This window comes from Sinohyriopsis cumingii, chromosome 13 (genome assembly GCF_028554795.1).
Source record: "Sinohyriopsis cumingii isolate HCF-2022 chromosome 13, ASM2855479v2, whole genome shotgun sequence".
In the NCBI taxonomy this organism is placed as follows: Eukaryota; Metazoa; Mollusca; class Bivalvia; order Unionida; family Unionidae; genus Sinohyriopsis; species Sinohyriopsis cumingii.
Window position 1 is genome coordinate 1,953,967 of NC_142973.1, and position 72,089 is coordinate 2,026,055.

The window sequence follows — 72,089 nt, forward strand, 5'->3', positions numbered from 1 at the left end:
ACCTGGCCGTGTCAAGAGTGCGAAGAATATCACAGCTGGGAAGAATTGTGTTAGATACGTCAACGGCATCGGCCGCCGATAAGTCAGTGTTGATCGACACGATAAGAAAAAAATTAACCAATTGCAAACACAGCGACAAAAAAAATAATCGGGAGTTTGATCCCAAACAAAGTTTGGATGTTGAATTTGTAGTCGAGTTGCGACGACAACAACGTAATCGTTGCGTGAATTGCAATTGTGTAATGTTATGGAGATATCCGAAAAATGACCCAAGACAGTTTACGTTAGACAGAAAAAATAGCAAACTTGGCCACACACGTGAAAATATCATGTTGACCTGTCTTGAGTGTAATAGACGCAGGGGAGCCGCTGCAGTTATTTAAGTGTGGATCACTTCAGTGATTTTGGTGGTAATTGTGTATCATCGGGAATCACCTGAAGTTGCTCACGGGTGAATCCGCGTTGAGGAGCAGTTGAATCTAATCTATAGATTGCTGGTCTGCCAGTGGATCTTGTCACGGTGGATATCTTATGTGTGGTAACACTCCAAATGGGATCAGTCGCTCTTCGTTTACCACCTTCAAGTTCGCCTGGTTCGTATAAATATCTTACAGTAACATTACCCAACACTGGCGCTGGCGCTGCCAATGCTGAAGAATCACGTCGTACAGGTATATTTTTTTTTCGTGATCGCGATGGAAGGTTTCATGTTGGTTGTTCGAGTTATTTCATTATTTAGCGCAGTTATCACACTTGGTAATCTTGCAACCCATTCGCGCGATCTCGTATCTTGAATAAATTCTTTCGCGTACTGATATCCAAATAATCTTTCGGCGAGTGTTCGATTAAATCTCTCAACGATTGCCTGATCACGATGAATTTCAGTGTGTCCTCGTCGTATGGTAACGTTATGTTGCTTCATCAGCGATGATACTGCACCTTGAAATTCTTTGCCAGGATCAACTTGTAGCAGATATGGCCATCGTAGAGGTCCTCGCTGATAAATTCGTTTAAACGCAGAAGCAACTTCAGATGCTGTCTTTGTCGTCAACGGCGTTGCTTCCTTGTATCTGCTTGCAACATCAACTACTGTTAACGCGTATTTGTACGTTTTCCGACGAACAACATCGTGAGGCAGGAATAGTATGTCGGCCTGATGAACTTCGTTGGGCACACTAACATCAAAATGTGCAAAGTTGATTTGGCTAGGCGGTGGTAGATAAATTTGCCATATTGCCTGTTTCGATAGCCAATTTTTTGCAGTAACCGCCGTAAACCCTGCTGCGCTAGCGAGTTTACTGATTGCCGCGTTACCCCTCCAGTATCCGATCGGGGAATAATAAAACGCCTCCATTGGAGATGCTTGCATTGTTATTAATTACTAGCGCCTAATACTAGTTTAGATTTCATTGCGGATCTTATTAACCAGTTAGCGAGTGACTCTCTGAGGGATTTATTTTTTATCGCGTTTAGTGAATGAATTAATTTTACGTCTGCGATATGTCGTTGTTGCAAATCAGGATTTTTATAAGCTACATCATGAACATGACAAGCCGCATCGATAGCGTTTATCGGATACTCGCCAGTTTTTGGTTGATTTTCGCTGTCAAGTCTGATGTCAAGTCTGGTTCCGGGGCCGCAGTAGTTGTATCCGGGAAGATGTTTTTCTCCGGGATATTTTGCCCAGGGAGTTCCAGGGAGTTTTCCAAGTTGGGCTGCGATGTCGCCTCCGCTAAACTTTTTTTTTGAAATCTAAATTTTTTTGTGCCACATCGAGCACATATTCCTGTGAACGCCTGGCGATTGTTTTTTGTCGTAATTGGTATCGGATTGTTTGTTGGGGTTCGTGCCTTGCACTTCACACAATATAAATCCATAATACTATTCATTTGTATACAAATGGAAGTCACTGATTTTTCCGCGACGAAGAAAAAAGAACCAGTAAAACATAATAGTGTGCTACCAAATTCTATCCGCATGATCATCATAGGACCATCTGGGTCGGGTAAAACACAGCTGTTGTTGAATCTGATAATGAAATGGATGAAATGGGATAAATTATATTTAGTAGCACCATCTGTGGACGATCAGCGATGCTATGATGTGATAAAAGATTTCAACGAGAGCGCAAAAGCGGCCATTGGAAGCGATGACGACATAGTTGAGTTTATAACTGACATCAATGACGCGCCTGGCGTAGATAGCATTGATGGATCAATTAACAATCTAGTTGTGTACGACGATGTTATGCTGGATAAGCAAGCAAACCCTGCGAGAATATTTTCTCGTGGTCGTCATAAAAACACTGATGTCATTTATGTGACTCAACGTTATACACAAATTCCAAAAGTGATCAGAGATAATTGTAACCTACTCGCGGTGTTCAACGGAGTCGACATACACACGCTACGAAATATTCACCAAACTTGGTGCAGCGGAGACATGGACATCAATAAATTCAAAAATTTCTTTAGTCGTGCACAGCGAACCCCACACGGGTTTGTGACAATAAATTTACACGATCCCAGAACACGATATCGAGTCGGACTTGATACGTTATTTTGTTAAAAAATATCCCCGAGAGCAGCAAGGAGGGCGCCAACCCAAGTTGGTTTTATTATGTAACCGGTGCAGCAATAACGTTTCCAAGACTAGATTATACGTTTAAACCTGTTATTTTGGTAAATAGACACCTTTATTGTCATTGTTGCCAAAATAAAGGGTTTGTTTTCCAAAATAAGTCTTAGTATTTATAATAATATTGATAGAGATGATTTCAGGCGGAAAAACCTTGTATGATTCGCCCTCCCTGCTGCTGGCTGACATTCTTTCCAGTTTTTGCATGAAACTAATAAAAGCCTACCTCAGGATATGTGTTCAAAATATTTAATTACTCCTAAAGCATGCCAATATCTGGGACAATTGCTAATTTCCTGTACAGAAGATAAATTCAGAAATTTCGTATCCACACGTAAATGTTCAGTTCGATTTTGAACACTGTCGAAAAGTGTATAATTCCCGACCAAACAGAAACGCACAGTGATTTTTGACCAGAGACAACAGATTACACACATATCAACGGACTTCCCATAAACCTTTGCATGCTTGCTTTGACCTTGCTACTATTCTTTGTTTTGAAATGTAAAATAAAAGGTATACCAAATTGTATGCCAATATTTCTGTGTCATGAATATTAATTATTGATACTTCGCGAAAATGTTATATCGCAAATATTCTAGATCAGTTAAGTTGACCCAAAATTTAAAAACTTTGATTTTTTTTAAAAAATGCAACAAGGCGTTTAATATAAGTGTTGCATACATCCATAACAAAGGACGGAATATATTGTAATGTGTCTTTTAATCGTAATACACACTATCGCATTTCGTTCCCATGTATCCGCCCCACGTTTGTCTGTCGTTGGACAAGAATTTCAGTGTTGTGATTCGGTTTTCATTTTGCAAATATTTCATCTTATCATGTATCGTGACGTTTATGGGAGTATATAGTTCATTTTTGATGGCGCTTTCCAGATTAATTTTGAAAATGTCCACATTAAATTTCATTTTAACAAATCTTGCTTTCTCATCTCGCAGAATCCCGTACGAAACAAGATTTACAATGGCATCAGGAACTCCATCTCCATCCACATCCCCAACTGCTCCTAAAATTACAACAAATAAAATGTAATTTAAATCTCTAAAAATCATTCCTATTGAGTTTGTATGGCATATAGTCTAGACTGTGTAATATTACCACTCAAGAATCCAGTTTATATACATACTGTGAATATACCCGAGGGCAATCGCAATAGTTTTTGGCCCGACTGTGTGACTTTGGAACTGGATTAAACGACTTGTAACCGAGGTAGGCAGGCAGACAGGTATACCAAAAGAAACATGGCGACGGACAACAGAGAAAAATATATAAGCAGTGGCCTACCCTGGGAAGCAGCACCAACAGCAGCTGCTGACCGGATACAGCGGCCCTCCCTGAATGTTGCCTTAAGCACCGTTCTGCGCATCTTCGCTAGCCAAGGTTCCGATAAGATAACACTATCTACACTTTAGCGAATCGAACAGACATTGTAGTGCTTTGTGTATATATATATATATATATATATATATATATATATATATATATATATATATATATATATATATATATATATATATAATTTCCCTTAGTATATAATGCCAGCTAACCAAAAGCGTATAACAGCGGTACGTTGTACATCGGCCGATGATGGTGGAGGCAATTGAATTAAAAAGGATACTTTGTAAGTTTAACATCGAAAATATGAGCACGTACCACAAGGAAGCCATTACAGATGTGTTTGAGTCAAATGTATGTATACAAATACGGACCTACACTGGAAAATTGATTATTTATCAGTCCATTCAAGTTGTGCGCTCCCCTTGTCTCGATCATGTAGGAATAGTGTTCAAATTAGAATAACTTAATTTTGATAGGATGCGGTAGCTTGCCGCCGTATCGAATGAAATTCACAGACTTGAAACACAGAAATATCTGCTCAATACGCCAAGGTGTAGATAAGCTTATGATATCGGAACCTTGGCTAGCGAAGATGCGTTCTGCGCGGAAAAGATTAAATAAACAGATGCACTGTGAAGGGCACTAGTAAAAAATTTAGTTTCACAGTAGCGTACTCGATGACAATCACATGCCGCTGGTGCCCATGGGTACCGTCTCTATATGTCTTTTGTATTCAGTCAAATAGCATAAACTGGCGACATTTCTTTTGAAAATACTGTTATTTGGCTAATGTAGAACTGACTGTCAAAATCGGTGTTGATACTGATGGATGATTTGTTGGTATGATCTCACCTGTCCATGAACAGTGTAGACACTTGCCGGCATTTGGTAACAGCAATATCTAGCGCGAAGTTCAAAATGACCACAAAACACAGGGTTGTGCTATTTGACGTGGATTTACAAGTTACTAAACATAGGACTTTAAATATTCTGTACCTATTCGCCAAAAGGATCCTTCAACCGACGATAGCTTAAGAGACACGAGAGATATCAGTAACTGTCTAAAATATACACCAATATATTGTAAACAGTCTTGTCTACAAACAATTTCACCATTTTATGAATAGGTGCTATCAGACCTGCAAAGAGACCATCAGTATCAACACAGGTTTGGGGTCTGATTTGTTTTACTAGGATGCTTGTTTATTAGGCAAAGGCACTAGTTTCTCTTCTAACGGAAACAGTTAATTTGTATTACACTGGCAAAACCTAGTTTTCATTTATTAAATCACGTGATATCAATTCTCTTTGTTCAATGGTTCATATTATAAGAAGTATACTAGGTGTATTTCTTGACCAGTGTTCTTTCTTTGAAGATAATTGTATATAGTTAGGCACCGACCATTCAGTTCTCTAGATGGGACCTGTGACTTTCTTTAGAGCTGAAATGCTATTTCGCTCCCTAAGAAGGACGGATTCTTTGCTTTCCGCAAAAAAAAAAAAAAATATGTAACATATACAGATACTAATAGACCCGATCCAGACAACTAGGCTATTTAGTTTCCTGGCAAATCGTAGAAAACAATTTTACCCAACAAATGAGGAGCCGGAATTATTATTATTATTATTATTATTATTAAATCCCAGCCCATCCACACCCCACCGAATAAATAATGAAATTAACAGTGCCTTACGTACATACTGAGCTAACTGGCTACTGTGATAAATGATGGTCGCGTCAGGGAGGCGTCACTATACATTAATTATATATGGAGTGTTTGAAGGGTCATCAGGTGTTAGTGGCAATGTACTACAGTTGTTCCTACACTTGGTTTTACCGTACATGGTACACAAACTTGTTTCCGCAACTTCACAATTTCGCAGATTCCCGAGATCAAGTTCGCAGCGTCTTAATTTTGGCATATCTGTTACTACTCGGGAAACTAATTAAATACTTACAAATCTAATTTTGCTGATGCGATTCACACACTGCTAAAATAAATAGTTTTACAGTATAAACATCATACAGTCTGGCAAAACGGTTACAATGCCAGTATAACCATCATACAGTCTGGCAAAACGGTTTAAACAATTTCTGACTCTCCCGACAAGCCCTGCATTCAACGTAAACTAGGAACAAAATTCTTACATTTCCTCCGTATTAATTTGAGTCCGATACGACAAGGTGTGGAAACATGATGCTTTGTCGAAAAATTCTAGATATAATCTCTATGTTCAATACCTGTTGTCCGATCATCCGGTTGAACTATAACACATAAAGAATCGTCGTCAACTCTTCGTTTACCACGCCACGGAGTCTCGCTTTGAGTCATCGTATGGTTGGTGCCATATTTTTTGACAACTTCATCCACTAGTTTACGGTCATCAGGTGTTAGTTCTTGAAGAAGAAAATAAAGTAATATTTAAAATAAAATTAACAAAATGCCGCCGTTCTAATAAACCGTGAAATTTGCCTCAGTAGTGATATCTTTTTCTGTTGAGAGTTTTCACTTTCAGAACGAAGCATTTAAAAACCAGTGACTACTACACTTACGGTAAAAGTCTCACAAGTAATACAATATTTTCAAGAATGTTTATTTCTTTTTAACACGTATAACAAAAAATGGCAGCTTTTCAAGCGTTTTATTGGGCGCATCAAAAAACGTCTTTTATTCGAGGAATGACTATTTAGACTTTGTCAGGCATATACGAGCAAAAGTACAGATGAACCGTCTTACAGAACAAGGAGATGGGTGTGAAATGCGTACAGTGAGTTGGAAAAGGAAACGGCTTTGCAAATAAATTCAAAAGATAGAAAATGATATTATATTTGTCATCAGTCTTCAGCAGGACTTTACGTCCGTCAAGAAGGCTGCTTTCATTAATGACTTCAAAACTTTGTTGGGAGGTTATAACAAGATTGACGTATGCATCATCATCGTTAAAATAAATATTTTTAAAAAAAATTGATTGTAGTAGCTTGCAGCTTGCTTCATTCGTGAATCCTATCATAAAAGGGTTTATTGATGATCTGGTATTTGCACTTAGCCACGTCAACACTCATTTGGACAAGATTACATTTGCTCATTAAACGACGATTAGATAATTTTAAATGTTTTCATCAATACAAATTTAATATTCTTAAAAAATTTCCTCACTCTAAGATTTACAACTCATAAAAGCACGTAATTTCTATATACTGTATGCTTCATAACTTGGTATGGTTTGTGTGACCTTGTCAGTTTCGGGTACAACAAGTTGACCTTCTAATGTTACGCTTCTCAATGCGTTACACAAGGTCAAAAGCTGGTGGCCTTGCTTTTGGTCCGAGCTAATGAAATCGGATAAAAAGCGAGCTCTACGTATAATGCCATGTTTTTGGTCCGAGTTAAAGAAATCTGATTAAAAGCTAAATCTACTTATAGTAGGCAGATCTGACCGACATCGATAAAGGCTGACATTCTGGAGACCTTTTAAATTCTTGGTGGACTCATTTTTTAGCAACCGATCAGATAAGCGTTGCATTTCGTGCTAGGAAGAGTTATCGTTACAAATATTATATTTCGAATGATACGTGTCACTTTTGTATATGGGAAAACTGCAGTTTGATTAAAGGATTCAAAGTTAAACAGAACATGACCTCATATTGGTGCCCTTAAAAGTTTACTCGGATTGGAGCCAGCGGCGACGGGAGGGTTTGAGGCACATAGGGCAATGTTCTTTAATCCCCCCATACGATTTTTATGAAGGTGAAAAACCAAGAAAATTTCCGCTGAAGAAAATTAAAAGCTCAACACTGTGTTCTCTCATCCTGGCGCCATAAGGCAATTAACTCCTTCCAAGCCCCTGACGCCACCACTGATTAAAATTAATAGGTCAGTGTGATAAGTAAGGCTGATTGATATTGTGAACTATTAATTGAGTCATTTGTCTCCAAATTCTTTCATAAAATGCAGGATCTTTCTCCCTATATCATTTGGAGTATCATGCATGTCACTTTTTACCAGTAACGAGTATATACCTTCTTGCAGGGCCTAAGAGTGAAACGATTTTTTACTTTTACAAAGATTTAATTCTGTCAAGGCGTACGAGTACATCGATTCATTTTACTTATTGCGAGTATACACCTTCTAGCAAGGTCTAAAAGTTAAACGATTTTTTACTTGTAAGGTGGCTATAGCTTTTAGGCAAATATGTATTGCGTAATCAAAGTATCTCAAGTACCATAAAATAATTGTCTTACTATAATAGTATTTTTCCGCCCCTTGTTCCCAGATTTTAATTGGAGCTTTCATAACTGTGCGATCCAGAGCGAAAAGCTCCGCAAGAAAAACTGTTTGATCCAGTTCGCATTCTATATAACTTTTGTCTACCAGTGGTTCAGTCTTCCTGTTTAACCGGAAATGACTTTCTGGAAGTAGAACACCCTCGTGATCAATGTTGCTCTCGTTAATTAGAATATCTTCTAGATACATCTTTCCATCCTCCGTTGCTCGCTTGTTTATCTGGCAAAGAGAGACACATGCTGAAAAAACGTAAAAAGCATATACATTTCAAATATTAACAAGAATTACAAAACCAAAACTCATTTATACGCATTTTTGAATCCATTTTTCAACAACTGTTTTGCCCGACATGCACACATGATTCGTATAACGTTACAAACTTAAGTTTACATTTACTGCAATACTAGTAAGTGCCTGATTTTACCTGTGCGTATTAAAATTATTTTTGGATTTAGAAGTGCGTAAGTCCTCATTAATCGACACAGGAAAACATCATAGTCTGTTAAAATGCTAAGACTTTAAAACATTCATCGAAAAATGCACGTTTATGGCTATGGAAGGAATTGTAAACTCAACTTTGTCAGGCACGTTTTGGGTATAGCCCGGCAAGTGTAGTATATCTTGAGCAGCTGCCAATATATTGGCAGTACATCTGGTCGTCTTAGACTGGTTACCAGTTTCGGTAAAGTTGCAAACTGTCTTATCCCTATGATATTTCAAACAATATTAATATTTTTGTCAGAGTCAGCGATAATGGAAATGATTTGTTTTTTGTTTTTTTAAATCACAATTTAATTTTAAAATTTAGCGCATGGATACCTTTTCAAGTTTGAAAAAAGAGCTAAGTCCTCAGTTTTCTCAAAGATATGGCACAATAAGGAAAACGTAAGGTTATATGGTTGCATTTTGATCCCCAATGAATGTTAAATGGTCTGATGAAAACGATTGTTGGTGACCAAGCAATAAGTAAGACTTTCTCAAATCTAAAATTCGATTAAGAAATTATGAGATTTTTTTTTAAACTGAGGTGAGTCAATATTCCCCATTTTCACTAAATTCTAAAAGTTTCGTTCTCAAATCAAAACTTTTTAACGTCTTTCTTAAAATATTTAGGTTTTCATAAACTCTTTTTTTATAAGAAGTAAAATATTCCATGTGTGTAATTTTAAATAAAGAATATTTTTTACCTTTACCTAAGACAAAAGCCTAAACATTTTGTATATAGTGTAAGGAAGACAATTTGAAACTGTATTTTAGGGCTACATTTGAGAAATTGATGATGTCCGGGGTTTAGGCCACATATACTAAACGACGATTTGTTAGGATAGCCGTATACGGATGTTTAACTTATTGAACTATCAGCAAAAATAGACATCAACTAATCGCATATTCAGAGGTCACGTTACTTCATATTCAGAGGTTACGTTACTTCACATTCAGAGGTTACGTTACTTCGTATTCAGAGGTTACGTTACTTCGTATTCAGAGGTCACGTTACTTCATATTCAGAGGTTACGTTACTTCATATTCAGTCCAGAATACGATGGGCGCCATTAATCTGAAAGGAAGTTGTTTATACATCGTCCCTAATTTTGATGTGATTAAAACGCCATCCCACAAAGTGTCTACCGTTACGAACACGTATTCATAAATAGGGTCACTGAATGCTTTTCAGTTTTAGTTTCAACTTACTCGTAGTGAAATGTACATATTATTGGAGTATTTCTAGATTTCTGATCAATAACAATTTTCCCGGGGGTGGGGTGTGTGTAATTTGTGGGGGAAAGGCGACAGTCTAAAAGGCGGCCATCTTGAACTACTTCTTGTTTCAGCTTGTTTCAGTCAGCTTTAAGTACTAATGGTGATGGCAAAACCCTAAGATTTACAATTCTCTGTATGCCAGAAGCTCCATGAACGGCCCCAGTGTTTCGAGGATCGTATCCGTTTCTACCCTGGACTCGGAACAAGAAAACATCCCTGTTGCGTGCAGTTGTCCTTGCAACGACGTCAGACGTTACGTCATACATGTTGGTTGTAAGATTCCACAGCACAGATCCGTCCCGGCCATCAATGATTATGGTCTAAAATAAAAATAAGAGTCATTTCGAAAATGAATCATTATATATATATATATATATATATATATATATATATATATATATATATATATATATATATATGCAATAAACGAACAGTGCAAAACTTGCATCTAACAAGCTTGAGCGCTTTCGACTATTAATGAGTCTTTTTCAAAGGCAATTACAATACATAGACAAGACAAACAAATAAAACAGAAAAACGTTGTGTTTGCAAAACTTTACATGACTATTTCTACAGGAATGAAACCTTTGCATTTATTATGTTTCAACTAGCTTATTTTCACTTGTTGCGGATGCTGGAAAATATTTTATATTGACATAAAATGTTGGGCCGTAACGACGTCTGTTATTTTATGTAAATTTATGTAAGCGCAAATTATATCCCGGATATTTCATTGCCATGGTATTAATTATAGGCTATTGGGTGATTAATGTGTGTGTGTGTGTGTGTGTGTGTGTGTGTGTCTGAATTGGATTTTAACGTAGCTTTAGCAATTTTTCAATCATATCGCTACGATATCTGCAGTTTTGCAGTTTATAGTGATGCCGTGCACTGGGGTATCATACATCAGACATGCAACATGATCTCCCACCCAGTCACATTATCCTGACACCAGGACAACCAGTCCTAACACTAACCTCTTAATGCTGAGCACCAAGCGAGGCAGCTGTTAGTACCATATTTGTAAGTTTCTAGTATGACTTTGCCAGGATTCAACTGAAGCATAATCATGTTGTGAAACACTCATTTGATATCTTGGGCCCAACCGGTCATTGCTGGTCACTTGCCATCACTGTGTCTGACGATCCATCAATCTGTCTGTACTCCATCTAATCTGTCTGCTTACATATACTAAATTACATGGTCTCCAATTTTCCTTTAAGCAGCAAGTATTTTGTTACTTGCCCTATTATTAGTATAATGCCTGAAAAATCCTGGAATCAAAACAAATTCCAGAAGTTCTGATAAATGATAATTACCCTGTTGTCAATAAATTTGTGTGTGTGTGCGTGCATGTGTGTGATTTGGATTTTTAAGGTAGCATTTTTTTAAAAATCAGTCATATCACTACGATGTCTGCAGTGGGGTAGTTTATAGCGATGTCTTGCACTGGTTTATCATGCCGCAGACATGTAGCATGATGTCCCACCCAGTCACATTATCCTGATACCAGGCCGACCAGTCCTAACACTAACCTCTTAATGCTGAGCGCCAAGCGAGGCAGGGTGATTAATAAGCAAATTTAGAGAATTATTTAAAAGAAAATGTGTCGGCTGCAAAAAGATAATTTTTTTTGTGCATGGCTGTCGTTTTCTGATCTTCTTGGTTTAAGCCGCTTGATTTCAATGTTCTAAGACAGCGTATCCAGTAAGATTCCTTTTCTTTTCTGCTTTCGGAACTCCAGTTGGGGTTGTGAGCAATTGCAATAAATGTTATATCACTGAAAGTGAGGCCACCGGAAGAGAAGTGTTCAGCCACTGGGCGTCTGTACAGCTTCTTTGTCATTCAATCAGATCTATGAAGGTTGTAGCTTTTCAGTGTCTCCGACATACTGAAGGCTACAGATCTTGCATGTGATGAGATAAATGACATTCTCTGTTTTGCACGCTTTGTTTGGACCATGTATGTTTAGTTTTCCTCTAGTCACTGTACTAGAAAATGTCCTGGTCTCTATCATATGTTGATAGGTTTTGCATCTTTTATCGCCACAGGGACCAAATTTACCTTGGTGGTCTGGGATAGTGTTTGGCGTTAGCTTAGATATATATAAATCGTATTCAAACATCATAATTAATGATCTCCAGTGAGTGATATATGATATGTTCAGCTTGCAACGTCTATTTATGTATGAAAATTATCGCGAAGCCATGTTCACTAAAGGGTTATATATTTCGTTAAAGCGTAGACAATTTTCTAAACGCAGTTATTTGTCAATTATAAATTTAGATTGGTAGATAGACCGTCAGGTAGATCGACAGATCTAACTGAGGTTAAGCGAAATATATATAAATAGATAGATAGATAGACAGACAGATAGATAGATGTGTGTTTATATATATATATATATATATATATATATATATATATATATATATATATATATATATATATATAAATACACACACACACACATTCTAAAAGATATATTTCAATCTGTAATAAGGCTTACACATGATTATTATAGAAACAACAAACGATGACTACAAATCAGGAAACGTAGAGACGTAGATACAATCTTTTTTCCTGGTTCAAAGCAGTTTTTGAAAATTATTAGAAGATAATAAACTGACGAAAAACCTTACTCGTACTACCCTTTCTAGCAACGTTACTAAGAACGTGTAATGACAGAGGAGCAGATAAATGATTGATTCATTTCTTAACGTCATTTTCAACTGGTTATGGGCTAAATCATGCCGCAGAAATGTTAGCTAACAGCATTTCCTTCGGACACTCCAAGGCAGACCTGGACTCAAACCTATGACCCTTGTATTACGAGTACGACTCTCTGGAAGCAGAGATGAATGTCTCGTGCTTCAAATATATATCGAAATGAAAAGCTAAACAAATATTATCAGAGAAAATAAAACTATATACAGAGCCGTGTCCCAAAATGAGCATTGTAACTAATAATTTAGCGATCCGTGCGAGGTTTTTCATTTTATGTTGTTAAGGGGTGGGGTACATGGTCTACTGTAAAATGGGTAAGTCATGCAGTTAGGAAAGAAAACATTTTGAGAAAGAAGGCAAAAACCTATGAATGGTAAGTGTATTTATTTGAAGATAACTTGTGGATTTTTTTTTGTTTGGTTATTTCTTGCTTTGCTTTCTGTACGCGGTCAAGCAGTTTTGATTACTGAGATATCCAATACTTAACTAATGACGAATCGTTAAAATTTTGAATATATTATTATTTATATCATATGTCACTTTTTATTTACATCATTTTTCACTTTTTATTTACAAAAAATTCATTTGTTTTGGCTACAAAACCGTAATTGGTGTTGCTAATCAAAATATTCATCCTAAGAAGTATACATACATTAACCAGTTATACACGGACATAATTAAAACAAAAATGTTTCTCTTTTAGTATGATTTTCTTTCTAAGAATATTGTACACTTACATCAGTGAAGTTGTACATGGGCCACGCCCCCTTGCTCCAGTGTACCATGAAGTCTATTGTGTCATCCTCATTGAAATATCCTGGAGCCGGTGTACTGAATAATAATAATAATAATAATAATAATAACTAATAATAATAATAATAATAATAATAGCTAATAATAATAATAATAATAATAATAATAATAATAATAAAGTTAACACAAACAAACACCAATAAATACATTGAAAAGTTAGTTCATTAAATTAATTCCCGAAATATGAAAACTTTTGTCTCCTTCCTCAAAGGATAAACTTTCTCAAAATGTATTTCCTCCTCTTAGTCTACTTTAAACATGTATTATTGTCACAATGTGAGATAGTGGGATTCTGTACAAGTTGTATCAAAACATATATTATTGTCACAATGTGATACAGTGGGATTCTGTACAAGTTGTATCAAAAACATATTATTGTCACAATCTGATACAGTGGGATTCTGTACAAGTTGTATCAAAAACATATTATTGTCACAATCTGATACAGTGGGATTCTGTACAAGTTGTATCCAAAATATGCAGTGGGATTCTGTACAAGTTTTATCAAAAATATACAGTGGGATTCTGTACAAATTGTATCGAAAACATTATTGCCACAATGTGATATAATGGGATTCTGTACAAGCTGTATCGAAAACATATTATTGTCACAATGTGATATAATGGGATTCTGTACGAGTTGTATCAAAAACATATATTATTGTCACAATGTGATATAATGGGATTCTGTACAAGTTGTATAAAAAACATATATTATTGTTTCAATGTGATATAGTGGGATTTTGTACAAGTTGTATCAACTTGATCAGTCATCATCCGTCTAAGTACAACTATTACAATCTATTTCATCATGTCAACAGTGTGTGTGTGTGTGTGTGTGTGTGTGTGTGTGTGTGTGTGTGTGTGTGTGGTTAGGATTTTTAACGTAGCCTTAACAATTTTTCAGTCACATCGGTACGATGTTTGCAGTGTGGCAGTTTATAGTGATGTCTAGCACTGGGGCATCATGCCGCAGACACGTAGCATGATGTCCCACCCAGTCACATTATCCTGACGCCAGGCCGACCAGTCGTAACACTAACCTCTTAATGCTGAGCGCCAAGCGAGGTAGCTGTTAGTACCATTTTTGTAAGTCTCTGGTATGACTCGGCTTCTGAGTATATTAAAATCTGATCTGTATTATGTCCAACAATGTCCAGTTTTAATATACTCATGTCGACAGAGTACAAAGTGTAACGTTGAACATAATACGAGAAAGGAGAGGGGGCACAACTACATCATTCATGATTTGAATAACTTACTAAAATATTTCGGTATCTTTTATATATTTGCATGCATTTTGTATAATTATGTATTTTTTATTTGCATCGCAATTATCAAAGATTAATAAATCAAAGTGAATGTACATGGCACAAGGAGTAATTTACACCTCAGCTCAAATTGTTGATGACTCTACTTGGGACGGAACATGAAGAAATGTAGGGTGGTACCGAATAAAAATGGTAGTCAACATGTTGGACATAACAAAGATCAGATTTTAATATACTCACATTATGGCGCAATCTAAGAAGACGATTATCTAAGGCTCAAGGACGAAAACTGAATCTTTCACCGGATTTAATATTTTCACATAAACATTTTTTTTTTCAAATCACTGCGTTTCATTTGGTATCCTTTTCAAGAGTGTTCACGAGACCAGTGTTGAGGGTCATTGAGTAGAATTTAGACAGAAACCGAAAGTGACTAAATTATTTGAACGTCAATCAATATAAATTAGTTTCATTGCACATTTGAGAAATCACAATAAGATAGTCTCGAATTTGCCTCGTTTTGATTTTATATTAATTTAACAATTGTTATCTCTTTCGTCTAGATTGCAGATTTTCCCACCCAGTTTCAAAATAAAAAGATTGCCTACTCGTGTATTTTTGAAAGTCAAGTAACTATTCTTGCCGTTTATAGCTTGTTATGATTCTAGGACTTAAACTATGTAACAGAAATAAGAAAGACAAACACGTTTAGTAAAATTAATAAATAATTTATTTTCCTCGAATACAAAATGAAAATTCAAAAGACAATACCGTATTGTCAATTAATTCCTAAATAACTCTAAAGGTTCTATCACAAGTCCAAAAGTAAAGAATGTTCCCAATGAATTCCAATAATCTTGAATGTCCTGATGTACCAAGGGTACTGAATGTCCTAATGTACCACAGTGGCATAATACAGAATGTCTTTGAAGGGGTTCTCAGTAATCATAATGTAGTATTTTAGTCCAAAAAGTCCATAAGAACTTTGCAATTCCAATAAGTAATTTGAATGCATAATTCCTCACAAATTAAATCTTAACACAACTAAAATTCCTGAAGACTGATATGAAACAGAAATGAATAACTGTTTATCAAGTCTTCATTATATACATATTTCACTTGTCATATGTCACTTTAGTGTTCTAAATATTAAAAACATCATCTTAGTTTTATTGCAAATAAGACTGGCCTTAATCTCTTGCCACGTAAACATCTTATTTACTATTTAAAAGTATGACACAAGTCAGGTAGGCATTAACTCCATTCACAACCCTAAATTGTCGCTAATTTTTATACCAACTTTCAAAATATCAGTATGAAAAGTTGTCATACCACTACATATATAGACTGGTTCTTGTCAAGTTTTGGCAGTAGACGTAGTTCATAAAGGGTTCTTTATCACATTTTGTACACTGTATCTTGACATAGCATCAATTACTTTTGCAGGAATAGAAGGTCTAAATAAACCAATGATTTTCTCGTCATAGCAATCCACATAAGTTCAGTGTCATGACAACCAAAGTTCATATCGTTCAGAAGTCTGCTAATTAGTTTTTCAGACAAGTATACCGTAATGTCGTCTCCATGACACTGTCTATATTTTCCAAAATTTTCTTTAAACCATTGTGTTTTATTGACGCTGAAATTTCCGTTGCGTTGCACTAAAGCATACAATTCATAAAACTTTTAAAGTTTGGCCAGGAATATAATAAAGTTTTCTCAGATACGCTTAATATCTCAATGAAGTAAGTCATTGTCTAGGCTAGGTCTGGTGATTGTTTCAACATCGCCACACAAAATCAGTGAGAAGGAAATCAATAAATCCTAATATAAACTAGGAAGGAATTATATGTTATTGCATTTCTATGGGAAAATACGAAGGAGTTTTTATGGATGGATACTGCACGACCTGTGGGATTGAAGTATCCATCCGACAAAATGAGTTCAAAATTTCCCAGTTTAAATACACTACAAGAAACAAAGTAATTGAATTTATGCTGCATTCTAAAATAAACACAGAAGCGCAGATTCATCAATACACAGCATTAAAGCGCACGTAACTCCGCCAAGCGAAATTTAAACTTCGTCGCGCGCTCGACGTCACTATGAAAAAGAATTGTCCTTTTGGTCTACTTAAAATTGAAATTTAGAATCATACTGTGAATGGATGCGCATTGCTACAGCTTTTCCGGTTGGTCCAGAATAAATCGATTTTTGGGGTGGAGGTGGGTGGGAGTTGTCGATTCTACTCCATTGCTCTGATTATGGATCTGGATTTATCAAATGTGTCAATTTCACACAAAATACGTGTGTCTGTGATTTGAGCAGGAAGGGACGAGTCTTGACTCAGCTGCATGTGTGTTTCTGTTCTGTCATTAAATGTTTGAAATCATAATGTGGGAAAAATATGAACTCTTTCCATTGTAATTATAAAACAAGATGCTGTGAAATAGTAAGTTAATTTCATTTTGAACAATTTCGAAATGTGTAATCAAGCTTTAGAATTGTGACATGACTCATGTAATTCGGATCTGCAGAACTAAGAAAGTAGATTTTGAGGAAATTCAAGATGCAAATATGTGAGTATATTCTTTGCAACTCTTAATACCGGCTGAAAAAGACGTTTATGCCTGGTCACTTGCATGCTCCCCTAGCTATGTTATGACCGGGATGGCGTCTATCGCTAGCCTAAATCCGAAACATTATATCAACAAAGCAAACCCGGAAAAGTGCAAAAAGCATCGGGTGTGATTCAATCCATTCAGCGGACGGAAATAAGTATTCTCCGTCGTCTTTGCTTATTGACTCTGATGCCCTTATTTTTCTATGAAAACCTTCAGTTGCATTTTTTCCCACGAATGTAGTACTTTCACTGACTGAGCGTCGCTCCTCCAAAGTGAGTTAATTCCGCAGGCTATTCTTCATGCTTCTCATTCAAGGACTACATCGCACAATACTTGTGTCGTCAAAAGTACTTGAAATGTTGTGTACGTCAAGTAAGAAGGAAGCAAAAAAGAAATAAAGACACAGTATGACTTTACCTGTACGATTCTCTGTCCTTAAATTTCAATGACCACATAGGTTCCAGTGTCTCGCCATTGAGGAGCTCCATCGTTCCCTCAAAGCAGGATATTAGGATGTCACGTACTCCGTCTTTGTTGACGTCAACCAGTACGGGTGGGACCATATTCCCCTTCTCTGCACTCCTTTCGTTTAAAAAATAAAAACTTTATTTTGCTTAATTTCGTTTAAGTTTCTATTATATCTTTTTTCGTTTCCTACTTGTGTGTGTTTTATTTGTGAAAATACATGTCCTACATTGTCCAGTGTATTAGAGTTTAGTTTTTGAATTTTACAAGACTACCCAGATCCCGTTGAAAACACTAAACATAAGTGAAGAAAACCTCAAATGAAAGTACCAAAAAGGAAGCGGATATCGAAAGTAAGAATACCTTAAAGAGAAAAGTTGTCTAATTTATCCGACCAATCCACGTAGAAAATAAGCTGAATAATAAAGGTAATGTATTTTTTGCATGCGTGCAAGCCAGTACATTAAAAGAAATCCTTAAATTCACCTAGAAGAACCCAATACAATTTTAACTATCGTCCTGTCCCTTGTTTTAACTCTACTTCGTTGTGATGCAGTGCCATAGTATTCCCTGTTATCGAGAAAACGCATCTCTCATTGGCGATTTGTTTCCACTGGTTTATATGAAGATGTTTTCGAAAATCCATTCATCATCAGTTGTGAATAATAATATAAAAAAATAGATACAATGAAAAACTTCATTTCACTCAATCTCTTTTATTCATTCCTCATTAAAATCCTTACCAACTACGCTGATTGGGTAAATCAACTTGCCGCCATCATTCAGTGGAGTATTCTGCGAGGATTTAACTGCATTAGTAACAAGGTTTAGATTGGTGGCCAGACTTATAAAGTTTCATGTCTAGCAGTCATCGCTGTATTTAAGTTATATATTATTATATTTTGTGCATATATACAAAAAAACAACATCCTTTTTACCACATATTTTAAAATTAATTCAGCATCTTCTACCTTTGATCTTAATAATAATAATAATAATAATAACGTAGACTTTGTACAGTGCCAAATCTTTAGAAGCTCTTAGCGCTTTACAATATTAGATAACACATAAAAACATATACAACGACCAGTTTACAAAAATAAACATAATGAAATTACAATACAAAACACGCTGATGATAAGTATGGAAGTAAATATTGAGTCTTTATGTCTGTTCTTTTAGTCGAAATAGGAGAGTTTTAAGAGCACTCTTGAATGAAATCAGTGTCCTTATGTCAAAGTTCAATTGGTAAATCGTTCCACGTGGCTGAGCCCTCAAACGCAAAAGAACGTTGTCGTATGATTTCGTTTTGACAGTGGTAACAACGAGAATACGCGTCTCGGAAGAGAAGTGTAGTATTCTAGATGGGGTGTACACATTTGTGAGGTCAGATAGGTATATTATACTGGAGTCAATCAACGAAATATAGCATAGTGAACATTATTTTGTATTTGAGTCTGGATTGAATGGGTTGCCAGTGGAGGTTACAGAGCAGGGGGAGGTGTGTTCGATTCTTCTTACGTTAAGGATAATATGAGCAATTTTGTTTTGAACTTTTTGAAGTTTATGTAGTAGATAGGGAGACGAACGAGATAGAAGAGAATTACAACAGTCCAGTCTTGAAAGTACTAATGAACACGCAAGTGTTTTAATGGCTTCAACCGAAAGAAAATTGCGAATGGAGCTGATGTGTCTCAGCTCGAGATATGCAGCCTTGCATGTGTTCATGACATGTTGGTGTAACGAAAGAGTACTCTCGAGAGTGACACCCAGGTTTCGTACTGTGTGAATTTAATGTTGGTATTACTGATAATTATTGATTGAGGTAAGGGATGTGAATGAAAAAAGTCCTTGAATGGTGACCAGGATGGCCTCAGTTTTATCAGCATTCATCTGTAGCTTGTCATGGTTATTCTAACCTTCAACTTGGAGTTGGGCAGCTAGATTTGTATATTGAGTGTCGTCAGCGTACAATTGGTAAGACACCGGATGTCGATCTATGGCACTTGGGAGCGAATGAGTGTATAAAATGAAGAGAACGGACCGATAACGTTTTCCATTTACGGACACAATCTGTGTCCTGTTGACTAAGTAGGACTTGAACCATAGTAAAACTGTATCTTGAATAACAAATACATGCTGGAGACGGTAAAATAAAACATCATGGTCTATTGTGTCAAATGCCGCAGACAAGTCAAGGAGAGTGAGAACTGTAACCTTTCCATTATCCATGGCAGACAGAAGGTCCTTAACTACCCTCAGAATGGCAGGTTCAGTAATATGGCGAGGGAGATATGTCGACTGTACATTGCTAAAAAGAGTATTTGAATTCACATGAAATAGCCCACAAGTTGCGATAGAACAACTTTTTCTAAGATTTTTTTGCATTAGTGGGAAGATAGAAACAGAGTGATAGTTCTTTCAATCGTTATGTTCTAGTGTCGGTTTCTTCAGCTATAGATGACCTCTTTCAGACATACACGGTCGCGGGTTCAAACCCCGTGCCAATGCCAATGACTTACAAAAATGATAATAGATGATGTCTCGCTTGGCGCTCGGCATTAAAAGGTTAGCATTAGTACTCGTCGGCCTGGTGTCAGGATAATGTGACTGGGTGAGACATGATGCTGCGTGTTTACGGCATGATTTCCCAATGCTAGACATCATCATAAACTGCCACACTGCAGACATCGTAGCAATATGACTGAAAATTGTTAAAGCTACGTTAAAAAATCAAAATCACACACACACACACACTCACACTCACACTCAGACACATACACATCCTATATTTGACCTCTTTCCGACATATTCACATGCTTTAGTGGACCGCCATTCCACTGGAACTGACTTGCACTGAAGACAAGCCGCTCATATCATGAACTGGTATTGCATGAAAGACTTCACACATGATGTTTCACGTGCAAAAAGAGTCTAGGTAAACATGTTCAGTGAGCTCAAATGCCTGATTCTTTTTAATGACCAATTTTTACTGTCTTCTTACACATTGATTTGTACATTATAAGATGGGCAATTTTTACTGTCTTCTTACACATTGATTTGTACATTATAAGATGGGCAATTTTTACTGTCTTCTTACACATTGATTTGTACATTATAAGATGGGCAATTTTTACTGTCTTCTTACACATTGATTTGTACACTATAAGATGGGCAATTTTTACTGTCTTCTTACACATTGATTTGTACATTATAAGATGGGCATTTCAATAAAAGGACTTCTCATTTAAAACATTTTTGTTTGCCTTAAGAAAAATACAGGAATACTTATTCAAAAGACAATGGCCCAAAGTCATAGGACTGTAAGTATTAGCTAATAATTGGTTGTTGTAATAAACATACATTATTTATCTTAGAGAGTATGTACAAACTGCTATGAAAAATATAGATAACAAAGAAAACAACTCTTTAACATCGAAAACATTTTAGCTACCTACCTTTGCTAATAGCACTTATTGCGAAAATTTTGACCGCTCCGGTGGTCTAGTGGTTAGAGCGTTCGCCTCGGATGCGCGAGGTCGTGGGTTCAATCCGCGGCCGAGTCATACCAAAGACATATAAAAATGGTACTAACAGCTGACTCGCTTGGCGTTCAGCATTAAAAGGTTAGTGTTAGGACTGGTCGGCCTGGTGTCAGGATAATGTGATGCCCCAGTGCTAGACATCAATATAAACTGCCACATTGCAGAAATCGTAATGATATTAATTAAAACTTGTTAAAGCTACGTTAAAAATCAAAATCACATCACATCACGAAAACTTGTCAGGCGTACTAAAAGAAATGGATTTTGCTCGAACTTGAAGAAAAAAATACGTATCAATCGGAATCAAATATGCTTAGAAATTTTAAAATATATATATTACTAATTTTATTATCCACTAGAGCATTATTCACAGGTTAGAGCTATCTGTTTTTATTTTTAAATGAAATTTTTTAAAAATATTTACAAAATCTGTCTATACCTAAATATTTCAATCTCTCCGTTCCTGCTAGGCTCTTTAGATCCCCATGGTGTGTAGTGTCCTTTAACGTTTGGAACCGGGTGGTTTTGGTGTCTATCAGTCACGTAACGGTAGAAATCGGGGATGGATATGGCTAGGACTAAACCTGGAAAACGTGAAAAATATCAAGCTATTTAAGTCTTTAATCTTATGATCATTTATACCTTTTTAATCACACAATCAAGCTATTTGCCAATTCTCTATCATTATTATTATTATTATTATTATTATTATTAAAACATACATATGTCTATATGTAGGTACCCTGTAAAAAATTCCAGACCATATTAAAGTAACATTTCCCTAAATATATTTTATAATCCGTGTCTTTATTCAAGACATTTCTTTATTTGGTTTGGTCTCTCATAAGAAAAACAATTTAATGTCAATTATTTGCAACCTATAAATGGAAAGAACAAAAACCCAGGGCATTTAAAGGTTGGAAATGTCAATCTTTTGGCTTGTAAAAAAAAACCCAAATGTTTCACGAGTTTCATAGATTTCATTTGGAGTAACCACAAATGAAGAGTCTAGTTATCAAATAAAGAGTCTAGTTATCAAATGAAGAGTCTAGTTATCAAATGAAGAATCTAGTTATCAAATGAAGAGTCTAGTTATCAAATGAAGAGTCTAGTAACCACAAATGAAGAGTCTAGTTATCAAATGAAGAGTCTATTTATCAAATGAAGAGTCTAGTTATCAAATGAAGAGTATAGTTATCAAATGAAGAGTCGAGTAACCACAAATGAAGAGTCTAGTTATCAAATAAAGAGTCTAGTTATCAAATGAAGAGTCTAGTAACCACAAATGAAGAGTCTAGTAACCACAAATGAAGAGTCTAGTAACCACAAATGAAGAGTATAGTTATCAAATGAAGAGTCGAGTAACCACAAAGAAGAGTCTAGTTATCAAATAAAGAGTCTAATTATCAAATGAAGAGTCTAATTATCAAATGAATAGCATTGTTATCAAATGAAGAGTCGAGTAACCACAAATGAAGAGTCTAGTTGTCAAATGAAGAGTATAGTTTCAAATGAAGAGTATAGTTATCAAATGAAGAGTATAGTTATCAAATGAAGAGTCGAGTAACCACAAATGAAGAGTCTAGTTATCAAATGAAGAGTATAGTTATCAAATGAAGAGTCGAGTAACCACAAATGAAGAGTCTAGTTATCAAATGAAGAGTATAGTTATCAAATGAAGAGTATAGTTATCAAATGAAGAGTCGAGTAACCACAAATGAAGAGTCTAGTTATCAAATGAAGAGTCTAGTTATCAAATGAAGAGTATAGTTATCAAATGAAGAGTCGAGTAACCACAAATGAAGAGTCTACTTATCAAATGAAGCGGAAGAAAACAGAGTTAGACATATCAGTTAGTTTTAGTTTTAAGTATACTTTGGATATTTCATAAAATAGTGCTAATAACCCATGTTGAAAGAAGGCCCCTTTGTCATAAACCTTTAATCTTCATTTCGAGTAACAAATGTTATCCGCGACTGGAAAATCTTACTCGAGATGTAGGAATACAGCCATTAGATCGGTCAGAATGTAACACTGTATTCAGGTAAAGAATTATGAGGAAGGTGTCTGAGCATTGAGTGAGCTGGAGAGATCACAGTTTCGCCGGAGAAATCATATGGGGAGATGGAGAGAACGAACTAAAGAGATTATTGGGTGGGAAGGAGAGGACAAGCTAGAGTAATCGAGAGCAAATAGAGCAGGGCGAGTTTCTGGCAAGCCATAGGAGCCGTGAGCAATCGACACATCCTCAGACTTTTCCACCAAGTCGATAAAGAAACTTCTAAGTAATTTGTCGCCATCTAGAACTATATTCTGAACTACTTTTATTGACATGGAACACTATGGTGGCGGAAGGAGACACGTGCAATTAGAACAGTATTGGTCTTTGCAGTCGAAACATTTGTGGTGCACTCCCCAGAAGGGAATCAACAAACACGTCATATCTATATGTCCTTCAACAAGTACTTTCAATCCTTTTTCACCAACTGACGGAATGACCGAACTGTTACGCAAAGGTCACTCAAAAGATACATTTTCAATTAAATAATGTCTGCAATACACATAATCGATCTCATCATTACGCGATATTAGAGCTTTTACTTTTCGTAATCTAACTACCTGGCAAAAAACCTTTACGGACATAAAATTTAAACATTTTCCGTCATCGAAGCCTGAATGCGCATATTCCATGCTCGAATACACAGTCTCAGGATAATCGTTTGTAAAAGTTGCTTAATCACATTCTAGCCTATTTAAGAATATTTAGCACACAATCTCAAGAAAACATGTCATAGAAATAGTTTTTGTATGACATGATTTCTGATCTCTTATTTGAAGAACGATTCAAATTCTCGAGACTTGAATACTCGATAGAATATGTAATGTTGAAAAGGGGAAATTATCCTTTCAAATTAAATTAACAGAAAAGTTGAAAATCCAATCCAAAAAGTCGTTACTCTTTACTCCTGGTAGGGCAAATGTTTCTTCCATATATTTTTCTAAATCTATTTCATATTGTTTTCGCTTTACCAACTATACATATACATCAGACGATGCAAATTTTATATAATCTCTTGTCAGGCATAAGATAGTTACTACTCGTTGATTCAGTAAAAAAACGCAATACAGGTTTTGGGACCAATAATTAGTGTGTAACAACACCTGCACCGGTTCAGTTTGAAAAATTTTACGAATCGGACAAAACAAAGCAAAACGAATGAAATTGAAATGCAATAACTGGGGGGCGGGGTGGCATTGCGAAAAAGCATGAGAACCCGATATAAATGTTCGTGCACAGCAAATTCTTGTCCTTGAATGAGTTAGATAATATAGCTAATATACTTAATTTCAACGTCTTCGGTAACTATCTTAACAAACCTCATGAAGATGTTAGAATTTATTGACATAGAGCCCCCCAGTTGATTGGGTATTTTTAATACAATATTTCGTGTTGTGTCTTTACTTTATATTTTTGTTTCTTGTTTTCGTTGTTTGTTTGTTTTTTAATTTACTGGAAGAGCTATTCCTATTTCCAATTCTTTTTTTCTTGTCCCATTCGCTCTCGGTTACTCCAGTTCTCCCTTTCGTATTTGCCATTGTTTACTGCATCTTGATCCCGATTGGTTTTTTTCTAAAAAATTTTTAACGATCTGGAGTTTCAGTGGCGTAGCAACCGCCCAACCAATCCCCACAGTTGGTGGTGGGTTACCAGTATGAGCCTAGACTGACCATCAGACAACTCTTATTAGGAGGGGACTGCATAATTAAGTTTTGCGGGAGAACAGAATTTCTTGCTACGCCGCTTGGCTTTTCATATTTTAACTGGTTTTGCCTACAAACAAGTTCCTCTACTCATGGGAAAGGCAATTGCGGAGGATGGGTTGATTGTCTGGGTAAATGGGTCTTAAAGAATGGAAGCTGCATCAGCCCTACCCCCAACTGTTTCGCCGCCAGATCCATATAGTATGTACTGCGACCCATCCATTCGCTGATGGATGACAGGGGACATGTAGGTTTCCTTATCCTCGGGCATTTCAAGGTGCCGTCCAATAATCTTGCCAGTTGCCCCGGATACCAACATCAGCCATCCGGAGTGGCGGGTGTGGATCTGGAGATAATAATACAAAGTCCAAACTTATCACATTGATAATAATCAATTGATCTCTAGGATGGTTGCATCATAGATCAATTAGCTATCGCATAATGAACATTCCAATAAATTGTTGTCCACGTTAATCACTGAGGTAGATGCATTTTACAGGTGTTTTGAAGTGGGAGAAGAGTGTTTGTCCAACCAAGTGGTCACCTAGACAGGGCTGGATACATCACATGGACAGTTTTAAAGCTTGAAAAACTTCGAACTTCAGACTATCATGAAATGTTCACTTCTAACTTCAATGTATTCTATCACAAATGTTTTAGTCTTCATGGATAAAAAACGCCAATTATAAATCAATAGCTACTCTAAGTACTATACAGTGTATTCTCCTCGAATCGGAGAGGTAATTGATGGGTTTGCTTTGTTACCTGTACGAATGGGTGTTCCTCTTTACTCGCCGTACAGGTCATACTATAATACATAAAGTAATTTTGATAAGAGGTCGAATAAAGGAATAAATAAAGGTGTCCAGTACAAATAACAAATTAACCTTTTCATGGCCATGTTTATAGACCGACCATTAGGTTAGAAAAGGTAGAAAGCATATGTTACACATAAGTTGATTGGTAAAGATTGCATATGTTACATATATGCTGATTGGTTAAGATAGCATATGTTACAGAAAAACACATTGGTTAAAATAGACTGATTTTAAACGTGTCATAGGCTAACTAAAATCAGTGCAAAGTCAATGCACATAACCTGGTGATCAACAACAATCACGTAAGTTTCACCTGTCGATCCAGATTTCATTAATTAATAACTTCCCTCGATTATAGCTACGTTTAGACTTGGCTCAGAGAGAATATTTCCGTGTGATAACTGAGTATTTGCCTTTAAATCCTCCCTACCAGTAAGCAAACCGTAATAGAAATAATCAGTATGCCAGTAAGCAAACCGTAATAGAAATAACCAGTATGCCATTAAGCAAACCTTAATAAAAATAACCATTTCACCAGTAAACAAACCTTAGCAGACATAAGCATTCCACAGTAAGCAAACCTTAGCAGACGACCATTCTACCAGCAAGCAAACCTTAATAGACATAACCATTCCACCAGCAAACAAACCTTAATAGATTCCACCAGCAAGCAAAACGTAATAGACAAACCATTTGCTAATTTTTTTTAATGTTTTCAGGAAATCATTTATGTACTTTCTGTAACGTCAATGCTTTCACGCCATCATTTTGAGAACCTATAAAATTTGTTTTATTTGGAGGTTCCATTTAGTTTTACGGATCTTTTTTCCCGCTAATCATCTGTAATTATCTATAAAATAAAAAAAAAACGATAAATGCTACGGCACTCGATCTTACATGAGACGGCTGTGATTGACTGATAAAGATACAAGAGTCCACCATATAGCGCAATTATTTTTTTTTCCAGATTAATTTTCACTCTACATTTTTGAAAGAAAATCCTGCAATCAGCAATTCTTCACTGAAAATTTACAGAGATAACATAGCCCCTTCAAACTGGATTTCTCTGAAAACGGACGATTTTGAACATCATATACATCCATGAGAAATAGAGAACAGAATAGTTGTGTCTTTAGCGCAAATACGTAGTCATGCAATCAAAATATTCAATTATATATTGCAAAATGCCATTTGCATATCTTCTTTCATTTGTTTTGCCAAATTGTTAATTTTGTGACGTAAGTAGTGAATAGGGCCACCGTAGCGACAATGGGAATTAGCATTACAGACCCCCCTGGGCCACTCTAGCGACAATGGAAATTTAACATGGAGAAAAATCGTGGGCCACTCTAGCGACAAGGGGAATTTAACATGGAACTATTGTGTGGGTCTGTCTAGCGACAAGGGAAATTAACATGGGGAATAGAGTTTGGGCTTTTGGGATTTTTTTTAAAAAAATTTTTTTTAAAAAAGGGTAGGCAATTCAAAAGACTATCTCTTTTCGAGAAATATGGCTGGCCCTGAAAAGGGCCTTTGGCTTTCTTCTTCTATTTCCTCCATCTTCTCATCCAGCCCCTAATCTTTCCCCAAATTCCTTTTTTCTTCTTCTTTTCATTTTCCGGTATCCAGTCTGGGTGACCCATGGCTCGGAACTTCTGTTGGATTTTTATCCAGTTATTGTTCAGTCTCTCATATTCTTCTTTTTTCTTTCTATTCTCTTGTTCTTTTCTATCTTTTGCCCACCTGTCCTTAATTTTCTGCACTTCTTCCTCTATTATCTTTTTCATCTTTTCTTCCGCTTTCTTTAGTTGTTCAATGCCCCTTTTCACGAACTTCCACTCTGACCATTTCTCTAGTTCTTCTAAATAGCATCTCACTGCTTTTACTTTGTCCATAGACTCTTTTATAGTCCCCACTCTTACATACTCTGGTTTAATCAATCCTCTCAATCTCTTAACTTCTTCCTCTATCATCTCCTCTATCATCTTCCTCGCTAATTGTAGTTCATTGACATAGTCAAGACTTTTTCTCAACCTCCATTCTCTTTCTATCCTTTCAATAGTGTACTCTCCATCCATCATCCAAAAATAAACATTTCTTAAGTCATTGAACAACGCCGACACTTCCATCTTGTATCTGTTATTCCTTAGAATGGTTTGAACGAAGAATACTGTGGGTTCTTATACGAAAAGTGCAGACGTGAAGGAAAACATCCCCCTAAAACATAAAATTGATCTTACCTAGATCATGACCCAACAACGCGCGTACGTGAAGGAAAACATCCCCACTTTTCTCATTTCATATAATCAAACCCAAACTATACTCTCCACATACTCTAAGAAACAATAAAGAAACCCATAATCTACTATTCACACCAATCTACTTCATCATTTACAAACACAAACTCACAAACACATACACTTCCACTATTAATAAAGAGTTAGTGTTTATTTTCACACTACTCTACCTACACATTGGCAAATCTATAGTTATTTCTTTTCTAGAGTATTGGGTAGCCCTGAAAAGGGCTGTTTTGTTTGGAACTTCATGGGCACCTGGTTAATGGTGGCACCTTCCAGGCCTGGCGCCACATACACATCTTATCCCCCAGTTACTTTTTACCTTTTGGGGGGAGAGAGCAGAGACAGGATATGTTGCTTCAGAATCCCAATTTTCACTCTCTGGGATTTTGAAATTTCTTCTCTCCTTTTCCTCCTCCTCTTCTTTGTTTCTTCTTTCCTCTTTATATCTTCTTTCTTCTTCTTCTTTGTTTCTTCTTTCCTCCTCTCTTATCCTTCCCTCCTCGACAATGGCTTCCGCGGCCAGTTCATTTAATATGCGCCTGGCATATTCCAGATGCACATGAAGCTCCAACAGTTTCTCAAGTCTCGTGTTCATTTTTGGTGTTGATCAATCAACAAGGGTAGCTGGACTGCCGAACGAGTTTCAATTTATAGTGAAAGCGCGGACGTGATGGAAAACATCCCCCTAATATAAAATTGATCTTACCTAGATCATGACCAAAAAAACAACAACAACGGGCGGACCTAAAAGAAACACTCACTCACTTTTTTATGCTACCCATCACTATTGTAAAATGTTTTATAAATCACTTTAATAGACTATCCACATAAGCAAAGCAATCCAATTTAACCCCAAATATACACCTCAAACAGCCCAAAAAACAAACATCATTTTAATCTACTATCCTCACCAACTTACGTTAGCTCTTACAAACACAAACACACCAACACATGCCCTCACATTTTTAAGAGAGAGTTAGTGTTTATTTTCACACTACTCTACCTACACACATTGGCAAATTAATAGTTATTTCTTTTCTAGAGTATTGGGTAGCCCTGAAAAGGGCTGTTTTTTTGTTTTGCTATGGCATTCTTTTTTAGTTTCTAAGAATGCGATGTCCTCTGAGGATAGACTTTCTGGCGATAGGTCTGCTTCTTCGGAAAGAGAAGAAGAATTCTTTGGTGTCGATACGACAATCGACAAAGCCTCTGTCAGCTTCAGGTTGCTGCTGCTGCTGTTGCTGCTGTTGTTGCTGCTGTCTCTGAAGTCTGTACTTCTCTGTCCATTCTTCTTTCTCCCTGTTCATTTCTTCTCTGAAGAGCTCTTCTATCAGGTCTTCAGTGATTTTTAACATTCTCACATTCTCTATTTCTTCTGGCTTCGGTATCAGACTGTGTCTGACCCTATGCAAATTCACGTAGGCTTCGTTGAGCTTAGCTAGTTTGGAGCACATCTTCTTAGGAGGATGAATCGACAATGGATGGCTAGACTGGGAACAACCCGGTTCTTAAAGTGAAAGCGCGGACGTGAAGGAAAACATCCCCCACACGGTTTTCGAGCCGCAACGTTCATGAGAGGGATAGTAAGAAATGAAAGAGCATCAATCCAACATTCTTCTAGCTAAACAAAAGACAAAGGCATTTTTTTCTAAACACAACATTTTTTATTCTAAAAATCACTTAACACTAAACATCAACATTTTTAACAATAATCCAACATGATAACATCAAACAATTTTTTTCAAATCACAAACACTTTTTTCTCAATAAACTATCTACTTTAAACAGGGCTGACAACGTTGTGAATGAAATTGTGATTTCCACTGTTGGAAATCATTAGGCCATTGATGGACACTACGTTTCCTAGCTTGAGACAAAAGATAAGCATAATGGTCACAAAACCATCGATCTACTTTCACATCGTTTCTAGCAGAAGAACGAGGATCAAAATGAGTCACTAAATGTTCTAAGGAATAGCCCAGGCTGCGATGATGCAGAAAATACACACAGTACTGTCCACACACCAAGGAATCTGTGCCTTGTAATTTCACATTATTGAATCGGGTGGTTTGAGCATTTCTTCTCATAAAGTCGATGATATCGTTTTCCAAAGGGGGCAATCCGTACGAATCGAAATATTCCACACATCCTTCTTGAGGAAAGTAGACGGCTACCCAGTGGGTTCCTGGGAGATGACTTTCGTCCGTGTTGATCACGTAAGCTTGATGGTCTTTAGGTTTGCGATGAGGGAGTTCATCTTTAGCACAGACGACAGGATTCCAAGAAGCCGTATACGAACTATGGTTCAAAAGGTAATAAAGTTCCCAGGTATCCATTGATTTGTGTGTTTTTTCTTCTTCACAGGTAATAATAAGTCGTCAATTCGATCCTGACTTTTTGCTTGAAAATGTCTGACGAATAAACGGTTATTCGTTCTGTTTCCTCACTCTGATTCAGGAGAGCTTCGATACGATGGATCTCTTGAGTGGTTAATGGTGGACAAGAATGTTCACGCAAGTCTTTATACCACTGGTGCAACACGTCTTTGTTCGAGATGAGACTCCAAGCTTCGTCCAGATACTCGTCCAATTTTTCTTCTTGACTCAACATCAGGCATTTATCGTGTTGAATTTGACTGGGATGATCGTTTTGACATCCATAACAATTTTTCTTGATCAATTCCGTCATTTTGTCGACCAAGTGTTTGGCAAAACAGGAGACTAAATGGGCTTCTTGTTCTGGCCATCTCGACTTCATCAAAACTTCTTCGTCTTTGTCTTGAGATTCTTCTCCTTCCACGGTCTCCTTACATTCCATCTCCAAAGTTTCTCCACTAGGTAAAGAGGGATAACAGTCTTCCATGGCTTTCTAATAATCTAGAATGACTTCTCTCAAACTGTTGATTTCTATGGTATTATCGAATTCTGCATACAGGATGACGTTCACTGTTGCTGGCAGAGGATTTGCAAACTGAAGTTCCACACGAATCTGGCCAGATTTTATAGGGTGGAAATGTCCCTCGTCGCTGCCTTGGTCTGGAGTGAAATCGAAAGCCCACAAAGCATAGCCTCCGTCATAATCGTCATACTCAATGCCGTGACTGGTGTTGGTTCCTAACTGGCCGGTGGCTTCGTACAGGGACAAGTACGATCTCAAGTAATTTTTGTTGGCAAAGTCAGGTTCGAAAGGTCGGGTACACAAGGTCTTGCCATCGCGACTGACTTCGATTTTCTTCACGTTGAAGTGTTGAAAGTTGAAAGGATTTTCTTTGATGGCTCCGTTGAAGGCTGAATTCAGGACCATACCAAGGATTAAACGCTTGGGTAACTGTCCTTGGAACAGATGATCTTCGATCATGGATTGCTGTCCAGCAGGAATGGTGAACGTTTTCACTTCCACACGTCGTATGGGATACTTGGCGGTTGTTCTGCTCAACGTTTGACTGATGTCGTTACCTACTTTGGGTAACACTTCTACGCGTCGTACGTAGAGTTTGGCCTCTAAAATTGTGCTTTTAGGAGCCTTAGCAAGATCAGCAGCCTGCAAATGGAAAGTGGTACTGCTGCGATTCAGTCTCAAGCGGACATTGACTCCGTTCAGCAAATATTTCTCTTGCAACCACATGTCCAAATGCAAACGATCCATCAGTTCTAAACTGTTCTTATTTAGGATTTTGTTTTCTCTTGCCTCAAAGCCTGAATTGCTTGGATCTATTGCGTCGAACTTGCCCGCTGTGTCATCTACCCACAGCACACAGGCATTGAGATGACTTGACTTGGCATCTGTTCCGTACGTCAAGAGATTTTCCAGGTAGGCACGGTAAGGGTAAGTATCCATGCTGCTGCTGACCAGTTTGTTATTCAAGTACAAATCCACTGAGCTGAACAAGGAATGCATGAAATTGTTGACGGGAGCTATATCGTCATCGTCTTCTACTCCTTTATCATCTTTTTTTAGAACTTGGACTTTCAAGTACAAGTAACTGCTATTCAGATCGATGTAATCTTCGGGCTGTCCTTTGATTTCAAACTCGATGGGAGCGGAATCGGTCAGTGAGGAGACGGGATGAAATTCCACCCATTGGGATTCTTGCATGGTCATCATGGTGGGGGGCATGGCAAACGGATCCAGTTCCGTCTTGGAACAAGCGCAAGACTCTCGGTGCATCATTTTGTTTTGTGTTTCAATAATCGAAAACGTCTAAGTCTCGAACGGTTCTTCTTTTCTTGGCCTTTCTCGCTTGAAGTCTGGTGAAAGGGTGTTTTCTTCTTCGTCGTCTCTTTCTGCCTTGTCCTTGCTGAATGCTTGACTCGGTAGCGTGCAGGGCATTTATAGGTGTGTCTCGTCGGCCCAAAATGTCTTTGCCCGTTTGCAGCAAGACATTTTTGCCTGCCCTCATGAAGGCTTCTTTAGGGTTTTGTTTGTCGATGATGACATTTTGGAGAAATTCTTTGCCTTGTGTCAGTGCCGCATCTTTCAAGGCGTGCAATCCTCGTGTCACCATCGGTTTTAACACCGGGGCCACCGAACGAAAGGCCGATTTTAACATGTCTCCTAAACCGTGTCCTCGCTGTCGAGCCACCCCTTGGTACACTGGATACATGACTTGCTTACGAGTCGTGAGAGAACCGTTTTCGAAAATGGAGTTTCACCGTGACTTTTCCTTTGGTGAATGGAATATTTTGTCCCAAATCTCCTTTTATAGTAATGTTGACCGTGTCCAAATACGACTTGCTGACCGGCAAATAGTGAGGATGGACAAATTCGCGGTGGACGTGATAAGTGTTTCCACCTTCCTCGTCAGCGTTTGTGGCAGAATCCACTTTGAAAGGAATGACACGCAGTAACGGCACGGAGGTGTGTCCCACCACGTTGTACTCCACCACATCGGAATACACGAAGATCAAATTCAGTCCCTGGTTCAGTTCTACCGGGAAACGAAAATACCTCGCAAAAGAGTCGTTGTCATGAATGACTGCTAATTCGGGGCTTTTTTTTCGTTCTCCTATCTTCCTCATCTCCGTGTCACCGCCCAATATGTCAAACAATTCAGGACAAAATAAGAAAGACATGAATTTTTTGGACCCCTCAGAAAATTTCATCAGAAAGCGACGAGCTATTTTGTGGTATTCCAGGGTGACACTTTTTTGGACATTACTCAAAGCTTTATGGAACACGCCATTAAACCTGGAGGCTATGGCGCTGACCAAATGATCACCACTGAAATAATAGCCTGGGAGAATGGACAAGTTGTAGGTCCATGTTTTAGTTTTGTCATCATAGGTTTTATTGGTATATGTGCCAATCTTATCCAACTCATCTTGCAATTGTTTGTCATAAACTTCCACCTTAAACCAATTTTGCTGGGCAGTGATATTGTGGACTTGGGTTGGGTGAATCATTTCTACTAAAGCCACTTCCCAATGGGCTTCGTGATCTAAGGGGATGGCTTGAGGTAATTTGGCCGTGTAACAGCACAACGTGTTGTTGGGAAACACCTCCATGGAACTGTCACTGGGTAAGGTTAAGTAAAATTGGTTTTGGTGACTCATAATTCCAGAGTTCTGTGGCTGTCCGAGGGAATATTAGTGGATGTCAGAGGTGTGTCTCCGCCCAAAATGGGGTTCTGATTGTGGTTGGACTGGTGACTGGCACTGGCACTGGACACAACGTTCCCGTTCGAGGAGAATTTCAGGGAGGGATTGGGAAGTAGGTAACCGATGCAACTGCTCAATAAAATGGTCCACAATTGTTTGTCTCCTTGTTGCAAACTCAAATTGGCGATGGCTGCCCCGATGACACAATACACCACGAAGATTTGGCAGAAAAAGACGATTTGCGTTTTAGGCACACGTTCTCCACACCACACCCACAAGGGTTGTTTTTGTAAATCTTGCACAGAAGAACTAGGGGAAGAAGGACTGGTCGACGTAGCTGCGTCTGCTGCTGTGTGAAAGGGCATGATGGTCACTTCTTCTTTTTATTGTCGATGACTTGCGAAGCGTCGATCCAAGAATCGAAACTGGGTGGATATCCTTTCCAACGTACTTTGACTTCTTTGACACGTCGTTTGCCCACTTTACGGGTTCTGCGTTCGAGAATGCTTTCGATGTCGTACACGTCGTCTTCTTTTTTGGTGACACGTTGTAACTCGGGCAAATAAAACGTTCCTTTGAGTACTTCTCCGTTCATGTCTTCCAATTTATAGACGGCAGGATGACGGCCATGCACTCGTCCAGTGACGCGAAACAATTCGGTCGTCCAGTTAGGTAAGTAACCTTTGTCGAAAGTGCGTTTGGTTTTGCCAATGCGCACCCAATCTCCTACGGCCAACTCTCCACTTTTCTTGGGGACAGCCCTCGTCGGGGACGTACCGAACAGGCGCTCGAACACCAGCACTTCGTTGTCGGGAGTCACGTCTTGCGGGGCACGTCCGATGCTTCGATGGTAAGATTGGTTGTACGCTTGCACCAGGTGCGGTAAGATGTCGATGTACTTCAGAGTGTGGTGATGCGTAAAATATTTCCACATGCGTTCTTTCAAAGTGCGTTGAAAACGTTCCACGATGCTGGCTTTGGTTTCGGGATTCTCGGTGGTAAAAAAATGAATGTCACGTTTCTTTAATTCTTTTTGGAAAGCTTGGTTCAGAAATTCGGTGCCTTTGTCCGTTTGCCATCGAAGAGGGTGACGGCCGCTTTGTTTCAACACCCGTTGCAGGGCTCGCACTAACTCGCTGCTGGATTTGGAAGTCAAAGGCACGACCCAGGCAAATTTGGAAAAGACGTCGATGACACAAAACAAATATTTGTAGCCACGATTGTAGCTAGCTAAATGAGAGACATCAGCTAAATCGGCTTGCCATTGATGATCGATGCCTTCCACTTGGGTGCGACTTCTGGCAAACTTGCGTCGAATGGGTTTGTGTAAAGTGTAGGTAGCTTGTTCTTGTAACCATCGTTGCACTTGAGGTAAACGGAGACTTTTCAGTCGCGTTTTGGCAGCACGATACAATTTTTGAACTCCTGCGTAACCTGCAGGATGGGAGGGATCGTAGTAAATGCTGGCTAAGACTTTTTCCATTTTTTATTTTGTGTTGGTGTGTTAATAAGGCACCCACTCTTGGAAGAGGCTACTCTTTTTCTCTTGGGGTATTTTCTTGGATTGCAAGGCTTTGCGTGTGCGGCCAGCAATAGGTGTCGAAGAGGAGGAGGATGTCTGAGCGGGGGATATCGGTTCTTGTTTCACTTCTGTCTTCACTTCTGTCTTCACTTTCTTTTTCTCTTGTGAGGAAGAAGGGGTGGCCATCATCTTTTTAATCCATCCAATTCTGGAGGTAGGTGGTGTTGTTAACTTGCGTACTTTTTCTGGTGGAGTTTGAAACCCTTCTTCTTCTTCTTCTTCTTTTCCTTTTTCTGTCTTGGTCACTTGTACTGGTGGTACTGGTACTGGTACTGGTGATGGTGCTGGACTTTTCATCAAGGTCTTAAAATCTTTCAAAGTGGGTAAAGCTGTTTCGTCTAAAGCTTTCTGGTGAAAGAGTTGCAGTCGTTGCAAGAGTTGACCGTACTTTTGCGATTTTTCTGTTTCGGACAAATCTTGGCGATCCAGCAAGGATTGCAATTCGTGTTGTAACTGGGACATCTCGCTCAAATTGGGATTGGGAGGTAAATGCGGGGTGCGTTGTTCTTGCCACCGATGGTATTCCATCCATCGTTTGTAAGGCACTAAAGCTAGTTTTCGTCCTTCCATGGGGTTGTCAGGGGTGAATTCTGAGATCTTGGGACTTCCGAAGGCCTTTTTATCTTGCTCCCATCAGTCCTCCCAACATGGTTCCCAAGACTCCTTTCAGTATGGGGCCTAACAAGAGAGGTAAAATGCCTCCACGTTGGACCAACATCTTCTTTTTTTGACGAATGGGAATTTTCTTTTGAACCATTTTTCGAAGAACGTGACGATGTTTGCCTAAGCATTGTTTCTGGTGTTTGGACAAAGGGATCGTGCCTTTCAAAACGTTCAAACAACATTCGCACACGGTATCGATGACCTCTTTGGAGGCCGTTTGAATGAGTTTTTTTCGTAGGGGTGGAGAAGCTTTGGACAGGACAGATAACAGGTCCCCATGTTTGGCTAAACGTGGTGGTAGTCCTTTTCTTTTCTTTCCTTGGGGTTTTCTGGAGGGTGACATCTTTGAGTCTTTAGGAGCACCTAAAAACACTGATACCCTACTCGGTCACAGGCCTTTTTTATACTGGAACGCGTCGCCACTGATTGTCTTTACGTTTTATCAGTTTGAGGACAGGCATGACACGTCGTGCAGGGGTACGTAACGGACTAAATCGAGCCAGTTCTTGCTTGGACAAATCCAGTAAACTTTGTAACATGCCCGATCTTTCTTGAACTTTGATTTTGGGAGAAGGTACTTTGTGAGCAGCAGCCACTGCCGCTAAATGGGAAGGTCCTGCCACTGGGGAAGTTCTTTTGGGGGTCATCAACGGAGAAGTTCTTGGTGTAATCAACGTCTCCAAGTACTCTTCAGTTCCTGGTGACATCAACGGAGAAGTGGACAAACGTGAGGCTGACGGAGACGTTGTGGCAGGTCGTGGCTTGCGAGTGTAAGGTTGCGTCCTGGCCGAAGTGCCTCTCTTGCGACTAGTTTTCTTCTGTGGACTTTTCTTTTTCTGGGGACTTTTTCTCTGTTTCTTTTTCTTGGGGCTTCTTTTCTTTTTCCGGGGTGATGGTGGTGGTGTCTGGTAAGAGGAGGGTCCCGCCACTGGAGAAGTTCTTCTTGGGGACTTGGTCTTTTTCTTTTTCTTCTTGGGGCTTCGTTGGACTTTTGTCTTGGGGATAACTTTGGGGGCATTAGGATCCCATCTTAAGAGTGAGCGAATGATGACCCCTCCTAGAGTACCGCTCCCTCCAGGTTTCAAAATGATTTGTTTTTTGGTTTGAGTGTCGATGCGGGGATGGGCCAGTTGGACCAAAGCGACTTTGTTTCGATCGAAAAAGCGTTGGGTTTGATGAGGAATCTGAATGATTCCTTGGAGTAATTGACGTGCCGTCACCGTGAACCATCGTAAGACTTCTTTGAGACTAGCTTCTAAGACACGGGCTCGTGTTTGTGGATCTTTTTCTCGACTGATGCCATACAAGGCACGAATCAATTTGACGGGAAGATGAGACTGAAGGGACGTCATGTTCACACTGTGTGAGACAGACGAAAAAGGGTCTGAGGTTTTTATAGATTTTTTTCATGGGGAGTGAAATGAAGTCGAGGACGGAGACGTGTACAGGACAGGCCCTCCGTCTTGGCACCAGTGGTGAAACAAGTGGGTACGAAATCGCAAATCCTCGGGGGTCGTAGGTTTCAAATCGACGAGTAAATAGGCGTGTGGAGTTTGAGTGGCATCGTCGTACGCCTGAGTTAGCCAAGGCGTTCCTAACTGTTTGGCTAAGACTTGCACTTGCGATTTATCTCGAGGGCTTTTAAACAAGACCACGTAATGCGCATTGAGACTGATGGTGCGATGGGCTTTACTTTGTTGAAACAAATTTTGGGTGATGTAAACGACACTGGCATTACGGTGATGCCCTTTGCGCGTGAACCACAATTTAATTTCTTCTTCGTCTTCTCCTAACATGTCGTCGAAAATGACCAAATGGGTTAGACGGGAGTCAGAGACGATGCCATCGTCTTCTTTAGGAATGCCTTCCACAAACACGATGGAATCGCCTTGACTTTCTCGCAAGAGGTTGTACGCCGATTGCCACTCTTTGTAACACCACACGATCCGTTGAGGGGGCCGATCGATCAAATGATGTTTATGTTCGATCAAACGTTTGACGAATTCGGTTTTGCCTGAACCGCTAGGTCCAGCAATGAGCATGTTAAAGGGATGGCGAAGATACAAAGCCTCCCAACTGGCACGATCTAAGTGTTCGTCGATGACTTTGACAGTAGAGGAAGAGGGAGCAGAGACAGCAGAGGTAGCCATGGTATGAGAAATGTCACTTGTGACACGAAAAAACAAACAAGACAAGAGTTTATATACTTTTTCAGAACACGTTTATTGAATGTTTCAAATATGAACACGAAAGACAAAAATACATACAACCCAAATAGTGATGTACAGGAATATAAAACACAGCAAAGCGATCAAAGTGGAATATAAACAAGTGTCTGTACAACATGTTTTGGTTAACCAAGATGTCCTAGGGACAGTGTGTAATGTTCTTACAGTCTCTACATGAGGTATTGTCACACAAGTGTCCTCCCGGAATGACCTTTCAGGCATGTCCATGACAGTCCTGTCCTGAAGCGAGTGGTTGTTCTCGGTGACGGGTTCTTCTGGCACCGTCACTAACACGGGTTGAAAAGTAACTTTTTTCCTTGAACAACTCTTGTGCATACTGGGCCACTTCTTGGGTCCAAGCCTCAAAACCCCCCTTTTTCCAATCACGAACATCTGTCCAATGAGGGTGTAAGTCACAAGCTACACACACATCGTCATACACGTCTTGGGTAGCTAAAAGTTGACGAATCTTTTTTTCCTGTTGAGGTCGAGAAGTATCCAGATGAAACCGCAAGGCTTTGAGCAAAAGGAGTTTTTCGTGACCATTTAAGGCCATGGAGGTGGTAAGTACTGATCGTAAAGAGTCCACAAAGAATCGGCTGGTAAACGAAATCCCAGAAAACAAGTCACTAAGACACACACCACTTGTCGTCCCAAATTGAATGGATACAGTTCTTGTAATAATCGATGGTAATGATCCACGGTTTGAATATGGTCATTGAGTTCCTTCCACGGAATCTGTTGAATGATATGTGACATAATCCGTGGCATGGCAACTTGATTTTATAGTGTCTTTGTTTCGGAAGCAATAAAGGTAATTTCTAACCAAACACGTTCGTTCTCCAGTAGGGAATTTAAATGTTACACACTGTAACTGAAACGTCAGAGTTTGTCTAGATGTTTCGTCTTTTTCTAAGCAGATTCCATGTAACAAATGTTGGTAATCCTTTAACTCGTCTTCCTCAATACGTTGCAGTAAGTGAATCTCCAAGTAACCAAAATTACGAACGTCTAGCCCATCATCATTCATATACTGAAAGTATTCAACAAGGTCTGACCAGTGAAAAAATTTCTGACGAATCAGTCCTCTTATACCATTCAGGTACCAGTGGTTAAAGATCTGGTGACGTAACGGATGCAATTGTTCTTTACGTTTCACTTGTATTTTCACCAGCTCTCGGTAAATCCTTTCTCTCAACTCCTCAGGCAAGCCCAAAATGTTCTCTTGTAAAGTATCCATAAGTATATACACTGTTTTTGGAATCGTTGGGTGGCGACCAATAGCCTCGTTTAACTTTGTGTCTAATGTAATATCCACTCATAATCAGTCTTCTTGTACTTTGGAACATAGCATAATTTAAAAACGGACGAATCACTTTGAGTTTGCGTTTCACTTGTATTTTGATCAGTTCTCGGTAAATGCGTTCTCTCAACTCCACAGGCAAAGCACGAATGTTCTCTAGCAAAGTATCCATGAATAGGTCATACTAATTCCTCTTTGGTCTGACACAAGAAATGTACTCTTTGCACAAACATGGTTTCACTTCAGTGTCGAATTTAAATCGTTGAGTCACTAATCTACACATTACAATTCGTTCAGAAGTTTCCTCTTTCACCAAGTTGACATTGTGTTCAAGATGTTGGTAATTCGTTAACTCTTCCTCTGGAATTCGATGCAGTACGTTTACAATGATGTAACTACAATCGTCCATACCAAACCAATCCTCTTTAAAACTAGAGGATCGTTGATCAATGTCTGTCCGATGGAACACTTTCAATTGAATCAATCCTTGTATAGCCTTCAGGTACCAGTGGTTCAAACACCGGTGACGTAACGGATGCAATTGTTCTTTACGTTTCACTTGTATTTTGACCAGTTCTCGATAAATGCGTTCTCTCAACTCCACAGGCAAAGCACGAATGTTCTCTTGTAAAGTATCCATGAACAGATTATTATGGTAAGAAGTTACTTCAATGTCTCGGTCCCACTAAGGGTAAGTAATGACAATTCGGTGACCATCGAGCATGTTCAACGTAGGCCGAATCTTGCGGTTCCCAGTGGTGAAGTGACACACCGCAACTGAAGCACTTGACTTTATCTCCTTCGCCCAAGTAGAAAAATCCGGCTCTGGCTAATTCTTCGGGGGTCGGTCCTCCCAGATACTTTGGCCATTTTCCTTTGAACGATTGAAGACGATTTTCAAAGTCACAGTATTCCGACAAACGCACAGGGAACGAATATTCGTCTTTCACAGGTTCGTTTCGATGAGGGTTGAGTGACATGGGTAGGAGTTTGCTCAGGGCTGGATGACATCCGTAGGGGGGTAGACGTGAAGGTGAACATTCCCCTTTAAAACGAAACCCAGTAAAATGTCCAAGAGGACGAGCGGCATCACTTTCGCATCCCACAGGTTTGACACGCACAGCATCACTTTCCATGATAGGGGTAGGGGCACTAAAGTTCCCATGATGCTTTACGGCATCGCTCAGGTCACAAGGTACAGCATCGTATCCATCGCAAGGCTCACAATCGCATTCCACTTCCGAAGCCTCACACTTGAATTGTGCCCTTCTAAACAACTTGTTCTGTGTTTCTCTGAAAGTATTCATCTTGTTCGCTCGGTCTTGGTAGTCACAATGAACTATCGATCTTGACCATAGCCCCTTTTTATACTAGTCGCAATGCAGTCTCCAGCTTGTACATCTTTCCTTTTTTACGTTTTTTATGTCCTGTTCTGGAAGGTACCGTCTCTAAGGTACCGTCAACATTGTACCGTAGTGTGATGGGTGGAAAGGCCATAGAAAGGTAAGGGCAGTGCGGAGACCATCGAGTATGTTCCAGAATAGCTGAATCTTCATAGATACATAGATCCATTCGTAACTTCAGTCCGCAAGCGAAACACTGTACCTCGTATCCCAATCCTGACTCAGGTCCCAAGTAGACAAATCCTGTTCTAGCTAAAACATGCGAAGAAGGTAATCCTTCCCTATCCGTAGGCCATTTCTGAAACGTGTCCAATCGACGGGCACAATCACAATAGTTAGGTAAGAAGACTGGAAAATGGTAGGGTTTGAACTTGGAGTTCTCATCGGGTTTCTCACTCGATTCTTGCTGTGGCGAAGTCATCTTTCTGGTGGGGTAACTATCCTCTTACAACCAATGTTTTATACCAACGTGTCCATACGGTAAGGTGAAATGATTGGGAAGTCGAACTCGCTTCTGGTACACGATTTGATAAACTTTTTCCAAAGGTCGACTGACGATGTGGTGAGTGGGTAAACGTACAATCTTGTTCGGTTGGTAAGTGGTCACTTTAAAGTTTCCATCCTCTCCCGATTGCAAGGCTTCTTTCAATACCCCAAAGTTGACCACTCGACTGGTACGATAATTCAGAGTCAGTCCTTTCACTTTGCACGTCGTGTGCACTTCTCCTTGTTTGTCCCGGTATTCGTAGCCGTAATTTTTGGGACCGCCACTGACGAAACTTAGAATCTTGTCGTCGGGATGCTCGTCTGTCCAGGCTCCTAAACGGTCTCCTTCGATGTCAGGGTGATGTTGAATCGGGTGATGGATGTAAATGCAACTGTCCGTGTCAAAGTACAGGACGCGTTCTTCTAACAGTTCTAAAGCTTCGTACAATTTTAAGCGAGCATGGGCTGTCACGTAAGCCGCAATGATGACATTTCCAAAAGGGTCGTCTTGTACAAAGTCCAGATCTTCTTCGTAATTGACCAAGATCAAATTCTCTCGAACGACGTCCACGTGTTTCATGTATTTGGTTTTGTCGTGAATCATCTGGAAGTAGCGGGAAGGTTCTGTCAAATATTCCGTCTTGGGTAAACACGGTCGTTGTGCCATTTTACCCCACAAGCAATTTAACATCACTTTGGCAAACGATCGCCTGCCTTCGTTTTTCTCGATGTGGTCTAAAGTGATGCCTTCTTGTTCCCGGTATTTCTCTTTGAATTTTATTTGGTCTTCGGAGTGTGACACCAGGAAGGATAGCCGCTGGCTTCTTGCTTCAGTTTCAAAAAGGCATCCACGTAGTCGGCGAAAATGCCTTTCTGAGTAGGGTCACCCTTGCGGTACTGTTGTGTCTTGGGAAAGTGGCAAATTTCGTACACTTCTAACAGTTGGTATCCCATGTCCAGAGCTTTAAACAATTCCACGCTGACCCAGGTTCCCGTCAAGGCCCGTTCTTCCTGGCTGTGCTGACAAGGCTGGTCTTGGTTGCACGTTTCGGCACAAGTACGGCACAAGGGAAACATCAGTTTGCCTTGACAATGGTGAGGTAAGACGGGATGGTATAGGTTCGTGGGAGGCAAAACTTTGCACTTGATCAAGCCTTCGTATTGTCGAATGTTTTTCAGGTCGATGTGTTCCGTCAGCAATTGCGGGTGCCCTACAGGAAAGCGACAATATTTGCACACGTAGGGATACAGCGAACACACGTCCAAGTATTTGATTTCTTCTCCTATCTCTTCCTCGGCTTGGTACAGCAAACAGGTGGCATTGGTCCTTCCTCCGTACAAACTATCCCTCGGGTTCAGCGGGTCCATGAACTGGTAACTTTCCACGAGGCGTTTAAACTCGGGATCGGTTTTCAAACGGTGATCGTACTCGTGTTCCCACATTTCCACCACTTGGTATCCTTGCTGTTCTAACTTTAGGCGTCGCTGACAAGTGTCCTGGTACAAGTCTTCCATGGTTCGTTGCAAAAACTGATTTTTAGTGCCACGGTCAGGGTAACAGACGGGACATCCGTGAAATAAGCAACCGTTAAACTCGTACACGATCTTGGGGTTTTCTAAGTCCCAGCCATCGACCGAATACGTTCCGATGGTTTTTTCGCCCCCTCCGTTGCGGGCATGCTGAATCCATTTGTCTTCCTTGTCGCACAAGTAATGTAACCAACGTAGGGCTTTGACCGAGTATTGACGCTTGACAAAGTGGGTCGTTTGAGGGCTGATGACAGCCACGGTGTTTTCAGGCATGAATCGTTGGCGGTACACTAAGGAACACGCTTTGGCAATGGTGCAAGCTTCTTTCAAAGGATCGACCCCTCCGTGTTCCATGAACAGTTCTCGAAATTTTCCACAGCAACGCCGTAAAATGTCCACGTCGGAACGACAATACTTTAGCATTTCTTCCTGAAAGTCGAAAGGGTCCGAGGCGTGAATCTGGTACCAAGCGTAGAAAGCTTCTCGTTGTTCGGTACGCATGTTGTCGGGGTCGTAATAGTGAACCTCTGGTAAATGGGGTAGAACGGCATGTTGATTGGCTTCCGTATTGAAAAAGTGTGGAAAGTACCCTTTAGCCATTTCTGTCATTCCAAACGTTTTAGGCATTCGACTCAAAGGCATGGCCAAGTAACTCATCGAATCTTTAAACTGCACTTGTCCCACTTGCATGAAAATGATTTTGGCTCCGTTCAAAGTGACTTTAGGACGTTCGGTGCCTTGTTCCGTATAGTATCTGAGAAGAAACTGTCCATCGTATCCGGAGAAATTGTGAGCCATCACCGTCGCATGACGATGACAATCTCCGTAACGTTCGATGTCCTCTTGGCTCCACGTCTTGTCGACGGGGTCTAAGACCCATTGGGCAAAATCGGCTAACGTGTTAGGTCCCCGAAAGATTTTTTCACGCCCTCCGGGAATCTTGCTGCAGTGAGGGCAATGACTGAAGATAGGTTCTTGAATGCACTTCTCGCACGCTCGATGAGCCACGCAGAAATTAGGAATGTGAATGCCGGTCTCTTGCATGCATTCGAAATCGAAAAAGATGAAATTGCCTTTCTTCTTGTGACCGTCCTCTTTCTCTGGTGGGGGTTGGTATTTTTGCACGTAACATTGGTGTTCCAAGTCCACGATGTGGTGACAAATGTGACATTTTTTCTTTCCTCGACATACGTGTGCCTTGGCAGCATTGGTACATATGACTTGTTCACACGTAGGGCACAATCTCAGGAGTTGACAAGCACATTTCTTCTGTGAACCTTGCGTTTTCAGATGTTGTTGGTAACAGGTAGGGCTGACAAACGTGCGCAGACAAGTTGAACAAGGCACTGGTTCTTCGCTCAGACAGGGTGAAGAGGCCAAACATCCTGAGCATTTCGATCCACAATGCTTGTGTTGCTCTCGATTATTATAACCATGGTCACATTTCTCACAGTAATATCTGTATCTCAGGAATCCAGTGATACTGGTAATGGTATCGAAATGTTCATCGTGATGATAAAGGTGAATGTATTTTCCATCCTTAAAATCTTGGCCTCGAAACAACAGAGGTCCGCGCACTTCTTGAGGGTGCACTTTCAAGGTGTATCGTGGAGCTAGGGTATCTTGCAATTTTTGCATCTCAGGAATGCCACAGGGTGTGTCTTTGGACAGTCCGGCTTGTTGTAACAGGAGTTCTGCTTCATTTCGTTGTTTGGCTCGATCGGATCGTTGAATAGTTTTCCAGGTTCTTTTCCATTCTACCGTGTCGTTCTTGTTGGCATAGGTTCGTCCCACCACGATGGCACGAGCTAAACACATCTGGTCATGAGGGTTGTTAATTCGGACGAGACTCGTTTTGGTGTTGCGAAGGTCGTCCACCAATAACATCTTTTTGCGTCCTGTCCCTTGAGGAGGAGAGACGTGGGTCATGTCCAGTGTGGCTTTACCATCGGTGATGTCAAACTGATCATTAGATTGTTGTACGTGTTGAATCTTGTCCATGACTTTGGAAGCAGTCAATTCTGCAGGGGTGCTAAACTCGATCCAAACAGGGGATTTCAAACCGTCGTGTTGTATGGAAAGTCTCAAGCGATCGTCTTCTTTGGGTTGACATTGTCGCTTGAGTGCAGTGAGCAAAGAATCCCACACCTCGGTGATGAACACTTCTGCTTTCTCTAACGGCACTTCAGCCTTGAAATCTTTAAACTTCACCGTGTATTTGTAAGCCGTGGTTCTAAATTTTCTAGAGGAGCGCTTTTCCGTCTCTCGAATGGAATAGTACTTTTCAGGGTTGACTAAGGGTGGTGAACTTGGTTTAGAGGGTTCGGATTCTGGTTCACTCATGTCCTCTTCAAAATCACTGGCATGAATTTGTGCCAAGATTTCAGCCCTGGTTCGAGGCGAGAGATCACGTTTCTGCCTCTTACTTTCTGCTTCTTCTTTTTTCTTCTCGAATGAATGGGATCGTTTCATCTTGAAAGCAAAAAGTCAAATGACTCAAGTTCAAACACCATAAACTACTTTATAGTCATAGCAGACCAGCGTATATAAAAGGGTGTGTGTCTTGTCCTTTCACTATTCATTTCACTCTCAAGCCGAGCACAACGATGGAAGAGACTAACCAGATGGAACGTTTCGTCAGAGCTTTGCGAGGGGTCATTAGAAAATTCTCTTCAGACCAGCCTACGGACTACTCTCCTTCCTTTAGAGATAAAAGTCAAGATACTTGCTATATCTGTCAGAAGAAAGGGCATTGGTCTTCAGAGTGTCCAGACCGTCAAAAAAGAACAAAAACAGGGGATAAAAAAGACAAAAGTCAAGATACCTGTTATTATTGTCAAGAAAAAGGACACTGGTCTCCAGATTGCCCCAAAAAGAAACAAGAAGAAAAGAGGAATTCTTCAGAAGAAGAGAGGGATTCTTCAGAGGAAGAGAGGGATTCTTCTGAGGAAGAAAGAAGACAGGTGAAGAAAAAGAAACAAGAGAAAAAAAGAAGAAGGGAAGAAAGCGAGGAGGAAGAAGAAGAGGAAAAGAGTGTGACGGTGAAGAAATTCAAAAAACAGAGAGACTAAAGAAGGAGAAAAGAAGAAATTAATGAACTTTTCTTTATTAAAGTGTTGTGTTATAAATTGTGAATTGGATTGTAAAAAATGGAGAAAAGAATAAATGAATGATAAAAGGTAAGTGTCTTTGAGTTGTGATTTTAAAATAAGAAGCTACACTCACGCACTCATACACAGACACGTACTAAAAGGGTAACATGGGTGAGTTTTTTTTGAGTTATTGGCAAATTGAAATTGTATTTCTTTTCGAGAAATGTGGGTGGCCCTGAAAAGGGCCTTTTTTCTTCATGGTGTAGGGGTGAGTTTAAGCAATCAATTTTAACTGCCTTAAGCCTTTGCCACGGCCAAGGCCTACTTCTGGACTGCGTAATGTTGATGATGATAATGATTGGGTTGAAATCACTAAGGGTGGTACGGTAGGCTTAGTCACAGGGTTGACATGTTTGGCTCGCGAAGGTCGTATTCTCTTCGGTCGTGATAAAGAAGTCTGATACATTTGTTTCAGACTTCTTAACTCCGCTAAAATGTCCAACAGTACCGTGACCGTTTGATTTTCACCCTCTTGTTTCTTTGCTGCTACTTCTTCTTGCTGTTGCTGCTGTTGTTTTTTTCTTACCTCTTCTTCTTGTTGCTGTTGCTGTAGGAGAAAAGCTTGTTCCGCTTCCTTTTGTCGTTGTATAAATTTCTCCAATTCTTCTTTCTGTCTCTGTCTAAAATTTTCCACTTGCGGTAATGAAGAAGGTAACGCAGGTTCCGGAACAAATTCTTGCGAGGAGAGAAAATCCACAAAATCCCAATTCACCTCTTCTGAAAGTAAGTCCGAGTTCCCTTGGGCAGTCTCCCCTGCTGGTGCACCCCAATGGATCGTTTTCTGAGTTTCCGTCATGTTGAATGACTGTCGCATAGATTGACTGCACACAAGCGCTAGCAGATCTATATTGACTACGTGACGTCACAGACTGCTCTCTTCGGATTGGATGCGGCTGGCTGAATTTTGTAACGCGTGTTTGGATTGGTGAATGAACTCAATCCGTTTCAATCCTACCTGTACCTATAAATAAGCGCCGTTGACTGCATTGATTCACCTGTTCTCGTTGCTTCAAGATGTGGACTACAGTTGAGTCATCCACCCTTGTGTCTTCCATGATGTTTCGGACAGACTTGCTCATGTATGTCCGATCGAAGTGGACCGTTGTCCACAGGACAAACACCAGCCTGTGGATACGTAGGATCTACGTTGAAAGACAAGGATGCCTAAAAAGAGTGCTGATGTACGGACCAACAGTGAGACGTAGCCTAAGAACAAGAAGAAGACCAATGCGGTGCCATTTATGTTAATGAATACATTAACATAAAACCCAAAGGCCCTTTTCAGGGCCCCCATATTTCTCGAAAAGAGATAGTCTTTGAATTGCCTACCCCTTTTTTAAAAAAAATTTTTTTAAAAAAAATCCCAAAAGCCCAAACTCTATTCCCCATGTTAATTTCCCTTGTCGCTAGACAGACCCACACAATAGTTCCATGTTAAATTCCCCTTGTCGCTAGAGTGGCCCACGATTTTTCTCCATGTTAAATTTCCATTGTCGCTAGAGTGGCCCAGGGGGGTCTGTAATGCTAATTCCCATTGTCGCTACGGTGGCCCTATTCACTACTGACGTATGTACTAAAATCAATTATCTTCGCACGTATGTACTAAAATCAATTATCTTCGCACAACATAATGATATTAAAAGGTTAACAAGGTCTTGTCTTAAAATCCACTGTATATTCTTGGGTAATCTCAGAGCTTTTATGTGGGAAACAAACAAATGGCGAGCGCTTCCTTGGGAAGCAGACAAATGGCGTGGGCTTCCATGAGGGAATAGATAGTGTCGCTTGCACAAAAGACCGTGTCATCGACTTTCGAAATCAAATTCTCTTCGTATTTGAGATCTTGCTATATGAGATGTAGGGTGTATCAGCAAAATTTAAATTTTGAGTAAGCTAAAACAAAAGCATAGACTCTTACAACCTAATCAGCTAGAGATCTTTTCATACCTTTATATGGAAGAATAGTGAGAAATTGGAATCTACAGTTCTGTATCAGCAGTGCTGGCTACCCTGGTCTGGCTACTCAGTGTTCAAACTCTTTTACCTTTTTCATCACAAACAACCGCTTTTACAATACATTGCGTTCATTTTACTGCAAAGTATTTTTTTAGGATAGGCAAAGATATATCTTGAGTATTTTCAAGGACAATTCTTCAACACTTGCCGTAGCGTTCTCGCTTATTTGTTCTCGGTCTCTCGCGATATCAAACAGTCTATGAGGTACATGTGTATTAATTGTGGTTCTCGTTTTCTTGCGTTTTAGATGTTGTTATAAAACCTGAGTGGAATGAAGTTGCTTAATTATGTACCTGGTATAGCAGTTGACGTGCAAACGAGTCCAAAATGGCCCACTTAAGATTTATTCATTTTTATACTATACTACTTTGAAAACGCAGGCGGTATTGAACTAAACTATATTTTAGATCAGAACCTGATTATGCGGATGTATATTTAAGACAATGACTTGATTATTTAGACCAAGGCGTGATTATGTACGTTTTATAACAGGGACTGATTTTGGTCATGTACGTTTTAGACCAGGGCCTGATTATGGTCATGTACGTTTTAGACCAGGGACTGATTATGGTCATGTACGTTTTAGACCAGGGCCTGATTATGGGAATGTGCGTTTTAGACCAGGGCCTGATTGTGGTTATGTACGTTTTAGACCAGGGCCTGATTATGGCCATGTACGTTTTAGACCAGGGCGTGATTATGGTCATGTACGTTTTAGACCAGGGCCTGATAATGGCCATGTACGTTTTGGAACTGGGCCTGATTATGGGAATGTACGTTTTAGACCAGGGCCTGATTATGGCCATGTACGTTTTAGACCAGGGCGTGATTATGGTCATGTACGTTTTAGACCAGGGCCTGATTATGGCCATGTACGTTTTAGACCAGGGCGTGATTATGGTCATGTACGTTTTAGACCAGGGCCTGATAATGGCCATGTACGTTTTAGACCAGGGCGTGATTATGGTCATGTACGTTTTAGACCACGGCCTGATTATGGTCATGTGCGTTTTAGACCAGGGCCAGCAAGATACTTACGCTCCTCTTCTGACAATCGTATACTCATTATTCCCACTATGAAAACTATGTACGTTCTTTTGCATACCAAGGCCCAGCAACGTGGAATGAATTGCCCACTGAACTTAGACACAAAGACACTGTGATCACATTCAAGAGGGCTCTCAAAACTCACTTATTTCGACAGCAAGAACAAACTTAAAGACCTAATAATGTTTCCTACCTTCTCAGCATGTTTTTTATTTTTTAATGTTTTTCTAATTTCATGTTGTTTGTTTTTGTAATAATATTATGTTTCTTATATTATAAGTGTTGTCTATGTTGTAAAGCGCTTAGAGCTTCTAAAGATTAGGCGCTATACAAAGTCCTCATTATTATTATTATTATTATTATTATCGGAATGTACGTTTTGGAACTGAGCCTGATTATCGGAATGTACGTTTTGGAACTGGGCCTGATTATGGGAATGTACATTTTAGACCAGGGCCTAATTATGGGAATGTACGTTTTAGACCAGGGCCTAATTATGGGAATGTACGTTCTAGACCAGGGCCTGATTATGGCCATGTACGTTTTAGACCAGGTACTGAATATGGTCATGTACGTTTTAGACCAGGGCCTGATTTTGGGAATGTACGTTTTGGACCAGGGCCTGATTATGGGAATGTACGTTTTAGACCAGGGCCAGGGCCTGATTATGGGAATGTAGGTTTTAAACTAGGGCCTGATTATCGGAATGTACGTTTTGGAACAGGGCCTGATTATGGGAATGTAGGTTTTAGACCAGGGCCTGATTATGGGAATGTAGGTTTTAGACCAGGGCCTGATTATGGGAATGTAAGTTTTAGACCAGGGCCTGATAATGGGAATGTACGTTTTAGACCAGGGCCTGATTATGGTTATGTACGTTTTAGACCAGGGCGTGATTATGGAACTGTACGTTTTAAATCAGGGCCTGATTATGGTCATGTACGTCTTTGCCCGTGCTGGTTGGTTTTTGTTTCATTTTCGATCATCTGACCACAATCTGGGACTATCTGATAGCGCGGTTAATAGTCCAGGGCCAGTTATAGTTGCCTTCCGTTAGAATGTAGCAAGAAAAGCTGACAACATAATATATTGTAAATCTGGGATTATGAGCAACTCAAACAACGATGTGATGTGGTCATTTTTTATATTGACTGTCATGGGTCCTCTTCTTCTGACCATTTTTCATTTTTATAAATAACTTCATTGAGCATGTTAAATCAAGCGTCAGACTTTTGCCGATGACTCTGTGATGTACATTAAAATGACCATAGAGGAAGACTTCAATCTTGTACTAGAGGATTTAACCGACAGTGCCAAATGAGGAGGGATCCTGGGTATGTCCTTCATTACCGAGAAATGTAGCGCACTATATGATCAGGCAGATTCAGAGCTCCTTAATCATCTAGTGTTCACCAAATGGACACCAGTTGTCATCAGAAGATTCGACTAGACGATAAGGGGTGGAAATCTTACGCAACTTATCATGAGAAGACTACTTAGACAACAACAAAAACTTATTTTTCTTTGTCTTACACGTATTAGACTAGTGGTGCATTTATTAATCAGAATTCTTCTGTTCAATTTTTTATATTTTTTATATTTTTGACAGTTCATCCATCTTTCAGGCTCCAGAAGCATGTCTCCAAAACCTCTCAAGATATTTCTGTAAAGTTTGTACACATGTTAGACTAGAGATTCAGATATGCCACGTGCTATTTATACTTCTTCAGTTAGAATATTTTTTAAAATGTTTTTCCATTTTTTTGCCTATGTATTCATCCATCCATATCTCATACTTTCGTTTCCAAGACAACACTTCAAATCCGAAGGTATCTCTTTGCATTTTGGTACATTAATTATACTAGTGATGTAAGTATGCCTCTTGCTGTTCACAGTTCGTCGTTTTCAATATTTTTTAATGTTTCCTCCTTTCTCCTCACACATCTATAATTTTGTTTCCAATATATAACTCCAAAATTGTTTAAGACATTTCCATGAAACCTAGTAAACACATTACACTAGTCTTCTAGATGTACCAATTGCTATCTTTCAATGTTTTATTTATTTTACCATCTGTCCAGCCATTATGGACACTTTAATTTCTGGGACAAACTCCAAAGACGTTTATTATATCTCTATAAAAACATTAAAGTAATTATTTAGCTGTGTCTGTAATTACCACAATTCCTCCGTTGAACATTTTGAACGTTTTTGCCTATTTCATCCATCCCATCTATCATTTATATCTTTGTTTCCATTACAAAATCCCGAAACGTTTTGAGATACTCCTATGATATTCGGTACACATATTAGTCCGGTTGCATAGATGTGCTCTTGTTATAGACAATTCTTCAGTTTAAATTTTTTTTTGGTTTTTATCCATGGATCTATCCATCCAATCATCACGTTTTCTTTTCCAGGGCACGACTCAAGATGCTTATTACTTCCTTGTGTACTTTGTAAATACAAACGTCCTATCCATGAAATATTGACAGTCATGATGACGTATGCCTAATAGATGATTCCGTGTTCTTTCAAAACAATAGTTTTGGACCTTGCTGTTTATTCAAGTAAAAATTCGATTGACGTATCAGTTAATTTGTGAAACAAATTTTTAAAAATCTTTAACAAGAAAATTTGGATGGAACAGTAAGTTGACAAGTCCATTCTAGTAGGTGACCTTCTACCTAACTATATTCACCACATTGATCATGATAAGATTATTCCATTTGCACAACCAACTTGAACTGGTAATTTGTATTATCCATTAAGTTATTCGTAAGATGAAACATTTAACCAAATAGAAAATAGCTTTTTTATGAAAACAGTTATACAGTAACATGACATTTTTTTTCTCACACTTCTATGGGTAAAATGCTCGTGTTATCCAGTGTAGAACACCGATGAGGGAGATCTCTTTCATCATGTGACTGCTTCCGTTCATCACGTGATCTTCTGCGATCATAGTACACAAAACTTCCTTGATTTCCATTATAACATGAATATTCTTTCACATTAATTTAACATAGACAGTAGACTGCACTATTCAGCCTTGCCACGTATACGGATTTGGTCCGGTTATATGAGTCATGTGCCACTGAGATTCGAGCCATATACCACTGTGATTCGATACATTGCTTCTCTGATATGAGCCATACGGCAACGAGATTCGATACGTGCCCGGCAAGAATACTTTAAATGCTATCATTTCCAATTACTGCATTGTTGCGCATTGAGTCAAGCCATCTTGCTACTGAGGTACACTTTTCAGGTTCCAAACTATGTTATTTGTAAGATAAATACAATTCTCACAAATTTAGTTTTACTGAGTTATTGAAAATGTTATTTGTAAGACAAATACAATTTAGTTTTACTGAGTTATTGAAAATGTTATTTGTAAGACAAATACAATTTAGTTTTACTGAGTTATTGAAAATGTTATTTGCATGATATAAATTATTAAGACATGACCAAAGATCTCTCGACTTACCTCCGCTTTTATTGTTGGATCGCCTCCGTGTGCAATCACGATATCATTCACTCCGTCGTCATCCATATCGGGGATGACGGCGGGAGAGTAGATATTCCAGCCATGGTTCAGATGCTTCCTATCAGTCACCCACAGTATTTCACCTACAACGTTTAATGAAAACTGTTTCAAACTGATTCTATCATTGATTAATGTACGTTATCTATTTGCAAGAATACCTTTGTGAGATATGTACGTGGTCATATTCGTTTTCGTATATAAATACTGTGAGCCAGTTTCGCTATGATTGTTAGCAGACGATTTTAGCCTCATTGTTAGTAAACCTACGTGTATAATGCGTAAACTGCTGGTTCTGTATCAGTCAACAGAGACAAAATCAGAGTGTAAATTACCGATAAAGACGTACAGCCTTTCTACTGCATAATGCTATGAACGTTTTATACTCTTTTGTTATTTAAAGAGAATTTATTTCAACTATCATCAGCTCAGTCGTCTACCAATGTGGCTGCCTTTCACGTCATTTGAAAATGATCTATTTTAAGCTTGACTTTAATGAACCTCCAGTCTTGTCCGTATCTCCAATAGGTCATTACAAGCACTGATTAGCATAGCTAGATGGTCAATTATTTGGAGGCAATTTTGTATAGTAGAAACAGAAACAATCTCGGTCAACGCCTGTTTTACTACATATTAACTCATCCAATATTCCAGTATGTCTGACTCCGAAATTATGGCATTCTTGTCCTCTTAAGTTTTATTTTCCATTGGGAAAGATTTTCTTTTCTTTTTAAAATAAAAAGGATCACTTTACAATACCGTTTCTTGGATTCACTAGTCTCATGTCAGCCAGACGCCCACTGGCGATGCACTCATCAACGCCATCTTTGTTGGCATCGATGCCATGGCAGTTCAGAGCAAAGATCTCGCCATAAGCATCTGCCTTCCAGAGAAGCTTGCCATCAAATCCCCTTAGTGCCACCACTGAACCAGCACAGGGAGGCCTAAGACCTGGAAGACAATAAACATTGTTTTTGATTGTTTAATGTACGGATTCTTCCTGTCAAGAACAAAGACGTACTCTATACTGAGAAAAAAAGTTGCAAGATCACTGCTGTATTCAATTAAATACTGTTTTGTATTAGTGAAATAGTCAATATATATATATATATATATATATATATATATATATATATATATATATATATATATATATATATATATATATATATATCCAGTCAATTCCAACTACTTTGACCTCTAATAATGTGTTACATCAGCTGTACTTGACCATCGATATTGTTTGTGCAGATGGCGTACTTTTTTGTCGATTTGATAAAGCTTGTATGGCTTTTGGACACAAGTTTTTCATTTTGTATTTGATCTGTACAAACGACTATTTTGCTTTTATAAGGTTGCAATTTTGTTCGTGCACTCATGATAGACACTGAACTGCTCAAATGTTTCATTCTGACAAACGTCTGAATTAAACGCATCGTATGCGATCTCAGTTTATACAATTAAGAAAAAATGCAAGCGACTTCTTAGTTTGCTTGCCAGGTTAAAGTTTTTTTTTATATTTTAAAAAGTTAACCGATATAATAAAAGAAGGGAAAAAACATTTGTGTTTAATATTATCGTGGTTGTTCAAGAGCTGAACGTGGATCTTTACCTTGTTTCTGGCAGAAGTTGTCCATTGTCTCGTCTGTTAACATTTGACTAACGCCTTTTCCTAGCGCAAGACCGATAATTATGTCAAGAAGACCATCACCGTCTGCGTCAACTAGACGTATAGCTGACTCCGTACCTAATGAGAGTAAAACGTTGGTTTTGTTAAGAGTGGGATTTTAAGCAAAGAACATTTATATATTGTAAAATCTATTGGATAGTATCGTCAAAAATAATGATTTAGCAAAACATATTGTTATTATGCTTCTTTCAATTTAAATCACACACACACACTTACACACACACACACACACACACACACACACACACACACAAATCATCCCCAGTTAAGACCTATTGCGCAATCACTCTCAAAGAAGAGAAAAGTAGTTGCTTTATTTGCTTGGGTTTTCTTTAAATTATTGTTTCAGTTTCACTGTATGTTTGGGTTCCTTTTACTTTCGAGTAATTGTAATTACCTAATTCTTGGAAGGGGAGTGAGATTCTCAAGCACACTAAATGATGAAGCCAAAATATGTTTTACGAAGCCGAGATTTCCTTATAATCGTTCTACGGAATAAATATAATTTTCATTTACAAATATAGAAATTCTCACCCCAGTCCGCCATTGTTACGCGCCAGTTTGCTGATGTTTTGTGCAAAATGGTCTCGTTCTTTGATCGGAATAGTTGCAGAGGATTCCACGATGTCAGGACACCAGTCATGTACCCTACACCAAAACACAGCAATATAACAGCCAGCAGCAGAGCCGCACGAGGCCCCGTGCAAAACGAATCCTCTCTTCGACTTATCCGGGATTTAGAAAATTTGTACTCTGATTCTTCTGATCCTCTCTTGTCTTTGATTCGATTTGCAGTGTCTTTGAAAGAAACATGAACATTTGGGGCGTTTGCTAACTGAGTTGGGTTTTGTTCTCCATCTTCTTCGCTGTCACTTTCCACTGATAACAGATGTTGGTATTTGCCATTACCTTCCAAAAACAAAAATATTTAAAATATATGGAACTAAGTGCTTCAAAGGCATTCACGTATTTGTTATGTTTTGACCCAAGCCTATTTCTTTTTCAGAGTAATATGCTGACGTCGTCATCGACATCGTTTCTGTCGTCGTAGTAGTATTTGTAGAAGGAGGAGCAGCGGCAGAGCAGTTAGTGTGGTAGTAGCAGCAGTAGCAATATAACAAGTAGTCATTTCAGTAGTAGTAGTAGTAGCTGTAGCAGTAGTAGATGACTTATCAATCATTTCATAAGTAAGACATGTAATCAATCGTGCATCCTAATCTCACTTTATAAAAAAATAATTAAAAAATATTTTTTTTTGGGGGGGGGTAACTTATACGAATATATTGTGATTGGTCATGTTTGTCAGACAGAGTGTCCGTGTTTTTTTTTTGACCCCAACTCCATCTACGTTGATTGAGAGAGGGTCATCGTTTATAGTGTTATGTATATTTAATTTGCATTGTTTGTTAGTTAGTTTATTTTAATTTGTTTAAATTTTATTATATGCTGTGGAAAATTATACGTTGGATTGATCTTGTCTAATTTCAAGTTCATTTTCTAATTGACCTGAATCACTGATTTTTTCAAATATGTAAACAACTAATACATAGCAAATAGTTTCCTATGAGTATGGGTTAAAGATTAGGATCATTATTTTTGTCAAGGACATTGTGTTTACCACATTTTATATTCTAATTATAAATATCTTGTAAACATTAGGAACCTTCTACAATATAGTTTTTATTTTTTAAAAAAAGGTCATTCGTGACCTGAGGTCAAGTATAGAACTATATAATCTTGTTTTTCTAGAAATTATTCATTCGTGTTTTAAGATCTGAGCAGAATAGGTGCGTCTTGTAACCCAAACTCCTACACTGAACAGAATAATCACATTAGATGGGGTATTTCACTAGGGTGAGTAAATGCCCTCAAAGATTTCAGATCATTGATGCACCCTCTCTGTAGGAAAAGGTGTGGGGGTCAAAGATAAGATTTTGTATGTAATATGGTCGCTTCTTGTAACATGAACTCTGTCTACATACACTGAAGAAACATGATCATATTTGATATGGTTCATTATTAGGATGAATGAATGCCAATGAAAGTCGCTATCTTGGATCAAGCGCTCTGGTGAGCAGGAGTTTGGGGTCAAATGTCACATCTGCATAGATAATATTGACTGTTCTTGTAACCTGAACTCCATTTGCACATATCAAAAGGAGAGTGATCATATTTGGTGTGCTGTTTAACGATGATAATTATATAAAAAGAAGGTTTGAAATCCTGAATGTAGACCGGTCATGGGGTGGATGGGACAGAAAAGGGGGGGGGGGAGCAACAACAAAAAAAGTGCGAATATTGGCAGATTTCCAATGGCTTTCATCCATACTCTTGGCATATTTTTCTTTGTACTCTAAAATGTTCAAATCAGGGCCTGTATTGTATAAGTATTTCACACAATAAATTCAAAACTGGATTCAATAGTACAAAGACAACGTTTGCAATTGGTACATTTCGTAGAGTGAAATTTTAAAGTGGAATACTTTCCAGATTCTCTTCAGTATTGTCTCTCTTCATGTTTGCAAACATGTATTGGACTGTATCCTCGGTGGAGTTCCTGATTTCAGATACGAAACTTAGTCTCAATTGATCTTTCAACAAATATTGAACATTTCAATTAATACATCTTATGTGCTATTTGTCTTCACCCAAAGTCGAATCGCTGAGCGATTATGTTGCAGAACGTAGAATATTTGCTTTGCAATGAGACATCCCAGGAAGATACATAACCCACGAAGGGGAATATGAAATACCTGCAAATAAAAGTTTGTTTACAAAACACTAAACTCAAGTTTTCTATGTCTACTACTTAGATGTAAGTATTGGTATGTATTAATATAAGTTCAGATTTAGAAACATAAAGTTCTTTACTTTAATAGTTTTCTTACCTGCCTTACCTGCCATTATGATGAATTGTAAATATCTATCTGCATCAAAACAGGCAAGTGACTCTCAGTACGATGGCCATTTCAGTCCTTGAAGTCGTGACGGTATACACTAGTGCGTAGGAGTAAGTGTAGGTTGAAGCTTATCAACTTAAACACAAAGGTCATGACCTATGAACCATTTCAAGAGCAGTGCTGTATACCTACGTTTATTCGAAGCTACTAATTTTTATATTTACATCCGTATATCTGCATGTCGCTAATAATATTTCGCGGAATTTCCATTACTCTAAAAATCTGCAAAAATAAGTAGCATGATAATAAAAATGCATTGAAGCATTTTTATCATTAAAACATTGTCAAATATGAGCAATTTGCAAACTTGAAAAAGATCCTAAACAAATCTTTAAAGTTGTCCCCGAAGCCAGATGGATGAGCTAGTGCACGGCAGAATAAATGGTCTTTATTACATTGTTAAAAAACCCATTTACTGCATGAACATAACAAATGATAGTGTGTGTGTGCGTGTGTGTGTGTGTGTGTGTGTGTGTGTGTGTGTTATTTGGATTTTTAACGAAGCTTTAACAGTTTTTCAGTCATATTGCTACGATGTCTGCAGTGTGACAATTTATAGTGATGTCTAGCACTGGGACATCATGCCGCAGACATGTAGCATGATGTCACACCCAGTCACATTATCCTGACACCAGGCCGACCAGTCCTAACACTAACCTCTTAATGCTGAGCGCCAAACGAGGCAGCTGTTAGTACCATTTTTGTAAGTCTTTGGTATGACTCGGCCGGGGATCGAACCCACGATCTCCCTCATCCGAAGCGGACGCTCTAAAATGATAGAGTAAGGACGGCAAATGAAATAACTTGTACAAAAATCTCGAAGCAAATCGTACGTATTCGTACTGTGAGTGAATGTAGCGCAGAAAACATTTCCTTTGCTTCGTAATGATACACGCATAGTGTGAACAGAAACAAATATTGGAAAATGGCATCGAAGAAAAGAAAAAAGCTAACCAAAACCTTATTGCAGATCTGTTATATATGTGACATATACCGAAAGTTGTATGAATATCAATTAATTCTTTTTAGATTACTACGCTGAATTTGAAGTACTCTTATCTAAAAATGGGGCCCCAGGTGTCCGAGTGATCTAAAGCGCTCACTTTTAGTCATCACCAACATCTCAGCGCCTGCAGATGTCAGTAGTAAGGTGGGATACTTTACGGACAATGGAAATTCCAGTCAAAACACCCCTGGGACACTTTACGGACAATGGAAATTTAACATGGCGAAAAATCGTGGGAACATATACGGACAAGGGGAATTAACATGGGAATAAATCGTGGGACACTTTACGGACAAGGGGAATTTAACATGGGAATAAATCGTGGGACAATCTACGGACAAGGGGAATTTAACATGGGATTTTTTTTTTAAATTTTTTTTAAAAAAAGGGGTAGGCAATTCAAAGACTATCTCTTTTCGAGAAATATGGGGGCCCTGAAAAGGGCCTTTGGTTTATGTTAATATTCCCTTAACATAAAGGACATTTGCGACATCTTCTTTTCCTCAAACTTCGTCTTACAGCAGGGCCATACATCAGAGTCCTCTTGAGGCAACCTTGTCTCTCTATATAGACTCTTCTTATCCACAGGCTGCTGTTGGTCCTGTAGACAACGGTCCACTTGGATCGGACATACATGAGCATGTCCGTCCTGAACATCATCGTTGACACAAGGGTTGAAGATTCAACGTCGGTCCACATGTTGAGGCTCCGAGAATAGGTGAATCAATGCAGTGAACTGCGCTTATTTATAGGGACAGAAAGGATTGAAACGGATTGAGTTCATTCACCAATCCGAACACGCGTTACAGAATTCAGTCAGCCCGCATCCAATCCGAAGAGAGCAGTCTGTGACGTCACGTAGTCAATATAGATTCGCTAGCGCTTGTGTGCAGTCAATCTATGCGATAGTGATTCAACATGACGGAAACTCAGAAAACGATCCAGTGGGGTGCACCAGCAGGGGAGACCGCCCAAGGGAACCCTGACTTACTTTCAGAAGAGGTGAATTGGGATTTTGTGGATTTTCTCTCCTCGCAAGAATTTGTTCCGGAACCTTCGTTACCTTCTTCATTACCGCAAGTGGAGAATTTTAGACAGAGACAGAAAGAAGAATTGGAGAAATTTATACAACGACAAAAGGAAGCGGAACAGGCTTTTCTCCTACAGCAACAGCAACAGCAAGAAGAAGAGGTAAGAAAAAAACAACAGCAAGAAGAAGTAGCAGCAAAGAAACAAGAGGGTGAAAATCAAACGGTCACGGTACTGTTGGACATTTTAGCGGAGTTAAGAATTCTGAAACAAATGTATCAGACTTCTTTATCACGACCGAAGAGAATACGACCTTCCCGAGCCAAACATGTCAACCCTGTGACTAAGCCTACCGTACCACCCTTAGTGATTTCAACCCAATCATTATCATCATCAACATTACGCAGTCCAGAAGTAGGCCTTGGCCGTGGCAAAGGCTTAAGGCAGTTAAAATTGATTGCTTAAACTCACCCCTGCACCATAAAGAAAAAAAGGCCCTTTTCAGGGCCACCCACATTTCTCGAAAAGAAATACAATTTCAATTTGCCAATAACTCAAAAAAAAAACTGACCCATGTTACCCTTATAGTACGTGTCTGTGTATGAGTGCGTGAGTGTAGCTTCTTATTTTAAAATCAAAACTCAAAGACTCTTACCTTATATCATTCATTTATTCTTTTCTCCATTTTTTACAATCCAATTCACAATTCACAACACAACACTTTAATCAAAAGTTCATTGATTTCTCCTTGTTTAGTCTCTCTGTTTTTTGAATTTCTTCACCGTCACACTCTTTTCCTCTTCTTCTTTCTCCTCGCTTTCTTCCCTTCTTCTTTTCTTCTCGTGTTTCTTTGCCTCATTTAAATAGAATTGTCTTTTTTCTTCCTCTTCTTCCTCTGAAGAATCCCTCTCTTCTTCTGAAGAATTCCTCTTTTCTTCTGACTCCTCTTGTTTCTTTTTGGGGCAATCTGGAGACCAATGTCCTTTTTCTTTACAATAATAACAGGTATCTTGACTTTTGTCTTTTTTATCCCCTGTTTTTTTTCTTTTTTGACGGTCTGGACACTCTGAAGACCAATGCCCTTTCTTCTGACAGATATAGCAAGTATCTTGACTTTTATCTCTAAAGGAAGGAGAGTAGTCCGTAGGCTGGTCTGAAGAGAATTTTCTAATGACCCCTCGCAAAGCTCTGACGAAACGTTCCATCTGGTTAGTCTCTTCCATCGTTGTGCTCGGCTTGAGAGTGAAATGAATAGTGAAAGGACAAGACGCACACCCTTTTATATACGCTGGTCTGCTATGACTATAAAGTAGTTTATGGTGTTTGAACTTGAGTCATTTGACTTTTTGCTTTCAAGATGAAACGATCCCATTCATTCGAGAAGAAAGAAGAAGAAAGTAAGAGGCAGAAACGTGATCTATCGCCTCGTACCAGGGGTGAAATCTTGGCACAAATTCATGCCAGTGATTTTGAAGAGGACATGAGTGAACCAGAATCCGAACCCTCTAAACCAAGTCCACCACCCTTTGTCGACCCTGAAAAGTACTATTCCATTCGAGAGACGGAAAAGCGCTCCTCTAGAAAATTTAGAACTACGGCTTACAAATACACGGTGAAGTTTAAAGATTTCAAGGCTGAAGTGCCGTTAGAGAAAGCAGAAGTGTTCATCACTGAGGTGTGGGATTCTTTGCTCACTTCACTCAAGCAGCAATGTCAACCCAAAGAAGACGATCGCTTGAGACTTTCCATACAACACGACGGTTTGAAATCCCCTGTTTGGATCGAGTTTAGCACCCCTGCAGAATTGACTGCTTCCAAAGTCATGGACAAGATTCAACACGTACAACAATCTAATGATCAGTTTGACATCACCGATGGTAAAGCCACACTGGACATGACCCACGTCTCTCCTCCTCAAGGGACAGGACGCAAAAAGATGTTATTGGTGGACGACCTTCGCAACACCAAAAAGAGTCTCGTCCGAATTAACAACCCTCAAGACCAGATGTGTTTAGCCCGTGCCATCGTGGTGGGACGAACCTATGCCAACAAGAACGACACGGTAGAATGGAAAAGAACCTGGGACACTATTCAACGTTCCGACCGAGCCAAACAACGAAACGAAGCAGAACTCCTGTTACAACAAGCCGGACTGCCCAAAGACACACCCTGTGGCATTCCTGAGATGCAAAAATTGCAAGATGCCCTAGCTCCACGCTACACCTTGAAAGTGCACCCTCAAGAAATGCGCGGGCCTCTATTGTTTCGAGGTCAAGATTTTAAGGACGGAAAATACATTCATGTTTATCATCACGATGACCATTTCGATACCATTACCAGTATCACCGGATTCCTGGGATACGGTTATTACTGTGAGAAATGTGACTATGGTTATAATAATCGAGAGCAACACAAACATTGTGGATGGAAATGCTCAGGATGTTTGGCCTCTCCACCCTGTCTGAGCGAAGAACCAGTGCCTTGTTCCACTTGTCTGCGCACGTTTGTCAGCCCTACCTGTTACCAACAACATTTGAAAACACAAGGTTCACAGAAGAAATGTGCTTGTCAACTCCTGAGATTGTGCTCTACGTGTGGACAAGGCATACTTACCAACAATGCCAAGGCACACGTATGTCGAGGAAAGAAAAAATGTCACATTTGTCACCACATCGTGGACTTGGAACACCAATGTTACGTGCAAAAATACCAACCCCCACCAGAGAAAGAGGACGGTCACAAGAAGAAAGGCAATTTCATCTTTTTCGATTTCGAATGCATGCAAGAGACTGGCATTCACATCCCTAATTTCTGCGTGGCTCATCGAGCGTGCGAGAAGTGCATTCAAGAACCTATCTTCAGTCATTGCCCTCACTGCAGCAAGATTCCTGGAGGGCGTGAAAAAATCTTTCGGGGACCGAACACGTTAGCCGATTTTGCCCAATGGGTCTTAGACCCCGTCGACAAGACGTGGAGCCAAGAGGACATCGAACGTTACGGAGATTGTCATCGTCATGCCACGGTGATGGCTCACAATTTTTCCGGATACGATGGACAGTTTCTTCTCAGATACTATACGGAACAAGGCACCGAGCGTCCTAAAGTGACTTTGAACGGAGCCAAGATCATTTTCATGCAAGTGGGACAAGTACAGTTTAAAGATTCGATGAGTTACTTGGCCATGCCTTTGAGTCGAATGCCTAAAACGTTTGGAATGACAGAAATGGCTAAAGGCTATTTTCCTCACTTTTTCAATACGGAAGCCAATCAACACGCCGTTCTACCCCATTTGCCTGAGGCTCACTATTACGACCCCGACAACATGCGTACCGAACAACGAGAAGCTTTCTACGCTTGGTACCAGGCTCACGCCTCGGACCCTTTCGACTTTCAGGAAGAAATGCTAAAGTATTGTCGTTCCGACGTGGACATTTTACGGCGTTGCTGTGGAAAATTTCGAGAACTGTTCATGGAACACGGAGGGGTCGATCCTTTGAAAGAAGCTTGCACCATTGCCAAAGCGTGTTCCCTAGTGTATCGACAACGATTCATGCCTGAAAACACCGTGGCTGTCATCAGCCCTCAAACGACCCACTTTGTCAAACGTCAATACTCGGTCAAAGCCCTACGTTGGTTACATTACTTGTGCGACAAGGAAGACAAGTGGATTCAGCATGCCCGCAACGGAGGAGGCGAAAAGACCATCGGAACGTATTCGGTCGATGGTTGGGACTTAGAAAACCCCAAGATCGTGTATGAGTTTAACGGTTGCTTATTTCACGGATGTCCCGTCTGCTACCCTGACCGTGACACTAAAAATCAGTTTTTGCAACGAACCATGGAAGACTTGTACCAGGACACTTGTCAGCGACGCCTAAAGTTAGAACAGCAAGGATACCAAGTGGTGGAAATGTGGGAACACGAGTACGATCACCGTATGAAAACCGATCCCGAGTTTAAACGCCTCGTGGAAAGTTACCAGTTCATGGACCCGCTGAACCCGAGTGATAGTTTGTACGGAGGAAGGACCAATGCCACCTGTTTGCTGTACCAAGCCGACGAAGAGAAAGGAGAAGAAATCAAATACTTGGACGTGTGTTCGCTGTATCCCTACGTGTGCAAATATTGTCGCTTTCCCGTAGGGCACCCGCAATTGCTGACGGAACACATCGACCTGAAAAACATTCGACAATACGAAGGCTTGATCAAGTGTAAAGTTTTGCCTCCCACGAACCTATACCATCCCGTCTTACCTCACCATTGTCAAGGCAAACTGATGTTTCCCTTGTGCCGTACTTGTGCCGAAACGTGCAACCAAGACCAACCTTGCCATCACAGCCAGGAAGAACGGACCTTGACGGGAACCTGGGTCAGCGTGGAATTGTTCAAAGCTCTGGACATGGGATACCAACTGTTAGAAGTGTACGAAATTTGCCACTTTCCCAAGACACAACAATACCACAAGGGTGACCCCAGTCAGAAAGGCATTTTCGCCGACTACGTGGATGCCTTTTTGAAACTGAAACAAGAAGCTAGCGGCTATCCTTCCTGGTGTCACACTCCCGAAGACCAAATACAATTCAAAGAGAAATACTACGAACAAGAAGGCATCACTTTAGACCACATCGAGAAAAACGAAGGCAGGCGATCGTTTGCCAAAGTGATGTTAAATTGCTTGTGGGGTAAAATGGCACAACGACCGTGTTTACCCAAGACGGAATATTTGACAGAACCTTCCCGCTACTTCCAGATGATTCACGACAAAACCAAATACATGAAACACGTGGACGTCGTTCGAGAGAATTTGATCTTGGTCAATTACGAAGAAGATCTGGACTTTGTACAAGACGACCCTTTTGGAAATGTCATCATTGCGGCTTACGTGACAGCCCATGCTCGCTTAAAATTGTACGAAGCTTTAGAACTGTTAGAAGAACGCGTCCTGTACTTTGACACGGACAGTTGCATTTACATCCATCACTCGATTCAACATCACCCTAGCATCGAAGGAGACCGTTTAGGAGCCTGGACAGACGAGCATCCCGACGACAAGATTCTAAGTTTCGTCAGTGGCGGTCCCAAAAATTACGGCTACGAATACCGGGACAAACAAGGAGAAGTGCACACGACGTGCAAAGTGAAAGGATTGACTCTGAATTATCGTACCAGTCGAGTGGTCAACTTTGGGGTATTGAAAGAAGCCTTGCAATCGGGAGAGGATGGAAACTTTAAAGTGACCACTTACCAACCGAACAAGATTGTACGTTTACCCACTCACCACATCGTCAGTCGACCTTTGGAAAAAGTTTATCAAATCGTGTACCAGAAGCGAGTTCGACTTCCCAATCATTTCACCTTACCGTATGGACACGTCGGTATAAAACATTGGTTGTAAGAGGATAGCCACCCACCAGAAAGATGACTTCGCCACAGCAAGAATCGAGTGAGAAACCCGATGAGAACTCCAAGTTCAAACCCTACCATTTTCCAGTCTTCTTACCTGACTATTGTGATTGTGCCCGTCGATTGGACACGTTTCAGAAATGGCCTACGGATAGGGAAGGATTACCTTCTTCGCATGTTTTAGCTAGAACAGGATTTGTCTACGTGGGACCTGAGTCAGGATTGGGATACGAGGTACAGTGTTTTGCTTGCGGACTGAAGTTACGAATGGATCTATGTATCTATAAAGATTCAGCTATTCTGGAACATACTCGATGGTCTCCGCACTGCCCTTACCTTTCTATGGCCTTTCCACCCATCACACTACGGTACAATGTTGACGGTACCTTAGAGACGGTACCTTCCAGAACAAGACATAAAAAACGTAAAAAAGGAAAGATGTACAAGCTGGAGACTGCATTGCGACTAGTATAAAAAGGGGGCTATGGTCAAGATCGATAGTTCATTGTGACTACCAAGACCGAGCGAACAAGATGAATACTTTGAAAAAGACATCGTTCCAGTTTGGGGATTGTAAAAAAGTTGTATCTTCCTCTAGTGTGACTAATACTGGATGGATAAGACCCATGCATTGCGACGGAAAATGTCCGGAAGGAAACTGCGATTGTCCATGCGGTTACCATTGTAATTGCGTAACGGAGTTTGCAGACGAGTGCGATTGTGAACCTTGCGATGGGACCGATGCTGTACGTTGTGACCTGAGCGATGCCGTAAAGCATCATGGGAACTTTGTTCTCACTACCCCTGTCATGGAAAGTGATGCTGTGCGTGTCAAACCTGAGGGATGCGAAAGCGATGCCGCTCGTCCTCTTGGACATTTTACTGGGTTTCGTTTTAAAGGGGAATGTTCACCTTCACGTTTACCTCCCTACGGATGTCATCCAGCCCTGAGCAAACTCCTGCCCATTTCACTCAACCCTCATCGAAACGAACCTGTGAAAAACGAATATTCGTTTCCTGTGCGTTTGTCGGAATACTGCGACTTTGAAAATCGTCTTCAATCGTTCAAAGGAAAATGGCCAAAGTATCTGGGAGGACCGACCCCCGAAGAATTAGCCAGAGCCGGATTTTTCTACTTGGGCGAAGGAGATAAAGTCAAGTGCTTCAGTTGCGGTGTGTCACTTCACCACTGGGAACCGCAAGATTCGGCCTACGTTGAACATGCTCGATGGTCACCGAATTGTCATTACTTACCTTTAGTGGGACCGAGACATTGAAGTAACTTTTTACCATAATAATCTGTTCATGGATACTTTACAAGAGAACATTCGTGCTTTGCCTGTGGAGTTGAGAGAACGCATTTATCGAGAGCTGGTCAAAATACAAGTGAAACGTAAAGAACAATTGCATCCGTTACGTCACCGGTTTTTGAACCATTGGTACCTGAAGGCTATACAAGGACTGATTCAATTGAAAGTGTTCCATTGGACAGACATTGATCAACGATCCTCTAGTTTTAAAAAGGATTGGTTTGGTATGGACGATTGTAGTTACATCATTGTAAACGTACTGCATCGAATTCCAGAGGAAGAGTTAACGAATTACCAACATCTTGAACACAATGTCAACTTGGTGAAAGAGGAAACTTCTGAACGAATTGTAATGTGTAGATTAGTGACTCAACGATTTAAATTCGACACTGAAGTGAAACCATGTTTGTGCAAAGAGTACATTTCTTGTGTCAGACCAAAGAGGATTTAGTATGACCTATTCATGGATACTTTACAAGAGAACATTCGTGCTTTGCCTGTGGAGTTGAGAGAACGCATTTACCGAGAGCTGGTGAAAATACAAGTGAAACGTAAAGAACAATTGCATCCGATACGTCACCAGATCTTTAACCACTGGTACCTGAATGGTATAAGAGAACTGATTCGTCAGAAATTCTTTCAATGGTCAGACCTTGTTCAAAACTTTGAGGTCGCTAATGATCGACATGTTCATGATTATGGTTACTTCGAGATTCACCTACAGCAATACATTGAGGAAGACAAGTTAAAGGATTACCAACATATTTTACGTGGAATCTACTTAGAGGAAGAGGAAACACCTAAACGAACTCTGACGTTTCGGTTACAGTATGCAAGATTTAGATTCCCTACTGGAGAACGAAGATCTCTGGCTAGAAAGTACGTCTATTGCATCCGAAAAAAAGAGAATATAAAAACAGGCTGCCATGCCACGGTTTATGTCACATGTCATCCAACAGATTCCGTGGAAGGAACTCAATGACCATATTCAAACCGTGGATCATTACCATCAATTATTACAAGAACTATATCCATTCAATTTTGGACGACAAGTGGTGTGTGTCTTAGTGACTTGTTTTCTGGGATTTCGTTTACCAGCCGATTCTTTGTGGACTCTTTACGATCAGTACTTACCACCTCCATGGCCTTAAATGGTCACGAAAAACTCCTTTTGTTCAAAGCCTTGCGTTTTCATCTGGATACTTCTCGACCTCAACAGGAAAAAAAGATTCGTCAACTTTTAGCTACCCAAGACGTGTATGACGATGTGTGTGTAGCTTGTGACTTACATCCCCATAGGACAGATGTTCGTGATTGGAAAAAAGGGGGTTTTGAAGCTTGGACCCAAGAAGTGGCCCAGTATGCACAAGAGTTGTTCAAGGAAAAAAGTTACTTTTCAACCCGTGTTACTGACGGTGCCAGAAGAACCTGTCACCGAGAACAACCACTCGCTTCAGGACAGGACTGTCATGGACATGCCTGAAAGGTCATTCCGGGAGGACACTTGTGTGACAATACCTCATGTAGAGACTGTAAGAACATTACACACTGTCCCTAGGACATCTTGGTTACCCAAAACATGTTGTACAGACACTTGTTTATATTCCACTTTGATTGTTATGATGTGTTTTTTATTCCTGTACATCACTATTTGGGTTGTATGTATTTTTCTCTTTCGTGTTCATATTTGAAACATTCAATAAACGTGTTCTGAAAAAGTATATAAACTCTTGTCTTGTTTGTTTTTTCGTGTCACAAGTGACATTTCTCATACCATGGCTACCTCTGCTGTCTCTGCTCCCTCTTCCTCTACTGTCAAAGTCATCGACGAACACTTAGATCGTGCCAGTTGGGAGGCTTTGTATCTTCGCCATCCCTTTAACATGCTCATTGCTGGACCTAGCGGTTCAGGCAAAACCGAATTCGTCAAACGTTTGATCGAACATAAACATCATTTGATCGATCGGCCCCCTCAGCGGATCGTGTGGTGTTACAAAGAGTGGCAATCGGCGTACAGCCTCTTGCGAGAAAGTCAAGGCGATTCCATCGTGTTTGTGGAAGGCATTCCTAAAGAAGACGACGGCATCGTCTCTGACTCCCGTCTAACCCATTTGGTCATTTTCGACGACATGTTAGGAGAAGACGAAGAAGAAATTAAATTGTGGTTCACGCGCAAAGGGCATCACCGTAATGCCAGTGTCGTTTACATCACCCAAAATTTGTTTCAACAAAGTAAAGCCCATCGCACCATCAGTCTCAATGCGCATTACGTGGTCTTGTTTAAAAGCCCTCGAGATAAATCGCAAGTGCAAGTCTTAGCCAAACAGTTAGGAACGCCTTGGCTGACTCAGGCGTACGACGATGCCACTCAAACTCCACACGCCTATTTACTCGTCGATTTGAAACCTACGACCCCCGAGGATTTGCGATTTCGTACCCACTTGTTTCACCACTGGTGCCAAGACGGAGGGCCTGTCCTGTACACGTCTCCGTCCTCGACTTCATTTCACTCCCCATGAAAAAAATCTATAAAAACCTCAGACCCTTTTTCGTCTGTCTCACACAGTGTGAACATGACGTCCCTTCAGTCGCATCTTCCCGTCAAATTGATTCGTGCCTTGTATGGCATCAGTCGAGAAAAAGATCCACAAACACGAGCCCGTGTCTTAGAAGCTAGTCTCAAAGAAGTCTTACGATGGTTCACGGTGACGGCACGTCAATTACTCCAAGGAATCATTCAGATTCCTCATCAAACCCAACGCTTTTTCGATCGAAACAAAGTCGCTTTGGTCCAACTGGCCCATCCCCGCATCGACACTCAAACCAAAAAACAAATCATTTTGAAACCTGGAGGGAGCGGTACTCTAGGAGGGGTCATCATTCGCTCACTCTTAAGATGGGATCCTAATGCCCCCAAAGTTATCCCTAAGACAAAAGTCCAACGAAGCCCCGAGAAGAAAAAGAAAAAGACCAAGTCCCCAAGAAGAAGAACTTCTCCAGTGGCGGGACCCTCCTCTTACCAGACACCACCACCATCACCCCGGAAAAAGAAAAGAAGCCCCCAGAAAAAGAAACAGAAAAAAAGTCCCCAGAAAAAGAAAAGCCCTCAGAAGAAAACTAGTCGCAAGAGAGGCACTTCGGCCAGGACGCAACCTTACACTCGCAAACCACGACCTGCCACAGCGGTGACTGCGTCTCCGGCAGCCTCACGTTTGTCCACTTCTCCGTTGATGTCACCAGGAACTGAAGAGTACTTGGAGACGTTGATTACACCAAGAACTTCTCCGTTGATGACCCCCAAAAGAACTTCCCCAGTGGCAGGACCTTCCCATTTAGCGGCAGTGGCTGCTGCTCACAAAGTACCTTCTCCCAAAATCAAAGTTCAAGAAAGATCGGGCATGTTACAAAGTTTACTGGATTTGTCCAAGCAAGAACTGGCTCGATTTAGTCCGTTACGTACCCCTGCACGACGTGTCATGCCTGTCCTCAAACTGATAAAACGTAAAGACAATCAGTGGCGACGCGTTCCAGTATAAAAAAGGCCTGTGACCGAGTAGGGTATCAGTGTTTTTAGGTGCTCCTAAAGACTCAAAGATGTCACCCTCCAGAAAACCCCAAGGAAAGAAAAGAAAAGGACTACCACCACGTTTAGCCAAACATGGGGACCTGTTATCTGTCCTGTCCAAAGCTTCTCCACCCCTACGAAAAAAACTCATTCAAACGGCCTCCAAAGAGGTCATCGATACCGTGTGCGAATGTTGTTTGAACGTTTTGAAAGGCACGATCCCTTTGTCCAAACACCAGAAACAATGCTTAGGCAAACATCGTCACGTTCTTCGGAAAATGGTTCAAAATAAAATTCCCATTCGTCAAAAAAAGAAGATGTTGGTCCAACGTGGAGGCATTTTACCTCTCTTGTTAGGCCCCATACTGAAAGGAGTCTTGGGAACCATGTTGGGAGGACTGATAGGAGCAAGATAAAAAGGCCTTCGGAAGTCCCAAGATCTCAGAATTCACCCCTGACAACCCCATGGAAGGACGAAAACTAGCTTTAGTGCCTTACAAACGATGGATGGAATACCATCGGTGGCAAGAACAACGCACCCCGCATTTACCTCCCAATCCCAATTTGAGCGAGATGTCCCAGTTACAACACGAATTGCAATCCTTGCTGGATCGCCAAGATTTGTCCGAAACAGAAAAATCGCAAAAGTACGGTCAACTCTTGCAAAGACTGCAACTCTTTCACCATAAAGCTTTAGACGAAACAGCTCTACCCACTCTGAAAGATTTTAAGACCTTGATGAAAAGTCCAGCACCATCACCAGTACCAGTACCAGTACCACCAGTACCCGTGACCAAGACAGAAAAAGGAAAAGAAGAAGAAGAAGGGTTTCAAACTCCACCAGAAAAAGTACGCAAGTTAACAACACCACCTACCTCCAGAATTGGATGGATTAAAAAGATGATGGCGACCCCTTCTTCCTCACAAGAGAAAAAGAAAGTGAAGACAGAAGTGAAGACAGAAGTGAAACAAGAACCGATATCCCCTGCTCAGACATCCTCCTCCTCTTCGACACCTATTGCTGGCCGCACACGCAAAGCCTTGCAATCCAAGAAAATACCCCAAGAGAAAAAGAGTAGCCTCTTCCAAGAGTGGGTGCCTTATTAAGACACCAATCAACACAAAAAAATGGAAAAAGTCTTAGCTAGCATTTACTACGATCCCTCGCATCCTGCAGGTTACGCAGGAGTTCAAAAATTGTATCGTGCTGCCAAAACGCGACTGAAAAGTCTCCGTTTACCTCAAGTGCAACGATGGTTACAAGAACAAGCTACCTACACTTTACACAAACCCATTCGACGCAAGTTTGCCAGAAGTCGCACCCGAGTGGAAGGTATCGATCATCAATGGCAAGCCGATTTAGCCGATGTCTCTCATTTGGCCAGCTACAATCGTGGTTACAAATATTTGTTTTGTGTCATCGACGTCTTTTCCAAATTTGCCTGGGTCGTGCCTTTGACTTCCAAATCCAGCAGCGAGTTAGTGCGAGCCCTGCAACGGGTGTTGAAACAAAGCGGTCGTCGCCCTCTTCGATGGCAAACGGACAAAGGCACCGAATTTCTGAACCAAGCTTTCCAAAAAGAATTAAAGAAACGTGACATTCATTTTTTTACCACCGAGAATCCCGAAACCAAAGCCAGCATCGTGGAACGTTTTCAACGCACTTTGAAAGAACGCATGTGGAAATATTTTACGCATCACCACACTCTGAAGTACATCGACATCTTACCTCACCTGGTGCAAGCGTACAACCAATCTTACCATCGAAGCATCGGACGTGCCCCGCAAGACGTGACTCCCGACAACGAAGTGCTGGTGTTCGAGCGCCTGTTCGGTACGTCCCCGACGAGGGCTGTCCCCAAGAAAAGTGGAGAGTTGACCGTAGGAGATTGGGTGCGCATTGGCAAAACCAAACGCACTTTCGACAAAGGTTACTTACCTAACTGGACGACCGAATTGTTTCGCGTCACTGGACGAGTGCATGGCCGTCATCCTGCCGTCTATAAATTGGAAGACATGAACGGAGAAGTACTCAAAGGAACGTTTTATTTGCCCGAGTTACAACGTGTCACCAAAAAAGAAGACGACGTGTACGACATCGAAAGCATTCTCGAACGCAGAACCCGTAAAGTGGGCAAACGACGTGTCAAAGAAGTCAAAGTACGTTGGAAAGGATATCCACCCAGTTTCGATTCTTGGAT

General features: G+C 40.0%; 1 protein-coding gene across 2 annotated transcripts; it reads right to left on the minus strand.

The window, feature by feature from the left end:
* Positions 1-3,343: 3,343 nt before the first annotated feature.
* Positions 3,344-57,636, minus strand: LOC149784843 (uncharacterized). 2 transcript variants are annotated; one of them, XM_089931147.1, is made up of 13 exons: positions 57,504-57,636; positions 55,150-55,524; positions 54,538-54,672; positions 53,685-53,876; positions 52,869-53,011; positions 25,422-25,596; positions 21,928-22,072; positions 17,896-18,060; positions 13,508-13,601; positions 10,169-10,363; positions 8,240-8,501; positions 6,239-6,394; positions 3,344-3,664 (listed from the first exon to the last, which is right to left on the minus strand). In XM_089931147.1, exons 1-13 carry the CDS (start codon positions 57,517-57,519, stop codon positions 3,360-3,362), a joined length of 2,358 nt encoding a protein of 785 aa, XP_089787273.1. In that variant the 5' UTR covers positions 57,520-57,636; the 3' UTR covers positions 3,344-3,359. The 2 variants fall into 2 exon arrangements, with proteins under 2 accessions (XP_089787273.1, XP_089787274.1); XM_089931148.1 differs by having other exon boundaries at positions 57,513-57,630.
* Between the last annotated feature and the right edge of the window lie 14,453 nt (positions 57,637-72,089).

What these genes read in the sequence shown, in the direction of transcription:
- LOC149784843 (XM_089931147.1), bottom strand. An exon ending in CAACTTCTGCCAGAAACAAG is followed by an intron (nt 53,877 to 54,537) that starts GTAAAGATCCAC and finishes ATTGTCTTCCAG; the next exon opens with GTCTTAGGCCTCCCTGTGCT. An exon ending in AAGGACAGAGAATCGTACAG is followed by an intron (nt 13,602 to 17,895) that starts GTAAAGTCATAC and finishes ATTATTATTCAG; the next exon opens with TACACCGGCTCCAGGATATT.